Source organism: Trachemys scripta, chromosome 2, assembly GCF_013100865.1.
Source record: "Trachemys scripta elegans isolate TJP31775 chromosome 2, CAS_Tse_1.0, whole genome shotgun sequence".
NCBI classification, from domain to species: domain Eukaryota; kingdom Metazoa; phylum Chordata; order Testudines; family Emydidae; genus Trachemys; species Trachemys scripta.
This window is the reverse complement of record NC_048299.1, coordinates 156,965,687-157,035,059: the sequence shown is the minus strand read 5'-3', so window position 1 is coordinate 157,035,059 and position 69,373 is coordinate 156,965,687. Positions and strand designations below refer to the sequence as shown.

At 51.3% G+C, this 69,373-nt stretch overlaps 4 protein-coding genes across 7 annotated transcripts in view; all 4 read right to left on the bottom strand.

The window, feature by feature from the left end:
* Window positions 1-13,490: 13,490 nt before the first annotated feature.
* GPAT4 (glycerol-3-phosphate acyltransferase 4) lies at window positions 13,491-25,828 on the bottom strand. 2 transcript variants are annotated; one of them, XM_034762031.1, is made up of 13 exons: window positions 25,682-25,828; window positions 21,914-22,787; window positions 18,892-18,961; window positions 18,321-18,618; window positions 17,775-17,849; window positions 17,095-17,184; window positions 16,895-16,988; window positions 16,202-16,317; window positions 15,819-15,874; window positions 15,406-15,491; window positions 14,845-14,973; window positions 14,679-14,758; window positions 13,491-13,864 (listed from the first exon to the last, which is right to left on the bottom strand). In XM_034762031.1, exons 2-13 carry the CDS (start codon window positions 22,076-22,078, stop codon window positions 13,756-13,758), a joined length of 1,368 nt encoding a protein of 455 aa, XP_034617922.1. In that variant the 5' UTR covers window positions 22,079-22,787; window positions 25,682-25,828; the 3' UTR covers window positions 13,491-13,755. The 2 variants fall into 2 exon arrangements, with proteins under 2 accessions (XP_034617922.1, XP_034617923.1); XM_034762032.1 differs by lacking the exons at window positions 21,914-22,787; window positions 25,682-25,828 and having other exon boundaries at window positions 18,321-18,493; window positions 18,892-18,967.
* Window positions 25,829-29,801: 3,973 nt separating this feature from the next.
* Window positions 29,802-46,494, bottom strand: LOC117873042 (protein phosphatase 1 regulatory subunit 3C-B-like). Of its 3 annotated transcripts, none has more exons than XM_034762028.1 (2): window positions 46,357-46,494; window positions 29,802-31,889 (listed from the first exon to the last, which is right to left on the bottom strand). In XM_034762028.1, the coding sequence occupies exon 2, from the start codon at window positions 31,856-31,858 to the stop codon at window positions 30,992-30,994; it is 867 nt and encodes a 288-aa protein (XP_034617919.1). In that variant the 5' UTR covers window positions 31,859-31,889; window positions 46,357-46,494; the 3' UTR covers window positions 29,802-30,991. The 3 variants fall into 3 exon arrangements, with proteins under 3 accessions (XP_034617919.1, XP_034617916.1, XP_034617918.1); XM_034762025.1 differs by lacking the exon at window positions 46,357-46,494 and adding an exon at window positions 32,709-32,863; XM_034762027.1 differs by lacking the exon at window positions 46,357-46,494 and adding an exon at window positions 32,053-32,223.
* A 268-nt stretch (window positions 46,495-46,762) lies between these two features.
* Window positions 46,763-50,712, bottom strand: GINS4 (GINS complex subunit 4). Its single transcript, XM_034762030.1, has 7 exons — window positions 50,558-50,712; window positions 50,189-50,275; window positions 49,298-49,411; window positions 48,675-48,772; window positions 47,820-47,908; window positions 47,200-47,290; window positions 46,763-46,901 (listed from the first exon to the last, which is right to left on the bottom strand). The coding sequence occupies exons 1-7, from the start codon at window positions 50,651-50,653 to the stop codon at window positions 46,805-46,807; spliced, it is 672 nt and encodes a 223-aa protein (XP_034617921.1). The 5' UTR covers window positions 50,654-50,712; the 3' UTR covers window positions 46,763-46,804.
* A 3,570-nt stretch (window positions 50,713-54,282) lies between these two features.
* Window positions 54,283-69,373, bottom strand: part of GOLGA7 (golgin A7) — a 16,399-nt gene continuing 1,308 nt past the window's right edge. Inside the window, exons 2-5 of the mRNA XM_034762029.1 lie at window positions 66,291-66,443; window positions 60,882-60,983; window positions 59,567-59,630; window positions 54,283-55,250 (exon numbers count right to left, since the gene is read on the bottom strand). Of these exons, the coding sequence (XP_034617920.1) occupies window positions 59,583-59,630; window positions 60,882-60,983; window positions 66,291-66,443 (303 nt within the window). The 3' untranslated portion in view covers window positions 54,283-55,250; window positions 59,567-59,582. The remainder of the gene's footprint in view (window positions 55,251-59,566; window positions 59,631-60,881; window positions 60,984-66,290; window positions 66,444-69,373) is intronic.

The window sequence follows — 69,373 nt, the reverse complement described above, 5'->3', positions numbered from 1 at the left end:
CAAAATCTCTGCCCTGGAGCTACGGGGGATCCCGTCAGGGTTGGGGGCAGCCCTAGGGAACTCCATTAGGGGAGGGGGCTCAGGTGACAGGCTGAGGCCTGCTGCATGGAGACTAACATGGCCCCATGAGCCTAGCCTGTCTGTATGTGTGCCAAGCCCCGGTCCCCAGGGCGCTGGCTGCCCAGCCCTGGTGCCAGCGCTGCTCCCAGGCCAGGGAGGACTCCGGCCCCGCCAGGCTCCGCTGCTGGCTCCAGGCACATGGGCGCCGGTGGTCAGCCCTGTGCTGAGCCTAACAGGCTGCACGGCCCCATCTGGAGCATGCATGAGCCTGGCCAGGTGAGTTGTGACCATCCGTTGGGACAGAGCAACGTAACTGTCCTGAGCCCCCTCCCCGGGAGCCGATGCCCCTTCCCGTAGTACCGCGCTCCCGCCGGCTCTGGCCCTGGCATCTCTCCCGTTCGCCTTCAGTCTCCACTCGGGCCCTGTGGCGCCTGCATTCACGTACCTCCCTGCTGCCAGCCTCTCCCTTGGTGCCACTCCTCCTTGAACTGCCCCGGCTCCCTCATTCTCTCATGTGAGGGGCTGAGCCCAAAGCCAGGCACCCGGCAGAGAGGGACTCTCCCTGCCCTGCAGGCCCCTCGGCTGGCCCCACTCTGAGCACAGCCCCCACCCCCTCAGTGGGGTCTCCTGGTTGTCTGGGGCCAGCACCCCCCTGCCCTCTCCCATGTAACGAAGAGGTGCCAGGGGCAGCAACCCTGCCCGCCTTGTGCCAACCCCCACTTCTCCTGGGAAGCAGGTGGGGTGAAGGAATGCCAGCAACAGAAGCAGCCCCAAAGAAACCCAGGGGAGGCCTCACACCAGCGTGCCAAGAGCATCGTGCCCCGGTCCTGTACAGAAACTCAGGTAAGCTGGTGGTTGGAGAAGCCAATCCCCAGAAATATGGGGCTCCCCCTGCAAACTCCTCTGGTCAGTGGGTTCTTGGGGGTCTCGGCAGCCCTGAGCCCCAGAGGCAGCCGCTTGGCCAGGAGCCTGGGCTCTGCTCTGCGAGGAAGCTGGCGGGATATTTTTTTGACATTTTCTAAGCTGCCCGGTGTGGCTGACAATTTTTAATGTACTAACTGCCTGGTCCAGTGAGCTGATTAATTGGTGCTGGGGAGATCAATACAAAACAGAAAATTAAAACAATTTTAAAGTGATTAAGTAGTTTAACACCTGTCTGCTGCCACGTCAGCACCGGGAGACAAATAAAGCAGGTGGCAAAGGGCCTCCTCCAGCCAGGGAGAGTGACAAATAGCAGCTGTAGCCAGCCTGCCCCGGCTCGGCTCCCCTGCCTCAGCCCTTCCAGAGAGGCCGGCTCTGCCCCACGGACCACTGTGCTGCCAAGGAGGGCCAGCTCACTCCCTTCGCCCCCCTTCCAGGCCCCCCCATCACCCTGTGGCCTAGCCATGCTCATGTCTCCAAGCCAGGTGACACAATGGGGCCAGAAGCCCCTCCCCCCCCACAGATCTAGATGTGCAGCCATTGACTGGACACTGCATAATGGTGCTGCTCTACCTGCCCTGGGTTACACCTGGGCAACAGGATGGCAGCCCCTCCCCCGGCCATGGGGCTCAGACAATGTCCATGGCTAGACAGGCCCCCCCCTACCCTGAAAAAACTAGTCACCCCTTCCATTCCCTCGGCCCCTGCCTCCTACGCCATCCACTGGTCACCTGCAGGGAGCTCAGACGGCTGGGATGGGTGTGGGGGTACCGTGCTGGTACCTCACTGCTGGAGAGAAGCTCACAGAATCTGAGCTGGGCACTGTGCTGGGGGACCTCACAGCAGGCTGTCAGTCCCTGAGTTTGCAGGTTCTTCCTTTACCTCCCGATCCAAGGCCCCAGGAGTGGTCTGTGCTCAGGCCTGCAGGGCCGTGGGACGCGGACGCTGCCCAAGTTAGGCGTTCACAGAAACACAGGCTGGCAGCTGCTCCGAGCAGAGAACCCTGACGCAGACAAAGTTTCCCTGGCCCCCAGCTCCCTGGCCGGCTGGGCTGGTTGTGTTAAAAGGCGATTGTTTGCGGGTAGTGAGCGCGGGCAGGCAGGCTGGCCTGGCAGGCAGATGGATGGTGTCTCCACTTCAATTCCACATCCCTTTTCTCCCAGACAAACCCCGTCGGATTTTCATAAATCAAAGCGCCACACTGTTTAATAAAAATTTATTGACTTACAAGTGATTATTTATCAAAAGGCCATTAATAGCGGCTCCCGGAATGATGTGTTACAGGGTGGTGCAGGGAGACTAATAGGAAATCAATGCCGGCAGCAGGGCAGAATGTAGATGAGGGGCCAAGTGCCCCCCGTCCCCATCTCCCCACTGCTGCACCAGCCAGAGCCAGCAGCAGCTGCCTTGTGGGCCGCCCAGAGCGCCCCCTGTTTATTTATCGTTTACAAATGAAATGATCGATACTTTTAATCTAGAGCTAAATTTATTAACTTTCCCATCGGAGAGAGACATATTGACTGGGGCCAAGGGAAGGGGGAGCGCGCCAAGATGGATGGTAACCTGGCCAGCACGCACCTTGTCTGCCAGAGCCTGCCCAGGCAGCAGGAGGGAGCAGCCATCCTGGCTGGCGGGGAAAACATGGCGCAAGGCTCTGCAGCATGGAGACACTTGCAGCACCTAAGAGCTGAGGCCAGGAGCAGGGACCCCCCCAGACACCACCACGGCAGCCTGTCTGCTCTCCTTACCCTAGGGGGAACAGGACCAGGGCCCTGTAATAGTGAGAATGAATGGATCCCTGTGATTAGGCACTCCTGGGGACAAGGTGTCACGGACTCACAGATCGTGCCCACTCTTGGCCCTGTGCGGGCCGTAGGGGGTGCCCCTTTCAGTGCGACAGCCCTTCTTGGGGGTCCACTCTCTCTCGGGGTCAGGCCCCTCCACCTCCTGGAGCCGCACCTCTCTGAGCCTTAGCGCATCTGTCTCTGCTGTGGGCCCCCTCAGGGAGTCCACTCGCTCTGGACCCCCGGGGCCTCCACCCCCGAAGGGGTTGATGCAACCCTGTTCTCTAGACCGGAGTGACTCTCAGCCAGCATAAAACAGGAGGATTTATTGAGAGTTGAACACAGCACAGGAAACTCTCAGGGCCTCAGGCCTGGCCTCCCTCAGCCCAGCACATCCCAGTCTCTCTGCAACCAGGTGGGCTCTGCCTGCTCCCCCTCTCCAGCCCAAAGCCCCCTTGCTTCCCAGCTGGGCATCTGAGATCCCCGGCCCCATGCCCCGCCTCTGTCCATTGTCTTCTCTCCAGGTAAACAGGGTCGTAAACCGGGGCCTCCTCTCCTCGGTTCTGTCCCCGGGCTGGAACCAGCTGGGTAGGTCATTGGCTCCTCACTCTGCAGGCCATTGTCCTCCCATTGGCCAGAACCGACTGCGATTCCTGAGCTGGGTCTCCGGGTCCAGTCGGGTCTGGTCGCTGGGGTATCCATCCTCCAGGCCATTGGCTGGGGTCCCACATTCACTCTCTGGTCCTCTGTAACAACAAACTCCCTCTCCAGTCACCTCGTTAAAACAGTAACACTGAGGGAAACTGAGTCACACCACCCTCCGCATGCAAATCATTGAAAACCCACCAAAAACAAGAAAACAAACAAGAAAATCCCGCACTTTGTCACACAAGGCCATTGTCCGTAAACAGCCCCCCCATCGCCCCTGAGAGAAGGAACTTCTAAGCCCCAACTGGGGCCTGCCCAGGTAACCGCGCTGGCTAAGGGGGCGCTGGAAGGCTTTGGCTGTCCACGCGTTCCGAGCCCAGCCCCACTGCGTGGAGGGAAGGATCCAGCCACTGCTCTCCGCAGCCCCACCTGCCAGGCCCACACATGAGCAATGCCTGAGAGCTGCAGGAGGCCTGGAGCAGGCACTGCCCCCCAGCCCACGCTCTGCAGTCCTGGGGATCTGCTGTGGAGAGACCTGGGAGAGGCCCAGCAGGGGGGCCAGGTATCGGGGGGTGGGCACCAGGACTGGAGCTGCATGGGACTGGGCCAGGCTGGTGGGTGCTGCCGTGGGCAGGGCAGGCTGTGTGCCCACCCCCCAGAGGCTGCTCCCCTCCCTGCAGCAGCTAGTCCCCTCTCGTCCCCAAGGCCCCGGGACAGGGCTCTGGCGTGTGGGGGAAGGGCGCCCCCTGCAGGGCCCGGACAGCGTGCACTGCCGGCTTTAGCCCCATTCGCCTATTCCCCCGATCGGGCCCCGCGCCCAGCCGGAGCGCGCCGAGTCCTGCGGTCCCGCTACCCCGGCCGGAGCGCGGAAAGTCCCGCGACCCCGACCCCCGCTCCCCCGGCCGGAGCCAAGCAACCCCGCGGCCTGAGCGCGGCAAGTCTCGCGGCCCCGATGCCCCGCGCTCCGGTCGGGGGATCGGGGCCGCGGGGCTTGCCGCGCTCCAGCCTGGGTAGTGCAGACTGGCATGGACAGTCTATTGCCACTCTCAGCACTGGAGGCCTGGCTGGGCACAGACAGGACACTGTTATGCAGAAGCTCACCGCACTAGCATCTGAGCTGGATACTGTGCTGGGGGAGCTCACAGCAGGCTCTCAGTCCTTTCTCTCCCTGAGTTTCCCGGTTCCTTCTTTACCTCTCGAGCCAACGCCACTCCGGCCGGGGGAGCGGGGCCGCGGGAGAACCCCGGCCGGCGCGCGGCAATCCGAAGTGCCCCCGAAGACTGGGTCGCCGCCCGGTGAGTACAAGCCCCACGGATCGGGCCCGCACTTGCTAAAGCCAGCCCGGAGAGCGTGACATGACCAGGTGTGCACATGGAGGGCCCGATCCCTGCAGCAGTTCACAGCTGAGGCAGGGGAGCCTGGGAGACAGCGAGAGTCCAAGGGCCAGCAGCACGGCCAGCGAGAGCTGAGCCTGCAGGGACACCTCTGTGGGGCAAAGGCCTCGCTCACACCTGTCAGCAAAGGCTCAGCAAGGGCCCTGCCCCTTCCACCTGCTGCCTGGGTGACTTGCTCAGCTCCCCCAAAACAGTGTCCCCATTGTTCACACATTGTCCAGTCACACTGGCTGCCGGTGGCCCCTCTGGGTACACAGATGCCCTGGCCAGGGGTGCCTGGTGCTCATGGTGACCCCCCATGTACATGGGCCCCAGAATGGGAGAGCCTGGTGCTTACCCCGATCCTGGGATGGGGTGGGCCTGGTCCTCACACTGACCCCTGTGCCAGAGCTGGCTCTAGTTTTTTTGCCGCCCCAAGCAAAAAAAATTTTGGCTGCCTCCGGTCCCAGCCCTGGGCTCCTCACTGCACCCCCCTGCTGCCACAGCCCTGGGCTCTCCCCCCCTCCCCACACCCCCTGCCGCCCCAGCTCTGAGATCCCTCATTCCTCCCCACCATTGCCCCCCACACACACCTCCTGCTGCCCCAGTTACAGAACTGCAGTAAAGTGGAAGAATTTTCAGCTTGTATGACTGGAGGATATCTGGATGCATAGTATAAGACTGTCCTACGTAAATGAGGAAAAGTTGAGGTGCCTTTATTATTCTTTTCTTCCACTCTTTCTTTCTATGGGGAATTTGCCAATGCAATATCACTGTCTTCCTTTTAAACAAACAAACAAGGGAATGGCTGTTGAAAATAGCAATTCCAGTCGTAATAACCACTGGGAAGCATTTCTTGCTCAATTTTATCCTACTTTTTCTACAGCAAGTTACAGTGGATCAGTATATTTGATTGGGAGAAATGAAGTAACAGCTGCCCAAACGGAGCTTGAGCACTCCTGAATGTTGAGGTGTTCAAATCTGGAAAGCAGGTGCTGGGGGGAGGGGGCTGTGGCTCCACAGGGGAGCATGGCAGCATGTATGCAGCTGTATGTCTGGTGCTGCGCGGAGCCAGACATGCTGGTCTGAGTGGCACGGTAAGGGGGCTGGGGGGTTGGATGGGGCAGAGTTTCAGGGGGGCAGTCAGGGGCAGGGAGAAGTGGGGGTTAGATGGGTCAGGGGCTAGGGGGGCAGTCAGGGGACAGGCAATGGTTGGATAGGCATGGGAGTCCCGGGGGTTTGTCAGGGGACAGGTAAGGGGTGGGGTCCTAGGGCAGAAGTTGGAGGGGTCTCAGGAGAAGGGAGGCTTAGATGGGGGGTGGGATCCCAAGGGTCAGTTAGGGGCAGGGGTCCCAGGAGGGGGTAATCAGAGGCCAAGGAGCAGCGCTGCTTAGATAGGGGGTGGGACCCTGGGGGGCAGCGTGAGCCCGGTCAATAGGGGCAACCCCTACCAAGATCTGAGCCTTTTCTCACACGCCCGTTAGAGCTCGACATTATGCTGTTTGGGACCCCTCTTTGAGGAAAGCCTCTGGATTGCAAGTCCAACCGCTACCTCCTCGTGGTGAGAGTCGGTAACTGGCTTGGATAGCCAGGCGGATTGCGGAGGACGAACCCACATCCCACATTCAGTGGGGTGTGGGACGGGGTTGGGCAGCCCCATATGGTGCCACATGGATGCCCCCCTGGTAAGGGTAGCCTCCCCCAGGTACGGGTTGACTCCCCCTGGTAAGGGTTAGATTCCCCCTGGTAAGGGTAAGTTTCCCCCTGGAAAGGGTAAGTTTCCCCTAGGTACGGGTTAGTTTCCCCCTGGAAAGGGTTAGTTTCCCCCTGAGAAGGGTAAATCTTTTAGCTATGGAAAAAAGTAATTTATATTTTTATACCGGATTGGCGCTGGACCGGGTTAATAACGCCCCCGCTGTTGGCTTTGATGCCCCGGCTGACAGTGTTAAATATATTAGGGGTGTGATCAGGGTCGCTGGACCAATGGATAAAATGGTGTGGACTATAATGAAGTCTCATGAGCATGAGAGTGAGAATCAAGTCCTCCCAGTGGAGAGGAGGTAGAGGAGAATGTTTGTGATGATCATGGTGAGGAGATTTTATCTATCTTATCGATGGTTTTTACAAGGGACACTTTTAATGATTTAACTATGGACAGTTTTAATCCAGATTTTAAGTATTTAAGTACATTTGATGATCCATATGTTAGGGAATCGGGATATCTTAATGCTCATTTAGTTAATGGGTCTAGTTTATTAAATAGTTTTAGACCAAGTACTGATTTTAATAGGGATCGTAATAAGGATCTTAACAGTACTGGTAGTAATATGAATATATTAGAAAGTAGTTCGTGGAAGGATGGGGTTTTTTATTTAGAGTATCCCGTTGATAGTTTTAATTGTCCAATATGTCCCCAGATATTACCAACATTTGGTAAATGGGCCAAACACATTAATGTGGTTCATAAAAGTAAAGCCATACGAGTTGTATGTAGTAAATGTGGAAAATCTTCTCAATATCATAATATAGCTTGCCACTACCCCAAGTGCATACCCAAGAAGGCGGATACCCCAATGAAGAGCCATACGTGCTCGGTCTGTGGGCTTGGTTTTCATACTAGATCTGGATTGAGCCAACACTGTAGACATAGACACCCTGCTGTGAGGAATGAGCAAAGAAAAGAAGATATGGCTGCTAAAAGTAAGATCAAAGAGGGATCGACTAGATCTCGTATATGGACCAAAGATGAGGTTGCGCAGCTTATACAGTTGGAAAGGAAATATATTGGGAAAAGGAATATAAATAAATGTATTGAGAGCGAGATGAGGACCAAAACGAATAAACAAATATCAGATAAAAGACGAGAATTAGCAAAGAAGAAAGTGGTAACAGGAGATAGGGAGGAAGTGACTGAGGTAGAGGACATTAGAGTAAATATATTAGAAATTCCGCCCCCAAGAGAGAGGATTTTCCCACTAAAAGGACATCCAGAAGTGGATTTAGTGGAGAAAATATGTAAACGGGGAAAACAAAGTAGGGAGGGAAGAGAAATAATATATAGTTTAGGGAAAATTGAAGGATTATTAAAGGAGGATTTAACAAAAGCTCTCGGATGGGCAATGTTGGAAAAATTATGTTATTCATTAGTAGAGGGAAAGGACCCTAGAAATGAAAGTCAAATAGAGTTGAGAAATAAAGGAAAAGGGAAGATGAGAAAGGAGGGGAGAAGGAAGCAATTTAATGCAATTAGGAGATATGCTACAAAGAAAGCTAAGTATAAATTCTATCAACAATTATTTGATAAAGATAGAAGAAGATTGACTCGCATTATAATGGGAGAGCCAGATAAGGCTAAGTGTGCTATCCCTATGAAAGAAATTGAGGAATACTATGTAAATATTTTGGGAACAATTGGACATGGTGATATGATAGGGTGGCCATCATCCACAGAGAATGCGGATAATGATATATTAATGAATCCGATCTCTGTGGATGAGATTAGAATAGCTTTAAGAGAAATAAGAAAAGATAGTGCTCCTGGCCCAGATAAAGTAAAAGTGAGCAACTTGTGGGATATTTTTAATTTAGACTCCTTAATATTTACAAAAATTTTTAATATATGGTTTCTAAATAGACAGGTACCAGATGAATTTAAGAAAAATAGAATGATTTTAATACCAAAGACACAAGATGAGGAGGAAATGAAGAAGTTAACATCTTGGAGACCATTGACAATTGGGTCAGTTTGGATTAGAATCTATACCAAAATATTAGCAAAAAGACTGGTGGAAACAGTTAAGATATGTAGTAGACAAAAAGGGTTTATATCCGCCCCTGGGTGTGAGGAAAATATTGCTATATTAGATAATTTGATTAAAGGGGCTAAACGAAATGGGAATGAAATTGCAGTAGTGTTCGTAGATCTGGCTAAAGCATTTGATTCTGTGGGACACGGACATATAATAGCCGGGTTGAGAAGATTTGGTATAGATGAACATTTTATAGATATTATTAGGGACCTTTATGATAATTGCACAACTAGGGTATGGGTGGGTGATGAAGCTACTGAGTCTATTTTAATTAGGAGGGGGGTCAAGCAGGGTGACCCGTTGTCCCCAATTTTGTTTAATATTGCTATGGATCCCCTTTTAACTAGATTAGAAGTAGAAGGAAGTGTTTTTTATGTTAAGGGTAATAGTGTCACGTCATTGGCTTTTGCCGATGATGTGGCAATTTTAAGTAGCTCATATAAAGGAATGATCAAAAATTTGGGTATCTTAGAGGAGTTTTGTAAAAATACTAATCTCTCTGTTAATGTGAAGAAAACGAAAGGCTTTCATATTTTAACTAAACATAAAACCTATGTAGTTAATCCTAAGGATAATTGGCAGATAGGGTCAGAGGAGATTGAATATGTTCAACCAGGGGATTTTGAAAAATACTTAGGGGCTAGAATAGATCCCTGGATAGGTGTAGGGGGACCAGTACTTAAAGAAAAATTGAAAGATTGGAGTGAGAATTTAATTAAGGCCCCATTAAAACCGGCCCCAAAAATATTAATTTTACAGACATACATCTTACTGAAGCTATTTTATAATCTTCTTTTAATAGAACCCCCTTTTAATCTTTTAGACGATCTTGATGTGTTAGTTAGAAAAATAGTTAAAGAGATTTTACATTTACCTCAGTGTACCACAGATGGGATATTTTATTCTAGAGGTAGGGATGGTGGTTTAGCTCTCACTAAGTTTAGTGTGCAAATCCCAAATATGTTAATTCGTAAATGGAGGAGACATATTGTCTCGAGAGATGATTGGATGGACCTATCTTATCTATATGCAGGAGAAAATCTTGTGGATAAAATATTGTCATTTAGTGCAGTAACATCTCATCCCAAGAAATGGAGGGAAGAGGAATTTTTAAGATGGTCGGAACTGAGATGTCAGGGAATAGGGATAAAATATTTTAAAAATGATTTAATTAGTAATTCGATTTTTAGAAACTCTAGTAAAGTTAAATCATCAGCGTATATCTCAGCATTGCAGCTTAGGGCAAATATTTATCCTACTAGGGAGACATTAGCAAGAGGAAGAGGAGGTGTGAATGCTCTTTGTAGATGGTGCGGTAAAGTGAGGGAGACTGTTCCCCATATCTCAGGACAATGTTATAAGACTAAGAATGCTAGGATAAAAAGGCATAATAGAGTAGTGGCTGCAGTTGTAGATAAGGTTGGTAAATTAGGGTGGAAGGCAATGATAGAGCCCCATTTGAGAAATAGTAAGGGTGAGTTAAGAAAGCCGGATATTATATTTATAAAAGGAGATACAGCAGTGGTGGTTGATGTTACAGGGCGATGGGAGGATAATGCTGGAAGTTTGGAACAAGCCCACAGTGAGAAGGTGGCTTATTATCTTGAGTTAGAGGAAGAAATTAAAAACTTAACGGGAGGTAAAAATATTCACTTCTTTGGTTTTGTTCTTGGGGCGCATGGCAAGTGGAGTGAAGGTAATAATGATTTGTTACAATTATTGGGAATGGACAGAAGTAAAAATTTTAAGGAGAGTATATGTAGACTTGTTTTATATTCCACTATTGGTATGATGGCTATATTCAGTGACAGGTAAAGATCCCGGAGTTTCCATTCCATGTATCTTGCCAAAACTAAATTTTAGCTATTTTGGTTTCCATGCTCTAAATTTTCAAATTTTTAATATTGTTTTGAACATTAACATGTTTAGTGTTATTTAATATCTGTCCTTCAATAGAATGGTTTTAACTATATAATAAATACTTATTAATGGATGAAATTCCAATTTAAATTATTAGTTTATTTTTTTTTAACTACTGGATGTGGATGCGGACTGGCCGCGTATAGTAACCAGGAAAGGGCAGGTAGTCACGCCTGTACATAAATTGGGGGGTGGGGTCCCAAGGGTCAGTTAGGGGCAGGGGTCCCAGGAGGGGGTAATCAGAGGCCAAGGAGCAGCGGTGCTTAGATAGGGGGTGGGACCCTGGGGGGCAGTTAGGGGCAGGGGTCCCAGGAGGAGGTGATCAGGGGACAGGGAGCAGGGGGGGTTGGATGGGTTGGGGTTTCTGTGGGGGGCAGTTGGAGGGAGTGGATGGTGGCAGGGTGGGGCTACCCTCCCTGCCCGTGGTGTGTCCTATTTTTTGTATGTTAAAATATGGTATCCCTACCCTTCCCCATGCAGCTCTCCATTCACAGCAGGCTGCAGCATGAGGTCTCAGCTACCTCATTCTCTCCCCCTCTTTCCTGTTGATAGTGGCCAAGGGAATGCTGAGAAATTTAGTTCTTTCCCTGCTCCAGGGCTGGCTCTATAGGCAGGGAGCTAACCGAGGAACTACAGCTCCCAGGGGCCCCTGTTGGTTCTCAGCTCCCATGCTGGATCCCTGCCGCCCCTGCAAATGGGTTGCCCCAAGCACGTGCTTACTTTGCTGGTGCCTAGAGCCGCCCCTGTCCTGTGCATACACAGGCCTTGAAGTGTTTCAAAACACAGTGCAATGCAGCTGGAACTAGGCTACTGCTGGGGCTAAAGCCTCTCTGCCTTGTTGTAGGGCCATGCAACATGACGAGAGTGGAGGGTGGCAGGAGGGATCCCCCAGAGAGAGCCTAGACCCTGGCATGGGGGGCAGAGACTCCCCGTGGAGTGACTCCCACGGGCTGTTCCTTCCCCCGGGTTACAGGGGCCCAGTGGAGCAGCGCTGGAGCCCCTTGCCTGGGTTAAGCAGGCATGTTGGGGTGTGCAGTGCCCACGGCAGGGGTGCTGGAGCACAGCCCACTCATCTCCAGGGGAAAGGCCTGGGTGTGGAGGGGTCAGGCCACAGACGCTGTGTGGGAGGCTGGCTGGAGCAGAGCTTGGGGGAGGCATCCAGCACAGCAAGGACTCACGGTGGGGCTCCAGGCCTCAGTACTTGGTGGTATTGCTACAGGGGAGTGGCAGCGGCCCAGCACTGGGGCAGAGGGAACAAGGAGCCAGGTCCTCCAGCCCCCGTGTGGGAGGCACAATAAACCAGCTCAAGCCCCAGAGGGAGGAGAATGGGGCTGTGGCCAACCTCCATCCAGGACCCACTGCAGCTGGGCCAGGGAGATCCAGAGAGCTGGGGGCTTGAGCATAACACACAGAGGCAGCAGTGAATTTAGGACTAACATGGGCCTGGGCCCAGGCTCACAGCACAAAGGGAGAACAGTCCCTGCAAGGCTGAGGCCTAGGGGGTGCTCAGAGCCAGAGACGGCACCAAGCACTCCTGGTGGGCAGGTGGGAATGGCTCCAAGGTTCCTAAGGGACTAAGCCCATGGCTCTGGGGATGCACAAGCCTGCCAGGCCCACTCCTAGGCTGCACTGCCAGCCTTCCCCAGGCCACCCGTGAGCTGATCCCGTGAGCACCCACTGGCCCACTGCAGCTGAATCAGCACTTCTGGAACTTCTGGACACCTAACTTCCAATTCATAATCGCCAGCAGCCTCATCCCATCAGGGAACATATTCAGAGCACATGGCTGAGGAATTAGCCACAGAAATCCATCCAGTCCCCCGATTAGGCAGCAGAGCCAGGGTAGAGGGGGGCTGGCTGCCCAGTGGCCAGGGAGAGCAGCCCATCACTTTTCACCTTCATTCCAAATCCAGCTACTCTCCCGTTCCCTGGCTGCTGCTCTCCAATCCATGCCTGGCCCAGCCTTCCCTGATTCCCTCCCCGTTAAGTCAGGCGATAGCCCCCCTGCAGTCAGGAAAGCAGGAGCCAGTGCTAGACTTTGCACTCACTGTAGCTTGGAGGATGCACAGCACAGAGCCAAGGAGAAAGGGCTGCAGCAGGACGGCTCAAGGCCTGGGCAGCTATGCCCACAGCACTCTGTCAGACAGCGATTGGGGGGCGGGTGGTTCCAGAGAATGCCAGAGGCAAATGCACACGCTGCACTCAGCCCCTACCAGCCTGCACCGGGGGGCTCTGGAGTCTGAACTCTCCTCTCACCCTAGAGGTGGTCCTGCCATGCACAGGCTTTCCTTGTGGTGCTGTGGGCTGTGAAATGGCTGATGCCCTCTACCCCAGAGTTGGTTGTATGTGTGGGGCTAAAAGAAGGGAGTGCAGGGTGCAACCCTGGGGTTGGAAATCACTAGGGACACAGGAGACTGGCAATAATTTGACATTACACAAGCAGCCTGTGTGCCAAAGGTTGTGCTCATGAGCTTTCAGCTTCATGTGTGTCTGCGCAGAACTCCCCTCCCCACAAGGCCTGATGCTGACACAGGGCCAAGCGTCACCAGCAGGGCCCTCTTGCCACAGCATCTTTCCTCCCTGCACCACATGGTCCCCACCCCACCATCCAGGGAAGAAGCTGGGGTGGGGGGTGCGCACATATCGGTATAGCAGCTCTGAGTGCAGGTGGGTCCTTCTATCCCCTGGCTTCCCCCAGAGAGGTTAGAGCGTGGGAGGCTGACACATCCAGGGCCACAGGGTATTGCTGCACTGGGGGAGGGAATCCCTACGCCGCAGCCGTGGCACAGGGCAATGCAACGTGCCCAAGCTGCACAGCTCTGAGGTGCCATTCAGAAGTCAGGCCTACAAAGTCCCTTCGTGCTGTTGAGGCATCTGTTGCAGCAGGGACCCCTCTCCTGGCTGCTGGCAGCAGCCTCGCACTGACCCACTCGCACCCCCAACCCCTCCCACTGGACCCCGCAGACCACGGCACAGCTGTCAATGTTCCATTTAATGCTGGCCCTGCAACGGGCTGAGCTGTAACAGTAACAAGAAGGCAGCTTTGCCAGCAGCCACTCAGGGCCTGCAGGCTCCAGGCAGCGAAGTGTCTCTGGGGCAGAGCCAGAGGATGGAGGAGTGGGCTGAGCAGGTCTGGAGCAGCCTGAGGCCCAGGGTACAACATGGCTCCAGAGGGTCCCGGGGCAGCACTGGAGGCAGAGCGCTCCGGATGGGCCCGGGGACAGCGTGCAGGCAGAGAGCTCAGGAGCGGCTCCGGTCCTCATGGTTGCCAACGATGGTCTTGCTGTAGAGTTTCTGCTGCTCCTCCTTGAACGTGTCCTTCACTTTCTCCCTCTTCAGGCCCCCGTCCCTGGGGAGAGTCGGGCGATCAGACAGGCCGTGGGGGAGGACTGCCCCTGGACTCACAGTACCTTTCCCCAAGCCCTATTGGTGCTGGGGCTGCCCAGACCAGCTCTCATACGCCTGGGGTGGGAACACTGTCCTCATTTTCCAGTGACTCGCTGAGCCAGGGCCAGAACTCAGGAGTCCCAGGCTCCTGGCCGTGCTCAATCACCAGACCCCCGGGCAGCAGAGGGACCATTGGCTACGATACAGGAGCCTGGCTGCTGGACTTTCATTCTCAGAAGCCCCAGTGATCGGGAAAGGACACCCACCTGGCTTGCTCTTCCAGGACAGCACCCAGGGGAGAGGCTGTGCAGAGCAGGGTGTCCCACCGCAAGCTGCCATCCACGAGTAAGGCCCACACGGCATGAGCAAGAGGCAGCTGAAGGCTCCAGAGGGCACTGCCGGGGCGTGCTCAGCACATACTTCTCTACAGCATGGATCCGAGGCCTACACACCTCCAGGCAGGGCTCTGTGCATTGCTCCCAGCACCCCCGACAGCTCTGTCTTACCAGGATCCCCCAGAAAACTCCACCCTGCCCCGGCACGGTTCAGTGGGTCTTTGTGTGCCTCACCCCACCACTCTGCCTATGCGCACACACTGCAGCTAGGAGTCGCTGCCTGCCTCACAAGCATCGCCCCCTTGAACCAGGCAGCCAGAAGGCTTGCTCTGGCAGTTGGGCCTCCCCCTCCTGTGGGCTGCAGCCTGGGAGCAGAGCAAGCCAGGCACCTCTGAGGCCTTGGACCCAGCACTGGGAGGGGAAGTTCTGGTTCTGACTCACCACAGCAGATCCACAAGGCCTCCCTGCCTGGCAATTGCTGACTTCACCCGATTGGCAAACTGGACAGCATCCTCTTCAGGCTGCAGGAGAGCAGAGCTGTTTGTACGAGCAAGGAACCCGACCCTCGGCAGCTCCCCCACAGGCCTGGCATAGCCCCCTCACTCACCTGCCTGGTCATGGGGGGCAGGTACCAGACGCTGCAGACGATGGCCCAGCTGGTCATCATCCTCAGCAGGTAGGTCACCATTCCGTACTTGCTGCTGTTCCAAAAGGCATCTCCGAACTGCGGATCATACTGCAGAGGGTGAGAGCGCCCAAGGGACTGAGACCCATAGCAGGGCTGGCCGAGGCATCGCCCTGGGCAAGGCCTCAGTCTCAGGCTCCCCAGCCTACAAGCATGGCCAGTTCTTGGCTTCCCCACCCCCACAGGACAGGCTCATGAGATGAGTCCCAGAGATTCAGGACCATCTCCCTACTGCCCACAGCTCAAAGCTGAGAACAGCCCCTCACGAAAACTGGGGCTGCACAGCTTTGGGGCCCTGGTGAGGGAAGCTGGGCCTATGCCCCTCCAGTTCCCCGCACTGCCCCTGGAAGGGCCTTGTTCTATAGCACCCCTGCCCCCACCCTCCATAAGCAGCCCTAGCGGGATGGGCTCATTGCAGCCAACCTCCCAGAGCCTGGGCTGGAGAGACACTGCTGTCTGCCCCAGGCACGGAGCCGCTCGCACCTTGATGGCTACTGGGTAGACTGTGGCTCCAATTTCAAAGCTTCCCTTCTTGAACATCATCACAGACGTGTTGTTGATGCAGGTGCCTGTGAAGAGACGAGTGCAGCTGCCTCAGCCTGCCCCAGTGAGCACATGCGGGAGTCCTGTCTGGGAAGGCGAGGATTGTGCCCCAGGGCTCCTCAAGGGCCAGCCCCATGGGGTCCCCCCACCACGGCAGTCAGTGCCCAGCGCTGTCGCGGGCTCACGCAGCTCAGCCCCAACCTGAGGGACAGCCTCAGAGCTCTGGCAACACAGAGGATGCAGCCCCCCCTTGCCTTGCCCCAAAGGAGAGGGGATGACACTCATGCTGGCATCAGCCATACGGTGTCCTTCACAACCTGCCATGGGTCGGTGTGGCCTGGCCTGCAGCTCACCTTCCGGGAAGATGAGGATGGGCAGTTTGCTCTTGTCCTGGACGTGCTCTGTCAGCCTGCAGGGAAGAGAGAGTCACTGACGGGCACGGCTCTCTGGCTCTGCACCCAGCAGCCCCGAACTTACAGTGCGCACCAATTAACCTTCAGTCAGGGTACACTAGTTGGATGCATGTAATGTCCCTGGGACGGGACAGGTCCCAGGCTCCCAGGAACCACCTGGGACAACCAGCACCCTGACAGGAAGCAGGTTCCTCCTCCACTGGAGCCCAACAGTCCTGGCTCCCCCTCCCCAGCCACGCCTGTGTGGAGTTCAGGAGAACGCACTGTCTCCAGCAGGCCCTCCCTTCCCCTGCCTGGGAGGAAGCTATTGCCTGCTATCCTACCTTTTGGCCACGAGGTGGCGATCTTTGACTTCAGAGCGTTCAAACCAGACATGGGGACACGCCTTCACCACGGCCCTCTGGATCACACCCATGAGCCCCCCGTGGATCTGACCCACCTGAGCCAGAGGAAGACACAGGTTACAGCCTTTGCCTCAGTCTGCAGGAGTCTCCAGGCAGCTCCTAGCCTCACACAGACAGATTTCCATCCCAGCAGAGTGCTGGAGGGACAGCCCTGCCCCTCCCAGGTGGCTGTTAGGGGAAGGTCACACCTGAGGGGGGGTCTGGGAGGAGCCCAGATCCCCATCATACACTTTGTGCTCAGGGCAGCCAGGCTGGGACTGGGACCTGCCCTTTCCACAGCCAGCAAAGCCCATGTGCTGGGGCCTCTGGAAGTCCTGCGTCCCCGCACCAAAGGAGCACTGGCCTCTGTAACCGGGGCGCCCAGAGGCTGCTGAACCACTGCTGGGAATCAACCAGATGTGAGAGGGGCTGAGTACACAGGCAGTGCTGGGCATCCAGGTCCGGGGCCCCAGACAAGCCCATTCCGGTCCACGTGCTTTGCAAACTCACTAAGCCTCAGAACCCCCAGGCAGGAAAGCATCGGCTCCATCGTACAGCAGCACAGTGATCTGCCCAGGCCAAAGCTGGGCTCCGAGCTCAGCCCTCCCTGGGGACGGAGGGAGTGGCCCTTACCATAGCGTAGTAACCATCGCTGGCCAGGATGATCACGTCAATGGGGGAGGTGTGATTAGCCACGCAGATGCCTCCATTTTGGGGTCTGTTTTCCCTAAATATAACACAAAACCAAGATGGGGTGACAAGGGCAGCGGGAGCCCGGCCTGATCCAGGGAAGAGCATGGCAAAGCAGGCCGGGAGCCAGTGTTGCCCCTTACTGGTCATGGTAGGTGATGATGGCGGTGAGGGCACGCACGCAGATCCGGTAACACATCAGGTGAACGTGCTTGCTCAGGAACTCCTTCCACCTGCAGGGTCAGAGCAGAGATTGTTACCCAAGACTGCCCCACAAGCCACCCACACTGGAGTGCCGTACCCTGAGCCAGGAGCTGCCGCAAGGGCCACGTGGTGAGCTGGGCTGGGGGAGCTTGGGGACACAGAGTGGGGGAGTGACAAGGCTGACCTGACTGTGTACCCCCCGTAAGAGGGACCAACAACTCCCCCTCCCCTCATGCAGCATGCGAAGGGCAGAGGTGTTTGTAACTGTACTAACTCAGCCCAACTGGGACACCATGCAGGCTGGCTCCCATCCCATCCATCCGTCTAGCCCAACCCCTTTCCAAGCTAGTCACAAGCCGAGACAGAAACCCATGACCTGAGAGTGACACTTTGCTCATCTGAGCTGGGCTTTGTAAAGTTCAGGGCTGTGAGGTTTGCCACAGGAGCGCCGTAGTGGCATAGATCCTGCTGTGTCCGCCCCCCAGGGATGCAGGTGCCAGTCACCTTGGCCCCTTGCCCACAGACATACATCTCAACAGTGGCTGGGATGTCGAGGGGGAGACTCCCCTTCCTGCCCCCCCATCCATACTCCTCCATGTTCAGTGAAGGCCCAACTCACCTTCCATTGGGCAAATATCCCACCACTGTGGTGCCAACCACCAACAAGCTGATGCCTGTGAAGGCCAGGGCAATCCTGCAGGAGGGAGAGGGATGTTACAGGCTGGTGAACAAATAACATGCAGCCTCGTGGGCGTGAAGCCCTGCTCCTGTCTGCCAGGCAGCAGCCTCTCAATGGATCCTGCTGCAGGGTGGGTGTCTCTCTGTGTCCTTGTGCTGCCAGGAGGAGCAGGCACCTCTGGCTCCCCTGGGCCAGTTGGGATTGCTGCAGAGAGGATGGGCCCATGGGAATGTGTATGGCCATCTTGGGAACTCCCACCCCAGCTCACGCTACCCAGGCTCCCCGCCACTGCTCTAACCGCCAGACCACACACTTCTCCCAGGGCCAAAGACAGAGGCAGGAGCCTCAAGTCCCAGCTCCTGGCTCTAACCATCATCCCCGGCCCCTCTCTTGTTGTGGGCAAGACGACTGGAAGCAGACAATGCGCCAGCCAGCGCAGTGGCGGGTTGCCTAGCAGGGAGGCTGTTGCCAGGGGCGGCTCCTCACCTGAGTGGCAGCAGGAAGCAGTACCGGATGAGCACACCCAGCCCCCACAGCACAGTGAGGCGCAGGCTGATGTACTGGAAGTTGTAGTTGGTCCGGCTAAGCAAGTTCCAAGACTCCAGCTCCTCAGCTGAGAACCGCTTGGTCACCTCGTCGTCCATGATGGTCTCGATGCCCTTGCGGCAGAAGTAGAAGATGTCAGAGAGCTCGAACTCAGGTGTGTCCAGGGCTTTGCTGCTGCCACTCCGGCGGATCTCTTTGATCTCCTCCTCCAGGGACGTGGGCTCCTTTGCAATGATACCTGCAACACGGGCCAGGTGCTCCAGTGATGGCAGCCTGACAGGCCCGCCCCCTGGCTGCAGTTGGGGCAGCCCCAGGCCCACCCTCCCTCCCTCCCTCCCCCTGCCTGTAGGCAGGGCCAGCCCCGGGCCCTGTCCTAGACATGGGACACCCACGGACCAGATGTGCCCCACTTATCTCCCTTGCCCAGAGATGAGGCAGTCCCATGGCAGGGACTTCCCACATGCACACACAGACACGGAGCTGCTGATGGGAGGGGACGGCAGGCTCTCACCATTTACATAGGGCTTGTACAGTGGGTGGTTCTTCTCCTTGGCGCCACGCTCTATCCTCAGCGTCGCCCACTGAAAAGAGACACAAGGTAAGCAGGACTTCCACCCCCACTCCCCCTAAGAACCCTCATCTTCTGGGGCTTCTTCCCCTCCGAGTCCCTGGCTGTGCAGACAGAGGATTCCAGGAGCTCGAAGAGGGGTTCTTAGCACAGCACTGACATTAGAATGGGGATTGGGCCGGGAAAATCCACTAGCCCACACTAGCAACCAGCCAGGACAGCTGTCTGTTGCGGGACCTGGCTGCTAATGAGGATGGTGCATGGCCTGGAGCTGGGGGAGACTGTTGTGCAGGCATCTGCATTCAGTTCTGGGCACCGTGTTACCTGAGAGATACTGACAGAGCAGAGGGACTTCAGAGAAGAGCAACACCTATCCTGGGGCAGGGGGAGGGCATTATGGAATACCTCTCCCCAGCCCCAGAGCACGCTCTGCTGCTTTCAGGCAGTCCCATGGCACTCTGCTGCTCCCTCACTGGGTGCCATTGGCTGGACTCCATACGGACCCTGACCACTTGTTCTTGCTCCTTGGCAGAGAGGGCTCCAGCATAAGGTGAGCAGGTGACTAACCCAGCACTATTTTCCGATTCTCATTTCCTCCCTCCTGGAATCAGAGGCTGCATTTCAAGGTTGCTGATGGAACCAGCAGGCCAATAGTGTGCGGGGCTGGGACCCCTCCCTCCTCCCACTTGGCTAACAGCTGCTCCTACTTCTCTGTGCACCATTGCTCACAAACAGCAGCGCTGAGCAGCCCCCAGGCAGCTATCTGGCAGCAACAGCCAGAATCAATGCCCAGATCACCCTTATTCACAGAAATCTCCCCCCTCAGCTGCTCCCCAAGGGCACCAGATAAACACACGGGTTGGATTTCCAGCTGGTCAGCCTGCCCTCCACAGAACCTTTGCGATAGCTAAGCTGGGAAGGGTTAGATTTTTCTCTAAATGTCTATTTCACCATACACATGCAAACCACAGAAAAAATAATTCCATCAATAACAATCAAAATTTATAGCTAAGCAAAGGAAAAAAGGCTGCTTGAGAACCTATCGGAGTTTGACTTACAGAGATTTACTTTGTAAACTCTGACGTGTGATATTGACAAATTTGTGTTTGAACCATTATAAAGCTTTGACTTTCTGAATCTCAATGTCTAGTGTCATTCTATAACGGTCTGCACCCTCCCTCCCAATTTCCCACAACAGTGGGAAATTAAATGGATAAAAATAAAAAATGCTTAAAAATAAACATCGCTATCACTTGTCAAAATAAGAACAATTAAAACCAGAATTCTATCACACCCGCCTTCTCAATATGGGCCTGGAAAACAAACTGTGAAGGAGAACAAAATGTGCACACCTACTCCAGCCCCATCTCTCCCAGCAGTGGCACTGCAGGGAGCAGGGCAGGAACACTGGCTGCCGGGACCTCCCAGCCCCAGTCTCTCCCAGCAGGAACACTGGCTGTGGGGAGGAAGTACTGGGATAATGGCAGGAATTGGTGCCCTGGAAGCCTTTGGAGAGGTTCCTGTCTGACGTCAGTCCCTGTTACCAAGGTTTTGGGGGAAAGGGCCCTTGCAGAGTTCTGCTCATGCCTGCTGAGTTGGCAGCACTGAGCCAGCCCTATGCCCGGAAAGGCTGGCTGAGAGCATGTCCTAGGGCAGTCTCCAATCCCCAATAGCTAAATCCTGGCCATGTCCCATGCTTTGCCAGGGGTCAGAGGAAACACTGCCTCTTGGGCTAGGAGTCTCCCCTGAAACCTCCCACACAGCTGGCTAGGTACATCATGGAGCCCCACCACTGCCAGAGGCGAGAACAGGAGTGGATGGAGCTGGACAGACCAACAGTCTGACTTGGGAGAATGACCTAGCTGTCGTTAGAGCTTGCAGAGCTGATCATGCTGGCCAGTCCTGAGACCCATCACCCCAGGCAGCACCCTCCTTCCTATTATAGACACCGATGGCTGGGCATGAGCATTGTCACCCTGCGCTCCGGTTCCCTGCATGGAACTTCACTACTGAGAGTAGAGGACACAGCATCACGCTCCTGCAGCCTTGGCCTCCTCCAGCCCCACCTCCTGGGAGCTCAGCAGAGTCCTGGGCCTGCATGGTCCCTGTCTCGGGGGAGGCCCCAGTTCTAAGGCAGCCCAGGAGATCAGACTGCCAAGGGCAGGCAGGAACAGACTGGAAAATTCCACTTGGCTTCTCTGAGCCAAGAAGCGCAGGTCCAGAGAGGGCTTCTGGAAACAGCACCACCCAGCCTGCTCCACATTGGCCCTACAGCTGGCAGCAGGCCCTGCTGCCAGGCATGTTTCCTTGGGTTGATGGGCAGATGACAGCACAGAACACATTGACCTCAAGGGGCAGAGTGTGTGGGCCAGGGACCCTGCAGGGCAGAGAGCCCAGCTGACACCCAGCTTCCTTCACCCAAACTTGTGGTAAAGAAGAGATGCTGTTTCTGCTGCCCCAGATGACCAGCTGTCCCCATCCCCAGGAACGAGGTGCCTGCTCCTCACCCCACCCCCAGGCCCTGCTCCCCTTGGTCTCCTCCCACCACTGGGCTGTTCTTGAGAGGTGCTGAAATCTGCCCTTGTTTGTGTCTGCCATGTGTGAGACTCAGGCCTTCTCTCTCCAAGGGGCTCTGCTGCAGGCAGCCAGTGACAATACAGACTCTGCAGCACTTGTTTACAAGGCCTGTGTCCTCAGCATGGGGGCCCTTTGGAATGACCTACAAGCACAGATCTATGGAGCTGAGATGCCTGAGCCACTCCAAGGACCCCCCTGGAGGTTTCTAGCACCAACACTTGCATCACCAACAGCCCAGCTCTCTCAGCAACTCATACCACCACCATCCAGGGACAGGGACACCCTCTACTCAAAGGCACGTGCCTCTGGCGGGGATCTCCCCCAGGCACATGGACAGTGGTCAGGGCACCCGAGCTCCTGCACAGTACATCCCGGAAGCATGACTCACCCGGAAAATCTTTAAGAGTGTTTTCATGTAAATCCTGCGGATGCCAAAGGAGACCCCAAAAATGGCTGGCACAATGATGAAAACCAGAAGCAGTGTGAAGAGGACGGTCAGGGAGATTCCCAGCAGGTTAACAACCAGGCTGTTAAAGGGGAGCAGGAGGAACATAATGGAGGGTCCGGGCAAGGCCAACGCCCTGCGACCCTGGGGCCAGGAGAGAAGGGCTGTCCACAGCGATCAGCCAGTCCTCCTGCTACTCAGCAACAGTCCCATGCAGGCTCCGAGTCCCCAGCTGGTCACAGACTCCATTCCAAAGTTCACATCCTTTTCTAGCAGCCCGCGGGAGGAGGAATACGAGGGAACCAGGCGAGAGGACAGTCAAGTGAGACTGAGCAGCTTGGGCTCTGGGGCTCAGAGCAGCTGGAACATGGAGGGTGAGTTCTTAGAGGGTCTGCGAGTGGCACTGTAACAAGGCAGCTGTGTGAACGGGGATTCCCCCTGGGGCCCACCAAACAAGTCTTGTTGCAGAGTGACTCCTGCGTGGCCAGGCAGAGGAATTCCCTTTGGCTTGTTGAGAGAACGAAAGGTCTCCTCACAGCGGTGAGGTGGGGTCCATCCCTGATCCCGCATTGGGGGAGCGCTGAAAAAATCAGTATTTCTAGGAGCCTGCCGCGTGCGGAGCTACTGTCTTTGCCACCAGGACGCAGGCACTAGTTCGGAGCCTCTCCCACTGCCTGTAACAAGTGTTGTTCCAGAGACCTCTGGCATCCACCCACGCTGGAGTCCTTGCGGAAAGGGACGGTGCCTCTGCCCCTGTGAGGGCCCCCGAGCTGTGAGCTGCCTTCTTGGCAAGAGAGCCCCTCACATGCCACCAGTGCTAGGGGAGGAAAGAAAAACCAGAGTCAGGCAAATCAGGTAGCGAGACGTCAACGCACAGTGGGTCTCCTGAGGCCTAGGAGCAGTGAGCGCTGGATCTGAGAGGGCAGAGATCAGGCTGAGGACACGCTGCTCACAGTGCAGGGTTCTGGAGTCAGTAGGATCTGATTCCTCAGCTCCTGCCTCACACCGGTACAGCGTAAAGAGCTGGGAAGTGGGCTTGCTACCCTCCTGGTCCCTGCATTTTCAGCCCAGGTCTGCAATTCAGATCAGAGCAGGAGCCTTCTGTACCTTGCCCTGGCTCACAGAGGTACTGCATAAGGCTGGTGAGTCTCCAGAGCAGGAGAGGAGCAAATGGAGCGAGGGACCCCCACCCTACTGATATGGATATCACCACTCAGCACCTCTATCCTGAGGGATCCCCGAGCACTTTACTAGCTACACCCAGAAACATTTCTTCCACCACTGAACACAGCCTCTCTGAGGTGGGGCTTGGCAGCTGTTTGACACATGGCAGCACTACAATGGAGTTTAGGACAGGAAGTGAAGTAATCCTGCAGCGAGAATTAAAGGAGGCTAAATATGATTATCCAAATTGGAACTTGCCAGGCCACTGTGACTAAAACCAAGGTCAGCGTCTCAGCGTTATCTCTCATCTGAGAGATGGCACCTCCAGGTGCACAGCATCCTTTGCATCATGCTGGGCCACAGCTCAATTCCCACTCCGTGGAGCGTGTCTCTCGCTGGATCACCGGGGTGGGGTGAGGGGGCAGTTCCCATCAACCAACTGCCCTGGCCTGACCCTCTGATACACAGTGACAAGCAATAGGTGGGGGCACAAAGCCCAGCTCTGCAGGACAGCCCTCCCTCCCCCTTTCAGACAACCCTCTAGCCCCCCCCTTGGCTCCCCTGATACTTCCCATAGCACATTGGAGTCTCTGGCTGCTGGCTCAGCACCACTGTATTGGGCACTGCTAAGAGCATCCTCAGTGCTGCATGGAATACACGCACCAGTAAACCCTGCTCCCCAAAGAAGACACCTAACTCCCCAGAATGTCAGCCCCCTCATGCACCAAACCCAGGAATCCCACATGGCAAACTAACCAGTCAGCCCAGCCAGCCTACCCACCACCACCCTGACTCACCCGAAGGTGCTTGGGTGGAGAAGAGAAAGAATTATAGGACTTAATTAGCACATTCCTTCCATGTAACACCCTGTCCTGGCCTAATGGCCCAGTTCAAGACATGCTCAGGCAATGGCCAGCAGCACCAGGCATAATGTGAGGCAGCCCTGTTCAGCTTTGCTCACAAGCTTCAGCCACAGAAGTCTCCAGACAGGGTGGTGACACTGTCACTGGGATCTCTAGTTGGTGTCACCCTCACGCTCTCCCTGTGGAACTCAACTGCTGCATCCGAAGAAGTGGGCTGTAGTCCACGAAAGCTTATGCGCTAATAAATTTGTTAGTCTCTAAGGTGCCACAAGTACTCCTGTTCTTCTTTTTGCGGATACAGACTAACATGGCTGCTACTCTGAAAACTGCTGGAATGATTGTCTCAGAGGCCCTCTGCGGGGCCAATCCTGTGGGGATCTCATGCTGAAACCCACAGAGTGCAGGCTTCTGTCCACCACCACCAGCAGGGTTGGATGAGGAACTTTTACCCCAACAACCAGATGTTCATAGTATAATGTTGTACAAACTACAATTACTCCTCACAAGCCCCTGGGAACCAGTCAGGGAAGCAGCATTCTGCCCATTTTACTCATAAGCAATAGCAGCACGAAGAAAAGGGACCAGCCCAAGGTCACTCTGCAAGTAAGTGAAAAGCATGCTGGAGAAAATGGATTGAGATAAGACAGGTAACAGCTTCCTCTGAATAACACACAATGTAACAGCCAAATGACATGAAGAGTCCCTGCCCAAGGGCATCAGCCTGGTTTCAAGGTCTCGGCAGCAGTTCCAATGCCGGTGTCTGTTTTGCAGAATGGGATGCGGGACTGGATGGCCTTATCTGGCAGCATGGAATTGGTGACACCTGGTAATACCGAGCTAGATGGCCCCATTGATCTGATCCTGCATAGTGTGTGTGTGTGGTGGGGAGAAATGACCCCGCTGGTCTGATCCAATGCAGCAGACACAGGGCTAGGTGAGCCTACTGGTTCCACCCAGCACAGTAGTGGAGGAAGAGGGGAAACCAGGCTAAATGGGCCCTCTGATGTGAACCACCCCAATATTTTTCCGCTCAGAGCTTGGGGTTGTGCAGAACGCTGAGTGTCTGGGGGTGGGTTGCCAGGGAAGGGAGGAAGGGCGTGTCGCAGGGACTGTCACTGTCCCCCTCTGGAGTCAGGGGGCCTGGGGACGGGGAGGGGATGGCACAGAACGGCCCATCGCTGGAGATTGCCCAGGCCAGCGGGTGCGGACCACTGCGACCAGGGAATCCTCCCGCAGCGGGGGCTGCGGCCCATTTCCACCTCTGGGGAACAGAGGATTGGGGGACTCGCCAATTTCTGAGGGGGGGGCACTGAGCGGACGATCCCATCTCAGGGGACGGCAGTGGGGAGAGGAAACTGCGCGGACAGTCCCATCACACAGGACAGCAGGAGGGAATAAAGGGGGGGGGCGCTGCGCGGACGGTCCCATCTCAGGGGACGGTAGGGGGGAGAGGGAACTTCGCGGACGGTCCCATCTCACAGGACAACAGGGGGATAAAGGGGGCGCTGCGCGCACTCAGTGCAGGCCAGGGGCGGGGGGATAACGGTTTTCCATCGCCGCCCCGGTGGGGCTGGCACTTCCCGGCCGCGCGGGGCTCTCTCCGGGGCTCGGCGGCAGGGAGCTCCCAGGGATCGGGGATGGGGGGGCATATGAAGCCAGGCCGAACCGGGCCAGTGTCACTCACCTGCCACCGCTGCCGCCGGGCTCCAGCTCCGCCCCCACCACGTACCGCGCGTGTGCACGCCCTCGGTTACGTATTACGTCAGCGCGCAGCTCGCGGGGCCGCGCACGGCGACGAGTCAGCGCTCTGCGTGCAGCCTTGGCGTCAGGGGCTGCGCGGGGCGGGCCGTGGAACTGGGTGCTGCTGTGAGGGAGCGGAGCGGGGCCGCCTCAGCCTCGTCACGCCTGTCGCATGGCCGCGACGTGGTGACGTATTCAGAGAAGCCGGCGGAACAGCGCCCCTCGGCCTGTCGCGCGGGAGCGGCTCGTTGTAGTGACGCCTCCGGCCCAGCAGAGGACGCAGGGCGGCCGTGCGGCACCGCCTCCTTCTGGCAAAGGGACACTCCGGGGGGCAGGACGCCTGGGTTCCGCACCGGCCACCACCCCTGAGGCTCCTGTCCAGCATCCGGAGGGCCTAGGGTGACCAGATGTCCCGATTTTATAGGGACAGTCCCGATTTTTGTGTCGTTTTCTTATATAGGCTCCTATTACCCCCCACCCCCTGTGCTGATTTTTCACACTTGCTGTCTGGTCACCCTAGGAGGGCCCGTCCCGGAGGCCGCTGCACATTGCCAGGGCCCTGGGCTGGGAGGGTCAGTCTCGGGGAGCAGCACCCGGGGTGGGGTCACCCCGGGGGGGGGGGGGGGGACTAGCTGCCCCCTCGCCCGGCTGAGAGCAGCACAGGGGCTAGGAGCCAAGGCTTGTGCAGGGGGCAGGTGCTGACAGCTCCCAGGAGCCTTTGCAACTGGTAATCACCCAGCATGCAGCACGCCAGGGAGGGGTCACGGGCTCGTGGCCACCCCCCTAAGCAGGACGACCCAAGTGACCTCTGGGTGTTTCAGACTCCCTCCCCTGCCCGGCTGGGAACCGCTCACGCTGGCTGTTTCTCAGGCCAGAGCAAGGTCCCTTCCTTTGGTAGCTACAATCCTGGGCAATCCAGTCCCACCTCCCACCCAGCCAAGCAAACTCCATTCAGAGGGACGGCAATGTTACGAACTACGTCTGCAGCCTTTCTCTTTATCAAGTGCATTGAGAGGGGTGCAGTACAAGTCCTGAGTCCTAGGCTCCAGTTCTGTTACTGAGGCACCGCCAGACCTACTGCAAACCATCTCCCTTCCACATACCTCAGTTTCTTCCTCTGGCCTATAAAAGCGCTGATGGGGTGGGCGAGTGACGAGGTTTAATGACACCTCGTTGAGACTAAGGGGGCAATTGTTAGTTATATAACATGGCCTAGGGCCCATAAAAAAACCCTGAGCCCCAGTCCAGGACCCACCCCTGGCAGGGGAGAAGCTGTTTATGATGAGAGGAGAACATTGCTGCTCTTTGCACCTCCTAGCTAGGGTTAAGGCTGGGTTGGTTCAGGGCTTTTAAGGGTATTAGGCCTAATTCGATAGCCACACACCATCTGAACACTTTGGCTTCGCTGACCTGCGAATTGCAAGTCACACAGCCAAGCCTCACTTGTCTATTTGTGATAATGGTCAAGGACTTACAGCCAGAGGTGCTTTAATTTACTTACCAAGCTACCAGTGAAGTCAGGTTTCCCCACTGAGCAGGGGGCACAGGAGTAATGGGGGAGAGGGGTGCCGGTTTGGCTGCAGTCATGGCAGATCTGTGGCTCTTCCTAGGGCTTGTCCACTCTACTCAGTTTTGTTAACAAAACTTATGTCGACACCCAAAAGTCAAAAAGCCAAAGGGTGTTCACACTTGCTCCCTCTGTCAACAGATCATGTCCACACTGGGGACACCATCATGGACAGGGTGAGAAATGCACTGCGGGTATGTATCCCACAGTGCAGTGTTGTGGGAATGAAGAGCTGAGCGCTGCCCATCTTGGGATTCTCTCCGAGTCCTCCCACAGCCCCCTCAGCTGCCGAGAGCAGCATCATGAGTAGCTCTGTGAGCTCTCGGTGCTGAGGAATGGCAGCCCAATGATTTGCTCTTTCTTTGCTCCTCAAACGGGAGCAGCACACAGATACTTCCTGGAGCTTTGAAAAGGGAGAGGTGCCTGCCTGCAGGGCAGCAGAAATCGCAACACTGAGCAGCGCAATCAGGGCAGGCATTGTGGGATACTGGCGGAAGCAGTTGTCAATAAAACAATCAGCAGCATCTACGCTGGCTTTTTATCAACAATAAAGGGAGGGGAAAAGACAAAAGTCTCTCGTAGGGGTGGAAGTTTCTCGTCGCCAAAACTGGGTGTTTTTCACGACAAAAGTCCCATTGTAGCTTGTACGCTCTCGCTGTTTTGTAACCAAAAGGCAGTTTTTGGTGACAAAACATGCCAGTATAGACAAGCCCCTAGCCCCACTGACCACCCCTCCCAACTGGAAGGGCCTGGATCAACCTAATCTTGCTCAGCTCCTCCTAGTGGCACAGGGAGCTCTGGTAGCTGTTGAGAGGAATGGGGGCTGCCCACCCTAGGGGCAATGAGGGCCAAGGCTGCTTGTTCTATAACAGATCTGTGATGCTCTGCTTTCCACAGGCCACACACCAAACACTGCACTCAGCAGTGTGTGCTGCAGGCACTCAGAGCTGGGGGGACCCCTACCTGGGGGGCACTGCACTGTAGGAGCCAGCCTGCACCTGTCACTGACCGCACCACAGCTGCTGGCCTCTCTGAAGGCCACAAGCTGCAGAGGGGTATGCAAGGAGCGGAAAGGGACGGTGTTTGGTGGTAGGAGCTGGGTCCATGCAAGGCGAGTCACCTAGGACCCAGGTACCTGCCTGGAGCTGCAACTTACCGAGGCCCAGGGTGAGTTATGTGCCGGGGCTGCAGGGTAATCACTGGGCCACAGTCCGACCAAAGAGGCTTTTGCTCTAATGGACTCAGGAATTAGGAGCTATAGATATCACTGCTGTGTCACCTTCCAATCCCAGCTGCCTGCTAATCACTGGCAAAGGACACAGGAGCTAACGGGCTTTCAATTCCATGACGCAAGCCCCTGAAATCCTGGCTCCTTGGGGCAGCTTACCACTTAAAGGTGAGGAGTGGAGAAGGGCATAAGAAAAAGGGACCCTGAACAGACATACATCCCACAAGAGGGTCAAGAGACCCTGGGGCTGCACCAGCAACCAGGTAACACAGGAAAGCCAGGGAGAAGAGGCTTCTGGCACAGCCCTAGACTCCGTCACACCATTGAAGTTACTGGCACATGGCAATTGGGTTGAAACTCCAGGAGGCAGTGTGGGTTTGGCATTTCTTCCCACAGCACAAGGCCAAGGGAGAGACAGATTTTGGTCATAGTTCCTTGTGCCTCCAAGCACCAAGCCCTGAGCAGAGTGGTGGAGGCAGGGCAGATGGTGGGCAGGGAAAGATTCACTGTTCTTGCTAAGCTTGGTGCAGTGACCGGAGGCTCCAAGCAGGAGGTACACTTGGAGGGATGAGGAGGAAGGTGTTGCCATTTCTCTGGTTTGCAAAATTGCTCCTTCCCTTGGTGAAATGGGATAAGCTCTGTTCAGGGGAGGGATAGGAAACTTAAAGGCAGGCTTGTGCCCATCATCCACCTACACTGGCAAGGCAACTCTCCCCAGCAGTAGCCCAGCTGGGGGGACAACACACTCCATGCAGTCAGGGGGTCTGTGATTCTACTTCCATGTGATTCATTGAGAGGGGTGGACTACCTTAGCAATACCAGGGAGATCATATTGCCCCGTCCTGTGTTTGATGGTGTGGGGGGGAGGAGGGGGAGGGGTTCAGCCCATTATTGGAGCAGTGGGTGCTGGACCTATTCCTTGTGTTGGAAACCATCAGCATTTGGCTGGTTAGGTTGTAGCCCCAAGAAGATGGGGCTTTCTGCTTACTGGTCTGCAGCTCCATGAAACAGAATGAAACTAAACTTCTGAAAAAAATTCAGATAGTCACAAGCTCTGCAGCTTTGCTGGCAGGGGGGCAGTCTGCAGGGCAACTTTCATGCTCTTGTGCCCTTCAGCAAAGCTACAGGCAGGCACTGCTCCCACCTCTCACCAAAGAGCAGAGCAACCCGTAGAGGATGGACCTGAGGCAGAGACTGCTTAGTGCACGGCATGGCGTGTGCTAGAGGGGTGGGAGGCGCTGTCCATCGGCTGGAGAGAGAGGAGCAGGGTTCACAAAATACAGAGACTTTTATTAAGGTTCTAAATCTATTCACAACAGCTAAAACCGGAAGATTTCCCAGTGGCCCAGGACCAAGATCACAGCAGCAGCTGGCCCAGCTAAGCACTGACAGCCAGTCCAGCTCAGCCGGTGCCCTGCATGGGCTGCAGACACACAGATCTCAGAGTGAGCCAGGCTACCCTGGGCACTTGCACTTCGCATGCTGCACTGCGCTGAGTCACTGCACTCCCAGAGGGTGGCCAGTGACACCAGACGCAGGTGAGCATGGTCCCCTACGGAGGCGTGATACGAACTGATGCAGCGACCCACGTGCTGTCACTAGCGGCCTCAGTGAAAGCTAGCCAAGCCCACGCCAGCCTTCCTCCCACAGCAGCAGGTCCTGAAGGAGCACATCCCAATGAGCCTCTCACCACTGTGCCAGGCCACCCGCAGTCTGTCATCTTCAGTGTGAAGAACCTGCCAGCCACTCCTACCAGGGTAAATGAGCCGGAAGCCCCAACAGCCAGGCCGGTGCCTTGTCCCACAGCCCCTTGCCATTCACGAGGGGATTTAAAGTGACAGCCACTGGTTCCCTTCAGGGGATGCAGGCATAGCTCATGGTACACGTGCTGGCCATTGGATGCAGCAGACAGTCATACTATTATCTGGATGCCTATTTGTTCCAAACACCTGGCAATTACAAGGCACTTAGGCAGCCTCTCCCATTCCTGTTTCTAGGCCCAACGGGTCTGCCGTTCTGACCTGCACACCCACCGAGTCCAAAAGCCCTTGGTTGCTAGGCTGGCTGGGCAGTTTTTATTGCGGGTTGGTCGTTTGACCCGCCAGCGACTTTGCCGGCCTCTGCAAACAAGCCAAGGTCTGGCCAGGCCCTTCCCCAGCGACTTTCGCAAGTGATGAGACAGCAGCAGGAGATGCCCACACACAATCCCTGCCCAGCCTCCCTGGCACAGTCTCTGCTAGTGATGCGTTGTGCGCGGAGAACCCAGACCCAGGATTCAAGCTGAGCTACGACCTCCAGCTTCTATGGCAGGTCCTGGTGCTGAAGCAGCGTCCGCGAAGATCAGAATGGACACAGACAAGCTAGTGAAGTAGCGAGCAATGTCTTCCGCAACAGGGCTCCCGCAAGGCATTGCCTCTGCCGGAGCAGAGCGTTTGTACCCACACCTAGAACGCTCCTTCCTACCAGTAAGGACCATGGTTTTCCGAACGCCTCCAGGTCTGCCAGTGAGAGAGGACCAGTGCTGCTGCCTTGGAGGGGCCCAGCTGCTCCCCAGCCACACTGGACCCCCTTACTAGCTGGGAGAGGGCACTGGGAGGGGATGAGGAACTCGTGTGGCATACCTTGTAGTTGCTCCCACCATTGTTGTCCCAGTAGGTTTTCTGCCCACACTGGAAGGAAATGCAGAACTCGATGGCTCCGCGGAGGCTGGGTGCTTTGGGCAGAGTGATGTCGAAGGAGAACGTGTCTGCATCAGCGGCGCCGTATGTGTTGTGCATATATTGGCAGCAGACATCCCGGAAACTCCTCCAGGAGTCAAAGGTGATGCGGACATGCACCTTCTTCTCGTAGCCGATGTTACTGACCTTGACGGTCCCCGACAGGGAGCGCTCCTGGATCAGACAGTTCTCCAGGCATATCAGGTTGATGTGCAGCTGGTTGCGGAAGGCCGTGTAGTTGGCAGAGGGCTGTGGGAAGTCCAGCGTGTACTTCTTTGTCTCTGGGCGAGGGTCTCGCAGCTTGGGCCTGAGGCAGGTCAGGTCAGACAGTGCTTGCTGCAGGTCACACAGGTCCTCCTCGATCTTGGAGAAGAAGCGGACGGCTGTCAACGAAAGTCCCTTCATGTCAGCAAACACCACCCTCTTCTTCTTGCTCCGGCTGCCCTTGGCGCTGTCCCGCCGCTCTGGCTCTGCGCTGGGCTTCTGGTTCAGGCAGGAGCGGAGGGGTTTGCGCCCCCGGCCACCCCGCAGCTCCTCATAGGAGTTCAGCAGCTTGCGGATGGGAGGAGACTGGGTCAGGCAGAGCCGCATGGCAAAATCCACAGGCATGGCTGGGGGTGTGCTAAACACCTGGAACAGCCTGGAAAGAAGCACAGACATGGGGTTAGGGGCGTAGCCTGGGGATGGGAGAGCCGAGAACAGCACGAAATATCTAGCAGGGCCAGAGGACATTGCGATCAGACTGAGAAGAGCTCAATTAAACCCTAGCAACAACCCCCCCAGAACCTCCTAAATCCACTCACCGCAAATCACCAGCAACCCCACTGCCAGAGACCTGCAACCAATGAACCAACGGCCACTGCCTCCCACCCTGCCAGTCAGCAACCCCCAAACTCCTGCACACTAACCACCCACCACCCCCACACACCCCACGAGAGACCAGCAGCCACTTCGCCTGAAAAACCAACCAACATCCACCTCCCAATTCACTGCCAGCACCCCCAGCCCACCTTCGCCCCACCGACCAGCCCCCAACTCCCACTGTTCCCCTTCACCCCACGGACCAGCCTCACGCTGCTCGCCTTCACTCTACCTGTTCCCTTTCCCCCCCAAGACCAGGCCCCCTTTACCCCACCAATCAGCCCCCCCTTTGCCCCATCGACCAGCCCCACTGTGCCCCTTTGCCCCACCAACCAGCCCCCCACTCCCTTTCGCCCCACGGACCAGCCCCCCCGTGCACCACCCCACTCCCCTTTGCCCCATCGATCAGCCGCCCTGCGCCCTCCGACCAAACCCCCACCTGTTCCCCTTCGCCCACGGACCAGCCTCACCCTGCTCACCTTCACCCCACCTACTCCCCTTCGCCCCACGGACCAGCCCCCTACTCCCCTTCGCCCCACGGACCACCCCTTTGCCCCCTCGACCAGCCACCCTCCGACCAAGCCCCCGCTGCACTCACTCGCTGCAGCTCATGACTCCGCTCCTCGCCCCACTACTACGCCTGAGACCCACGAACGGCAGGTACACCCCCCCGCCGGCCAATCAGCGTGCGGGACACGCCCCCTCGGGACAGAGCGACCAACGGGATCCAAGAGTGCCACTGCAGCCCCGCCCTCGGAGCCCGGCCCCGGGAGCTGGCGCGGGGCGTGCAGGGGGCTTGGGGCGCTCCGGGGCCGGGCTCCCTGGGCCCGAGGTGCCAGCGTGGCGTGTCCGCCCCAGCACCCCTGGGCGCTCCCCGGGCCCCGCTCCAAACCCCGCACCCGGGACACGTGGTGGGCGCGGGGACAGACCGGGCCAGCTGGGATGAGGAAAGGGGCCGCGCGTCACTTCCCTTCGGGGAACGGGTTATTGCTCAACCCCCTTCCCGGACCAGACGTGGTGCTGCACGGGGCAGACGCGTCCCTCCTCCCCCAGCCTCCCCGCCCTCGGGTCGGCCTGGTCCAGGGCTCAGGACCCGCTCACTGCCCGATTGGAATGAGCTTTAGCCTGGGCCGGGCGGCTAATTGCTAATCCTCCCCCGCTAAATCAGCCGCCGACACCCACCCTCAGACACTGCTTCTAAATCCATCCGCCAGGCTTAACAACAGCCCCGTAATGCGCTCTGTGACCAGCTAGACCCAGCAGCTGCCCCCGGGGGCCAGGGATTGCTGAGAACTCCAGGGGCAGGTGGAAATCTGTGCTGGGTGCTGACAAGGGTGCAGCATCTGAGTGCAGGGCCTGGTCTCTCTGCTAGGGAAGTTCATGATTATTGCAGTGTATCACTGCAGGCCACAGAAGGCCCCCATGAAGATCAGGACTCTGGTACTATCCAGGTGGATGCTAACATGACCCTCAGCATTGTAATAGCGGAGCACCCTGCAATCAGGACTCACTTTATCCACACAATGTCCGAGTGAGGTGGGAAAGTGTCCTCATGTTACAGAGGAGGAACCCACACAGAGAGAGATGAAAGGAGTTACCCAAGGTCACAGAGTGTCAGAGTCAGGCACTGACCCCAGATCTCCCTTTTGCTTGACAAACTTCACAAAGCATGCTGCTTTCCAGTCTCCAGTTGTGGATGTGTGAACAAGGACAGGCTAGTTAGCAGATGGACAGAACTCCCAGTCTGTTCCTAATTGAGATGCCATATGGGGAGAGCAGAGGGAGAGAGGCCAGGCCAGCAAAGAGCCCATTCCAGAGAAGCCAGGGAAACAGGCAGATAATAGTTTCTGAATGTCTTGACTCCACTTCCACTGGCTCTGATGGGCGAGCCCTTGGTATTTAGATAGCCCATGTGGGCAGGGCAGTTCTCACCTCATTGACCAGGGGGAAGGAAAGAAAAGTTCACAGCTTTACAGGGCTGGGTTAACAGGGCACCAGCCCATGAGTGGCTCTGAAAAAGCTAAAAAAATAGTTTCACAGCATCACAGTTTTCTTTTTAAATGACAACCCTCAGTAATGGCTATGGAAAGAACTAACTCAGAATCCAAAGGCAAGGTAGTGGCTACGGTTTCTCAAGGTCTCTTGGGCTAGTAGAGAGGGATAAAAATGGCTCACTCTGAGCTCCTCTCACTAGTTCTCCAGTGTCTAAATACAGAGATTTAATCCCAGTGTCTATGGCCTGACCACTGGCTAGAACTGTGTTTGTCCCAGGTTTCCTGCAGTTGCAGAGAAACACACCTGTATCTTGAGCAGATGAAGAGTCCTAGAATGGAAGAATCTGTATTAGACTGCCCAGTAAAAATGATCAATATAGCATCTCTAGAAATAACATTCAGGCCCACCTTTCCTGGTCAGCCCTCACAGGGCTTGCTGGTAGAAAACACCAGCACTTGGATCAGTTCACCCATTCCCTGCGCTGCCTGCTAATCTCTCTCAAGCTGCCTAGCCACTTCCGCTAAGCATGACTGATTTGACCTGCTGACAGCACAGATCTTCATCAGCCACTGACTGACACAACTCATCTATTGAGTTTTTACGTGGTTGCCCATTACCAGGGTATCTGAGAGCCTTCCAATAAGCGTAAACGGAAATCCTGCTCTCTGCCTGGCAGCAGAAGCAAATTTAGAGCTAACTAGGGGTGGGGTGGAGATTCTATTATTAATATGTAAAGTGATAAACCCCACAGCATTGTAAGAGGGAACTTTGAACTAGAGGCCACAAACCAGAGGATCATGCAACAATCCTGCTTGATGTAGACAGACAGCAGATGCTGCAGACATCTCCTTTCTGAGGCTTCCTACCCCCCAGCCCTGAGGGATGCACATAGTCTGGAGGAACAGTAAGAGCAGGTGACATTTGCCTTTGGTTGGCATTTTACTGCAAGTCAAAGGGAGGAGCTGTCATTTCAGGGGCATTATCACCAGTGGACTGCACCTTCCCAGAAGCTACTCACTTGTGTGGCCTCTGATTTGGGTCAAGGAGTCGGTAAATCTTCCGAACTGGGACTAGCCTGAGATCCCAGGCAGCCAGAGAGCTCTGTCCCTGTCATAGGGCAGCAGAGGTAGATGAGTCTCAGGAGAGGAAAAAAACCCTTTCTGGTTGTCATTGCACCCCCAGGACAACACAGGGCTGAAAGGCCCCTTGTTGCCCCCCCTCCGTCTCTCCTTTGCAGTGACACCTACAAAAAAAACCTGACAACAGGTAGGCAGCTGGTGTGCTGGACTGTTGCTGACACGCAAGGTGGGGAGGTAATATTTTTTATTGGCTCAGTCTCTGTTGGTGAGAGAGAGAGAAGCTTACACAGAGCTCTTCAGCTCCATGCAGCTCAAAGGCTTCTCTCTCTTACTAACAGAGGTTGGTCCAATAAAAGATGTTACCTCCCCCACCTTGTCTCTCTAATGTCCTGGGACCGAAATGGCTACAACTGCACTGCTCTTCATGCTGAAGTTTTGTCTCACTGTTACCTTGTGCTCCTCTCTTTTGTTGTATCCCCTTGTTTTTTGATTTATACACCAGATGCAAGCTCTTTGGGAGTGTTACGGGTCTGTAGAGCACCTAGGACAGTGGGGCCCTGGTCCGTGACTAAGGCTCCCTAGGTGCTACAATACAATACAAAATAACAACCTGGCAGCCACTTCTCTACACTAGACCACTCCAGGTGCTTCTCTACACCCGCACAGTCCTGCCAACTCAGGAGTTTAATCACTAGTCTTACAATACTTGGTGTTTCTTTAAAGCTCCAGCTGCTGGAGTCATGGGAGAATCTCAATGGTGGTGGGGTGGCTGCAATGGTGGGGAAATTTTCCTTGAAGCCTGATTCTCCAGTGCCAGCACCTAGGGCCATCATTTACACCTGTGCAACATTTCACACCCATCTCACTCAGTGAGAATGACAATGCAATGGGCCCAGAGCTGGAGCATCAGGCCATAAGTTAGGGGCTTTGGCAGTGGATCTAGCAAGAATGCGCCAATCTTCCTGCCTCTGTAGCGGCATGTAGTCAGGGAAGAAAGTAGGACTCCTTGGTGTGGAGTACAGAGCCTCAGAAGGCGCATACTGCTGGGGTCAGCAGGAAAGAGGCCAGGTGAACACTGGTGGCTTTCACCAGCACAGTGATGTTGGGCACAAATTGCACCTCCTCACACCCGATGAACAGCTATGCCAGCAACAGGTTACAGCATAGACCTCGCCCGTCAGCCTGCTGCTCTGAGAAAGAAGGATATGGACACAGCTGCATACACCCTGACTCTTTTATACATGGCTAAAAGCCACCAACAGCGACATGCCAGGGGCGCAGGAGCTGGGGTGAGCAGTACTGCCCTCTGTGCACCCAGCCCACGTTACACTCCACAAGGCCTCAAGGTGTGGGGAACGGGGGGGAGCGCAAGGCCCTGTAGTGAGGGTGGGTAGGGTCTATAGGCAGGCGCTAGTCATGCTGCCCTCCATTGCCAGCTGCAGAGGGAGAGAGTCATTGGGACATCGCAGCTGCAGAGAATGGGGCAGCAGCCAGGGAAGAGTTGCTCTGCTGAGTACCTGGAGCTCTGAGCCCTGCCAGCCGCAGCCTCTGCAAACACCTGGGGATTACTCATTAGACATTGCCTCCCAGGGGCTTGCAGAGTTCAGGGCTTTCCTGCAGCTGTGGGTAAACAAAGGAAAAGAGACAGATAAGGGTGGGTCAGGGCCAGTGGGCTAGGGAAGGAGCACACGCTATGTGCTCCCCAGTGATCACGCAGATCCCGCACAGGGAGAAAGAGCTTGACAGCGTCCTTGACTGATAACAGGGATCCAGCTACACCTCTCCATGTGCTAGCAGCATGCCCAAGGCTGCTGGTAGAGGGCAGCGCCTGGCCTTTCCAAGCACTGTGCCCTGGCACTGTCCAAACACTTGGGCTGTTCCTCGCAGAGCCTTATTCTCCTTAACAGGCCTATTCTCCATCAGCCCGAGCAGGTTGCTGGCACCGCAGGATCAGGGTGCCCAGCTAGCTATGGGGGATATGGGTCTCCAAGCCCAGGAACTCAGGCCCAGTTTGGCGGTTGTACGTAGGGACTTTAACATTAACAGCAATGCTTCCTCCTCCTGGGATCTTCTGATGCCAACCCCCACAAGGCCTCAGCAGCGGCTGGACGTGGCTGCTCTGCTTCCTGCAGCTAAGGTTGGTGTATGGGTGAGGAGCAAGACACCCCCAGGAGAAGGAGCTGCAGCCCAAAGCCCCAAAGATGCAGCCCTGAGTCACTGCTCCTGGGAGCAGGACAGCAGGCTCCTTCTCAGAAGCCCAGAGGACTCTCTCTCAGACATTTTCCCCACACATCTCAGAGCACAAGGAAATAATTCAGGGCCTACCTCTGAGCAAAAGCGACATGCCCAGGATACCCAGAGGATGATATGGAATGCAGCACTAGGCACATAGGTGTAATGTGCTACGGGGGCTAGGGTGATGGGAAAGGAGGAGCACTGGCTTCCAGCACACCCTGCCCTGCCCACAGGAGCTTACACGCTAGTCAGAGCAATAGCACTCGGGACATCTGATCTGACTCAAGTGCGGAGCCCGTCCCAGCCAAGAGTTCACACCCTACCCAGAACTCCAGCGGTATGCAGCACGGGTTGTGGCTGTCAGCAGCTGGGCTTCGGCGAGGGATGGCAGCAGAAAGACACTAGTGCAAGGTGAGACTCCGGGGGCAGGTTTCCCAAGCCATGCCTGTCATTCTGCTCCTGTGACCGGGAAGCGGCTCATGAGAGTAACTCCCTGAAGGTACATGGCCTGTCTAAAAGCGGTGCTGTGTTCGCGCACTAGATGGAGTATAGTGCTTGCACGTCTGCACACGTAGCTCCCACTCCACACACGTCTGTTACTTTTTGGCAGTGACCAAGCCAATAGCTTGGGTCAGCAAACTTGCTTTCTCCAAATCACCCTTTCACCACATCCCCTGTGGCTGTCACTTCCTGCCCCTTGCTTTAGTGACAGGCAGATCACCCGCATTGGGCATTTCCCCACCCTCCGCCACCCACTTCCTGTGGGGAAGGGATGTGGCTCAAACTGGAGGCTGCGGAAATCAATGCCCTACCAGTGCCCCATCTCACCCTCCTCCAGCTCTGGATTACAAACTCATCACACAGACAAACCAGAGAGCTTGAGCCACCTCGAGTGGCAAGAGCAAGGTTTGAGAGCCCTAGCCTCCTGCATCAGCGTACCTGGGATGCTCATTTCCAGGCCCTGCTTTCTTCTCCAGTGCTCAGCTTAACATAAGAACGGCCCTACTGGCTAGACCAAAGGTCCATCTAGCCCAGTAGCCTGTCTTCCGACAGTGGCCAGTGCCAGGTGCCCCAGAGGGAATGAACAGAACAGGGAATCATCAAGTGATCCATCCCCTGTCGCCCGTTCCCAGCTTCTGGCAAACGGGGGGTAGGGACACCATCCCTGCCCATCCTGGCTAATAGCCACTGATGGACCTATCCTCCATGAATTTATCTAGTTATTTTTTGAATCTTGGCATAGTCTTGGCCTTCGCAACATCCTCTGGCAAAGAGTTCCACAGACTGACTGTGTGTTGTGTGACAAAATATTTCCTTTTGTTTTAAACCTGCTGCCTATTAATTTCATTGGGTGACCCCTAGTTCTTGTGTTATGAGTAAATAACACTTCCTTATTTACTTTCTCCAAACCAGTCATGAGTTTATAGACCTCAATCATATCTCCCCTTAGTCATTTCTTTTCCAAGCTGAAAAGTCCCAGTCTTATTAATTTCTCCTCATATGGCAGCCGTTCCATACCCCTAAGCATTTTTGTTGCCCTTTTCCGAACCTTTTCCAATTCCAATACATCTTTTTTGAGATGGGGCAACCACGTCTGCACGCAGTATTCAAAGTGTGGGCATACCATAGATTTATATAGAGGCCATATATTTTCTGTCCTATTGTCTATCCCTTTCTTAATGATTCCCAACATTCTCTTCGCTTTTTTGACTGTTGCTGCACATTGAGCGGATGTTACCGTGCTGTGGCCTGGGATTGGATGGGAAACCAAGGAGGCTCCCTGCTGGCCTCCACTGCAAGGGCAGCAACAGAGCATTGACTAACTCCTCTCCTCTGAAAGCACTTGGCAAACATTAATTAATGAAAGAAACCGTAACACCTTCTCCCTGTCCAGTGGGGAAACCGCAGAACAGGGTAGTGACTTACCCAAGACCCCACACACACACACTAAGTAAATCAGAGGCAGAGCAGGGCAAAGAGCTGCAGGGCCAGGTTTGTAAATGTATTTACACACCTAATGTTACAAACAGGCAGCTGGTGGGATTTCAGAAGTGCCTAAGTGCACTAGGCACCTGCCTCATTCATCTCAGTGGGACTTAGGCAGGGCATGTGCCTAGGTCAGGGGTGGGCAAACGTTTTGGCCCGAGGGCCACATCTGGGAATAGAAATCGTATGGCAGGCCATGAATGCTCACAAAATTGGGGTTGAGGTGCGGGAGGGGGTGAGGGCTCTGGTTGGAGGTGTGGGCTCTGGGCTAGGGCCAGAAATGAGGAGTGAAGGATGCGGGAAGGGGTTCTGGGCTGGCACAGGGGTGTGGGCTCCGGCTAGGGGTGCGGGCTCTGGGGTGGGGCTGGGGATAAGGAGTTTGGGGTGTAGGAGCGTGCTCTGGGCTGGGACTGAGGGGTTCAGAGAGAAATCAGGGCTGGGGCAAGGGTTGGGGTGGGGGAAGGGGTGCAGGCTCTGGGGTGGGGATGAGAGGTCTGGGGTGCAGGAGGATGCTCTAGGCTGGGATCGAGGGGTTTGGAGGGCAGGAGGGGGATCAGGGCTGGGGCCAGGGATTGGGGCATGGGAGGAGGCTCAGGGGTGCAGGCTCCAGGTGGTGCTTACCTCAAGCGACTCCCGGAAGCAGCGGCATGTCCCTTCTCCGGCTCCTATGCGGAGGTGCCGCCAGGCAGCTCTGCGCACTACCCCGTCCGCAGGCACCACCCCTGCAGCTCCCATTGGCCATAGTTCCTGGCCAATGGGAGCTGTGGGGGTGGTGCTTGGGGCAGGGGCAGCATGCAGAGCGGAGCGTCCTGGCTGCCCCTTTGCATAGGAGCCAGAGGGGGGCCATGCCACTGCTTCCGGGAGCCAAGTGGAGTGACCCCTGACCCTGCTCTCTGGCTGGAGCATCAGAGGGGGGACATGCCACTGCTTCCAGAGCCGCATGGAGCGGCCCCCCCAACCCTGCTCCCTGGCTGGAGCACCGGAGCGGAGCAAGCCCCAGAACCCGCTCCCCAGTGGGAGCTCGAGGGCCGGATCTGGCCTGAGGGCCATAGTTTGCCCCCCCCCCCCCCCCCGCCTAGTTCTTTTGAAAAAATCCCAGTAGGTGCCTCTCTGCATCTTCAAATCTGGCCCCAGGTGCTGGCTCTTGGCACCCTGCTCCAACTACTCACTCATCATCCTCTGCCTGCAGCCTGGGGCAGTGCTGCCCTGTGGTTATCACAGAGCATTCATGGGGAAGGAGGGAGGGTGTTTCTATGACACAAAGATGGTGCCACAGGTGCTGCATTTCCAAAGGCAGAAAGGGCTGAGGGCAGCGAGCTCCGGAAGTGCCACTGGTGGAAAGATCCAGCTTCTCTCTCCTGCCTGGAACAGCAGGAGTGACTTCCCTCTGCTCTCTTCCCCTGCCCCGCTGAGACTTTGCAGTGCTAAAGCAGCTGTCTGGACAACTACTTGATTAAACACAATAGGGTGAAGGAGAAAGGGTCCAGTGAAAACGTGCTACAGAGAGAAACTCCAGCAAGTTTCTCCCACAGTATCTATTTCTCCAGTGGAAACAACAGTGATTTGTCCGGGAGCTGAAGAGCCCATGGGAGAATTCTCATAGTGGCCGTCTGTGGGGGCAGGGCATACAGTGGGAACTGTAGCCATCAGCCTTTGGTGCCACTTCTTTAGGATCATGAGGACTAGTAACATACAAAAGCCAGTAGGAGAACACTTCAATCTCCCTGGACATTCTATAACGGATTTAAAAGTAGCCACACTTGAACAAAAAAACCTTCAAAAACAGACTTCAAAGAGAAACTGCAGAACTAAAATTCATTTGCAAATTTAACGCCATTAATTTGGGCTTGAATAGGGACTGGGAGTGGCTGCTGGCTCACTACAAAAGCAACTTTCATCAGCTATATCCACCCTGATTGAATTGGCCCTGTCAACACTGGTTCTCCATGTGTGCAGTAACTCCCTTCTCTTCACGTGTCAGTGTAATAATGACTGCATCTGTAATGTTCACTCCATGCATCTGAAGAAGTGGGTTTTTTACCCAGGAAAGCTTATGCCCAAATAAATCTGTTAGTCTTTAAGGTGCCACTGGACTCCTCACTTGTTTAGGATTAAAACCAGATTCCTTTTCACCTTTGTGTCTAATGAATCTTCTTTACATAAATGGATTCATTAGGGATGCTCTAAACCACAGCACACGCAGAGCTGCTCTCACCCCGCGTTGTACTGCACACATGCCATTCCTATGCCTCCTGCTGCACAGGGGAGCTGAGCTGCTCCCTCACCTCCCAGAGAGCACGTGCAGGGAAGGCCAGGCCCTTTGAGGATTGCAGGCCTGTGCCGTTAGATACACCCAACAGACCCATGGCCATGGCAGAGGGCAGAGAGCCCTGGAAGTTAGTCAGGTGGCTCCCGCTTACACAGAAGAGGCATGTGGAAACCAGCAAGGAAGGAGGAGCTTTTCTTCTCTATCCAACAGGGACAAAGGAATTAACTGCCTGACCCAACGGTCCTTCCAACCCCGTATCCCAACTCCAGCAATGGTCAGACCAGCTGTTCCAGAGGAAGACACAAAAATCCTGCCGTGGGTTGGGGTGGCATAACATCTTCCTAGGAGAATTTCTTCCTAGCCCCGGCAGGTAGCTTGTGTGTCCTGAAGCATGTGGCTTTAGATTCCTTCCACAACATGTTCGCTGTCGCTATTCTTATTTTTCACCTTATTAGAATCCTACTAAGCTCTTTGCTTCAGCAACACCTTGTGGCAGGGAGTCTCACAGGTCACACAGCAGGTAAAGCAGTATTTCCTTTTACTGGCTTTAAATTAGTTGCCTTTTAATTTCATTGGGCGATCCTTTGCTTTTGAGTTAGATCTCCAGAGAGCATGAGAAAGGGCATATACAGTAGGAAAACTTCCCCAGCCTTCACTATATGGTTCATCATTTCGTACACATTCATCATGCCATCCCCTATTATCTCCTTGCTGACTTAAGCAGTCCCAGGCCTTTTCTGAAGTGTTCCCAGGTTACTAAGTGTTTGCGTTGCCCTTCTCTCAACTCTTCCCATTACTGCTATACACTTTTTCCTGAGATGGGGAGAGAAAACCGGAAACAGCATTCAGTTCACGCTCTTGTTTAACTCCTCAGCTTGGAGACTGGGATATGGGTGCAGTTACAGCTGTAATCTGTGCCAAGCTGGAAGGCGCTAGAGGCATTAACAGTGAACAGATGTTTGGTACCTGAAGGAGGCACTAGTTCCCTGCAGCAGATAGCCACAGCCCAGACCGTACTGTTAGCTGGTCTCAGCGGAGAGGCCAGGAACTGCAGGGCCTTGCAGATGAAGCTCTTCTCTCATCTCTAGGGTATGTCTATGCTATTAGAGTTAATACCTGTAGTTGGGCAGCAACTGGTGCAGACAGGGCTCAGGCATTTCCCCACCACGGCAAGAAAGTCTGCTCAGAGCAGGGATAGACACAGCAGTAGAGATCCTTGTGCCCCATCCACACTAGTATTTACATGGTAACTAGCACTGGGGGTACTCAACCAATGCTAGCAACAGCAGCAGCCTCAGTGCAGAGACCCTCAGTGCTAGCTGGCCATTTAATTTTTTCTTCCTAAATGTGGTATTTTGCACTTGTCTTTTTGAATTTAATCTTGTTGATTTGTCAAGGTTGTTTTGAATTTGAACCCTGTCCTCTGAAGTGCCTGCAAGCCCTCCCAGATGGGAGTCATCTGCAAATTTTATAAGCATGCTCTCCACTCCATTATCCAAGTCATTAATGAAAATATTGACTAGTAGCAGACCAGGACTGACTCCTGCAGGACCCTACTAGATACCCCTCCCAGTTTGACAGCCAATCATTGATAACTACTCTTTGAGCATGATCTTTCAACCAGTTGTGCATCCGCCTTACAGTAATTTCATATAGATGCATCCGAAGAAGTGAGGTTTTTACTCACGAAAGCTTATGCCCAAATAAATCTGTTAGTCTTTAAGGTGCCACCAGACTCCTTGTTGTTTTTGTAGATATAGACTAACACGGCTACCCCCTGATACTTCATATAGACTGAATTTCCCTAGTTTGCTTATGAGAATGCCATGTGGAACTGTGTCAAAATCAAGTTATATCACCTCTGCTGCTCCCCCACATCCACTAGATAAGTAACCCCATCAAAGAAGGAAATGAGGTTGGTTTGACATGATTTGTTCTTGACAAATCCATGCTGGCTATTCCTTATAACGCTATTATCCTCCAGATGCTGTGTAAACTCCTGGTAGAGATAGGAAGGAGTGGGGAAAGGGGAGGGCTGGAGAAAGGAGAACCAGGAAAAGGGATTTGGTCTCATTCCCTGGCAGGACTCTACTGCAAAGTTGTTCTGGGAAAGCCACTCCCTGTCCAGAGCACCAGCCACTGCAGGCAGAAAGCCCAGTTAACAGGAAGGCCACAGGGACTCCCGGGAGCCACTTAGAAATTCCTCCCAAAGCCCTCCTGACCTGCACTCACCAGCTGATCAGGCGAGGCCCTCTCTGTGCACATACAAAGGGTGGCAGGGAGTGGGGAGATAATGTATTTGCATTAGAGTTCATTGGCTGAACCCACTGGAGTGACCTTGGGGGTTTGGAGATTAGCTGTGCACCTCCCTCTCCTCTCCCTGAAGCAAATCAGTACAGACAGAAGCTAAGAGAAGGTCCCTGACCCCCACACTGGGCACTACCAGAAGCAATGGCTCCAAAGCAAAGTCATACTTCAAGAGGTAAAATGCCAGCCACCAAATCCTCTGCACAACTGTATTTGCTCTGGTAGTGCAACAGCACAGGGAGACAAAGCCTGGGGCAGCTATTCCATAATCACCACCTGGGCCAGGCTCTCAGACAAAACTAAAATCTGCAGATGTCACTGAGGTTCTGGCACAAACACTCACTGCACACCAATGCCATTGGGACCACACCTCCTGTCTGCATAGCTAGCGTCTTCGCTGCAGCGTCTGACCTGTAGAGAAGCCTGTAGCCACAGGAATCACTACCCTGTAATTAAAAAACTGAGGAGTCCTTGTGGCACCTTACAGATTAACAAATTTATTTGGGCAGAAGCTTTTGTGGGCTAGAACCCACTTCATCAGATGTATGAAGTAAAAGATACAGGAGCAGGTATAAATACGTGAAAGGATGTGGGTTGCTTTACCAAGTGTTAAGTCAGTCTAACGAGATAAATCAATTAACAGCAGGATACCAAGGGAGGAGAAATAACTTTTGAAGTGGCCCGAGAGTGGCCCATTACAGACAGTTGACAAGAAGGTGTGAGTAACAGTAGGGAGAAATTAGTATTAGGGAAATAAATTTAGGTTTTGTAATGACCCAACCACTCCCAGCCTTTTTCAGGCCTAATCTGATGGTATCTAGTTTGCAAATGAATTCCAGTTCTGCAGCTTCACGTTGGAGTAATTGTGGCCACTCCACACTGGCCTTGGCTACACTAGCGATGTACAGCGCTGCAACTTGCTGTGCTCAGGGGTGTGAAAAAACAAACCCCTGAGCACAGCGAGTACAGCGCCAGTGTAATCAGAGCGTGCAGAGCTGCACCCAATTCCCCTCAAAGAGGTGGAGTACATACAGCGCTGAGAGAGCTCTCTCGCAGCGCTGGCGGCGCGACTACACTCACGCTTCACAGCGCTGCCTTAGCAAGTCCCGAGTGTAGCCAAGGCCTCAGTGAGCTGTGTATGCTGCTTTAGCAGATACCCTGCCTGTCCCCACAGGAGCCGCCTTCCCAGGGTGCTGTCTGCTCTGCAGGGAGCAATCTCCAGTCCCACACTCAGGCCATTCAGCACCCCATTCACCTAATGAGGTACTAATGTCAAAGCTTCCTTTCCCCATTAATACCATCAAGCTGGCAATCAAGGAAACAAGCAGCAGCCCTTTCACACTGTGCTGAGGTAACCTGGTATTTAGCACATTCTGAACATTAAGCTATTGTTCCTCCCCTTTCAGCCCCCACACAGAAGGGTCTGCCCAGCACTCTCTCCACTCCTAGCTTCCGGTCACCCCCACCTCTACTATTTGCAATGGAGAATCTACGTACTGTGCTTTTTGGCTGAATGGATCACCTCATAGACTCAGAATATCAGGGTTGGAAGGCACCTCAGGAGGTCATCTAGTCCAACCCCCTGCTCAAAGCAGGAGCGATCCCCAACTAAATCATCCCAGCCAGGGCTTTGTCAAGCCAGGCCTTAAAAACCTCTAAGGAAGGAGATTCCACCACCTCTCTACACCTGGCAAAGGGCAGTGCTAAAGTGGAGATGGGCAGGTCACAAGGGGTCACAGACCTGGTAACCAACTTTCCATCAAGCCAGGATGCCAGTCTTACTAAGGTGCCGCTCCCAGAGTTTGACACAGACCACCTGCTTTTGTCAGACCATGGTAAGCACTGGTGCCCTTCTGCTTTACACCCAAGAGGAGGTACTTGTATAGACCTGGAGTCTGGAATGCTCATCGGGGAAAAGGCTGAGCGACCCATGCCCAGGCCATGCTGGACGCAGTCTGGAACACAGGCTGCCGGCTCTCAGGAAGAGCCACCGATTGTTTAATGGGTGCCACAAATACATCAAAGTGAATCAAAATTGCTGTCAGGGATGCAGATGCCACCTCCTCCTCACTGAGAGCTAGAGCCAGAGATACGCCGCAGGTTTATTTGTGCTCTCTCATGCCAATCATTCTACTTGCCATCCCTGGCCTGTAAGAGCTCCACAGCTCCTGCAGGTTCCAAACATGACCAGCCCCACCCCAGGCCATTCCGGGCTAGTACCTGCTGCAAACCCACACAAGCACTCATCCATTGTCTAATCCCCTCCCCACACAACATTTAAGCATCTCTCCTTAGCTGCACAGGAGCCTTTGACAGTGGATGGCGGTGCCCTTTTAGGCACACATGGAGATTTTGCAGTTGTCTTTATAACATACCTCGCTCACACTGGCACATCCTCCTCCAAAAGTCACTAACTCATTCCAGGGGCTTCTTGCCAGCTGGCTGCAATACCCAGAGCATAAGCATGGCAATGGTGCCACCTGCTGTCTCCACAACAGAGCAGCAGCTTTGTAGAGGCTGCAGCTGGGTGGAAGATCTGGCTCAGCTTTCTTTCGGCGGTAGTGTCCCCATTCCCCAGACTGGGGCACTTGCTGATGGCACCTTTCTCCAACTGTTTGTCTTCCTGTCCTCAGGCTACAGAAAAACTGAGCTGCTGGGTCCCCGGGCTGGGCTGGGGACAGGATGGGTATTTACAACTGTCCACAACTGTTGTGCGTCCATGCGCTGACTGGCACAGCGATGCTCTCAGGTGGCCCTGTGCACAGCACTCGCGCCCCCAGACTGCAGGGCCTCCTGCCTGGCCCCTTTCAGTCTTGTGGTGTCTTAAATTAGCTGAACTGCTCCCGAGGCCACCAGGGGGGCAATGGTTTTGTATCTGATCAGATGCTGTGAGCCCTCCTCCAGGTCAATCACATATTCACTGAAGGAGAAAGAGAGACAGGTTCAGACGGAAGGGCAGTAGCAAGCTTAGGCCGAGAGGAGAGAGGTGCTGCATTCTCCTGGGGCTCCTGCTTGCTTTTCAGAGTTGCAGTGGCAACGTGACCAGATTAGGCAAGGAGGAGTGCTGCTCCATCCAGCCCACCCACCCACCGCTGGACAGGCAACTCACAGAGACACCCCCTGCACTCTCCGCGGCGGGAAGCTGAGCAGAGTACAGTCAGGATGGCATTTCTAAGGCATGCACGTATCAGTGCACAGAAAAGCAATAGGCCACTTACCTCTGCTCATCGGTCTCTGGCTCCACCAATATGTTTTCCTGCCTCTCCTGCACCCTCAGGAATACAAAGGAGTCCAGGTTGGGTTTGGGAACTGCAAGGAAAGTGACACACTCAGAGCCCTGACCCCTGGCTCAAGTGATTGAGCACAGGGCACTTTGTGCTGCACAAGCCACTCCCGTGAACAGTCCCTGCTCCTCTCCAGGACTTTCATGAGGAGCTGGGATGCTCATGAGGACACAGTGCAATGCTGGTCAATAGCACCAGCAATGGGGGCATCACAGGCGACTGGCCAACCCCGAATGCACCAGCCAACACATACTTGAGACTGCAGGAAAGTCAGAACACAGAGACCAGTGTGACTAGCCTGGTGACTCCCTTGTCTCTCCCCAGAGAGCGATTCTAGGAGAGGGCCGTGTGAACATATCCAGACCACCTAAAGGGCCAGCAGCGTGGAGAGGGCCATGCTTGGACACCTGCTTCTTTCAAGCACTCGCCGGAGCTCTAGCGCTTACACTGCTTGCTCTCTAGGACTTCAGGTGACTCCAGGGCTCATCCAGGATGTGTCCCCAGGAGCCTCTGCTAGAATTCTATTGCCTGTGCTGCAGCCGGGCTTCCCTTACCCAGTCTCAGGAGATCCACTTTCTGCAGATTGGGAGGCATGTGTTTCAGGGCCACATTTTTCAAGTAGGTTTCTGTGTTCGCCATGTACCTGAAACGAACAGCCCTTATCGTCAGTCAGATCACGGCAAAAGCTGCTGGGCCAGAACTGACTCTAGGTGCCAGCAAGACATGTTGAACCCACGAGCACGACGGGAACACAGCAGCAGCGGCTTGGTCTGGAGGAGCAGAAGCTGAAATTAATACTTCTCTGCTCCAGCAGAACAGCGCACGCAAATCCTTCAGTGCCCAAGGGCACAGCCTATCTCCATGGGAAGGTGACACAAAAGGCAGTCAGGTCTCTTCCCACAGGCAGGACTCGGGCAGCAGAGGGAACTTTTCTGGCATAGTTTAGTGGGTGGCTGAAGTGAGACCTCCTGGGCCAATGGCCTACCACAAACTGCCAGCAGAGAGACGCATGGAGACGGGTGAGGAAACTGTGCAGCAGGAAGAGGCTCCTGTCATGAATCTGAAATGCACATGGAAGGAGGCAAGCGGCCAGACACCAAGACTGATGGAGGCTGAGCAGGGATCTTTTTTCAACCCCTTCCCAGACTGTCAGGAACACTCAGGGCCAAGCCTCTAGCTTCACTGCAGGCCCAACAGAGAGCGAGGGACTTGTTAGCTGGTCACTAGGGGACAACGTTTTCCAACCAAGCTGCCACGGCCAAGTTTGCCAAGGGAGGATCTACACATGTGAAGCATAGGCTCAAAGGGAGAGCCGGAGTGCATACAACCCCAGTTCTCCAGGCCTGGATCTAGCCTGCAGAGTAGACCTGGTTCACCCCGCTGCCCAGCCTGCTTCCACACCTACTCACTCTTTAGCAAAGGCAAACTCCTCTGGAGAGAGGACGGAAGGCTCTCCTTCCGCTCGGGACTTCTCCTTCTCCAGTATATGGGGGAAAAACTTCTCGATCTGCCAGGGGAAGAAAAACCCCAAAGAAGTGTCAGCGGGGATCGAAACAGAGAGCTCTGTCATAGGCAGCTCCCAGCATTCTCCCTCTCCGAATTCAGACTTCTATAGCTGGAGGGAATCGGTCACTGCAGATTGGTGAGGTGCAGAGGTGGCGCATCTGCTCTGGGATTAGTTCCTGACCCGCGCAGGGCTGTCTGCGCCTGAGAGGCGGGATGGCAATGGAGTTTCCGGGAGGAAGATTGCACTTTGCTGACCCTCCATAGGGTAATAAACATGCTCACCGCAGCACTGATACCCCTCCCCTGCCCCCAAGTCACTGTGATACCCAGAACAAGATGCTGCGCTTGACACCAATGAGGACTGGATTTCCCAGGTGAACCTTGGTTACTCTAACCAAACATGTCAAGGGACCGTAACTCAGAGCCCTGGGCCAAAGCAATATGCTTTTGGTGTGGCCAGAACGCTGTGCCTCCAGCCACTCTCCTGAGAGTCACGTTCCCACGGCACGGCACAGCAGAGTGTTACCTTCACAAGCCTGCAGCGCAAGTAGCTGCTGAGGACATAGCGGATCCTCTCAATCTCCATGCGGTGGATGCTGACCTTCAGGTCTCCGTGCTTGGCTCGTTTCAGATTTGACTCCTGCAGAAGGGGCACATAGGGGGAATATCAGACTGTTCAAACACTCAACAGCTAAAGACACAGAGGCCAATGACCACAGACAGAGCCCCAGGAAAGAGGCAGATTGCAGCTGCCTCTTGCAGACAGAGCACCTGTACCAGGAATGCAGGTTACCACTCCTCCCTGCGACGTGGGAACCAACATGTGGGACAGCTCCTTGGAGAAGGGAATCCAAGAATCAGGTGCCAGATTTTGCAGCATATATGATTTGGGCAGGTAATGGTCAAGACTGCAGATGGTTGATTCTGTCATCCAGGCAACTGCGAGGCTGTCTGGCGCAGGAGATTTACACCACCTCTGTAGCAAACAACTGCATAAAGAACCAGGAACTGGCTAGCAGCACTGTCCCCATCACCAGCCCACACTGGCGAACAAGCTGCAGGCCAGGATGAACAGCAATCATGCTGAAGGCCCTATGGAATAGCAGACGGGCAACAACAACAGCTTTTGCCAATATTAAACTCTGTGACTACCAGCAACATGCCAGGAGCATGGGGGCTCTTGCTGCTCTCAGCACATAAGCATGAGCCATCACTGCTTGGGCAGAGCATGCAAGTTAATCACAAAGATGCTCAGAACTACATCCACCCCCTGTGGGGGACACTGGAGAGGAGGATGGATAGGAGCACTGGCTGGAGCTTAGGCACGGGACCCCAGGGCATGGAGTTTAGCAATGACAGTATGAACCTGCCCAGCCATTCCCAAACCCTGACCCCACCAGTGTCCCCAAACACGCACCATGTGGTCCAACTGCTCCATGACACATTCCACGATTTCAGACTTGCTCTCCAGCAGCTCTGGGGCAAACTTCTCATTCAGCCAGGCCTGAGAGCATAGTAGGACAATGAGCCATAAACCGGCCTAACACCGAGCCCCCCGATCTGACCCGCCAGGGCCCGCTCCCCTCCTAGAATCAAAGCCAGGAGTCCTGGCTCAAATCCCCCGCTGCTCTGACCTACCAGCCCCCACTCCCTGCCCAGAGCTGGGGAGAGAACCCAGGAGTCCTGGCTCCCAGCCCCCCGTGCTGTAACCACCAGCCCCTCCCAGAGCCGGAGAGAACCCAGGAGTCCGGGCTACCCGGGGACCCAGGCGTCCGGCCCCGCCCACCTGCTCCAGGCTGCGGATAAGCTGGGCGGGGGTCAGCACCAGCTCCTCGCTGCTCCCGTCCGAGTCCAGCTCGCGCAGCTCCGGCCCCTCCGCCATCCCGGCCCGGATCTCCCGCCAACCGCGGGCGCGCGGTGACGTCAGCGCGCTCTTCCCAGCTGCCGGCGCTTCGCCTCCCTCTCCCCCGCGGCCGCTTAAAGGGGCCGCGACGCCCGGCCAGAGCCCACGGGGCCCCGATCCTCGCGCCCCCCCCCCCCGGATCCACGCGCAGCGCAGCGCGGGGCAGCCCTTCCCTTCGGACGGGCGGACAGACGGATCCAGGGACCGGCCCAGGCAGGGATGGTCAGTGCCTCAGACACTGGGATGGGTGGCTCCCTGAGGGATAGAGAGAAGGATGGAGCAATTCCTGGATGGACGGACGGACCTTGGTCCTGATTGGGTTGTGCAGGCCCCTGCCAGAGGCACCCCCCATTTCCCCCCCCACAACCCCAGGAGCATCCGCGCCCCCTCCTGGGGTGCAGCCTAGGCCAGCACTAGCCGCCTCCTCCCCCCAGGGTGAACATAATGGCGCTGTGTCCTGGCGACCCCTCAGCAGTCCGGGGCCTCAGTGGGGAAACTGGACCCCATCATGCTAGGCACTGCACCCACACACAGGGTCACGAGTATTGTGAGAGGGTGTGGGCCCAGCCCCTTTGTGGTGGATGACTGACACACACACACTCTAGGGGGCTAGTACAGGCCTCAGTTCAGATTAACTTCCACAATTTTCCTTCAGTTACACACAGCTCTGTAGAGTAATGTGACCAACTAGTGTAAGCCTCAACTCAACACAAAGCATCAGTCCCAGTTTTATTAGGCCCCAGAGAACTGTAAGAAGGAGAAATTTTTTTTAAAGCAAGGTTCTATGAAACGGTTAAACACAACAAGGTAATTTAAGAGTGAAAGGAGATCTAAGAATTTATTGAAAAACATTTTAATTTGTGATGAAAGGGGGAGGATTTATTGATGCAATCAATGAGAAATAGGGGTAGCTACATGGTGCAATAAATGTGCAGAGCGTTGTTCATTACTTTAAATTACAGCCTTAGCAGACACCCTGAAAGGGCTAGCCTCGCTGGACCACCACTCTGCCTGCAGAAGTCCCAGCTCCAGGGGTGCCAGGCATAGACTGCAGAACTCAACACCGATGAATCCACTCATAGATCATTCCAAATGGAGCTGGACAGTCAGTACAGAGGCCAAGACTCCTCTGGCTGGGATACAGCATCCAGTCAGTCCCCTGTGATCATCAGCCAATAAGGAGGGCCTCACAGACCATCAAGACTTTGGGTATGTTTTCCTTCACATTGACTAGCATGGAGAAGCATCTTGTAAATCAGGAAGAGAAAGATAGAGAGGAAAAAGATACTGAATTGGGGTGGTTTGGTACCACATGACATTGTGATTAAACTAGAATGGTATCAAATTAACATTGCACACATTAAATGGATTTAAAGATGGCTAACTAATAAGTCTCAAAATGTTATTGTAAATGGGGAATAGTCATTGAGGGGGTATGTTTCCAGTACAGTCCTGCAGTTTTTGGGCCTACACTATTTAACATTTTTATGAATGGCCTGGAAGAAAACATAAAATCATCACTGATAAAATCTGCAGATGACACAAATTGAGGGAGTGGTAAATAATAAAGAGGACAGGTCACTGATTCAGAGCAAGTTTGATTGGTTGGGAAAATATACATTTTAATATGGCTAAATGTATCCATCTAGGCACAAAGAACGTAGACCGTACTTACAGGATGGCCCACTATATCGAGGGAAGCAGGGACTCTGAAAAAGATTTGGGAGTCATGGTGGATAATCAGCTGAATACGAGCTGCCAGCGTGACGCTGTGAGCAAAAGAGATAATGCTATCCTGGGATGCATAAACAGGGGAATCTCAAGAAAGAATAGAGAGGTTATTTTTCTCTCTATTTGGCACTGGTGCAACCACTGCTGGAATACTGTGTCCAGTTCTAGAGTCCACAATTCAAGAAGGGCGTTGATAAATTGGAGACGGTTTAGAGAAGAACCACAAGACTGATTAAAGATTAGAACACATGCCTTGTAGTGATAGATTGTGCTCTTTGAGTCTATTGAGCTTTACAAAGAAAGGTTAGGGGGTGACTAGATTACACTTTAAGTATCTACATGGAGAACAATTATTTAATAATGGGCTTTTCAATCTGGCAGGGTAAGATTAACACCATCCAGTGACTGGAAGTTGAAGACAAACTGGAAATAAGATGTAAAATTTCAAGAGAGAGTAAATAACCATTGGAACAATTGACCAAGGGATTCTCCCTCACTGACAATTTTTAAATCATAATTGAGAATAATATCCATAGATCTTCTCTAGGCATTATGATGGCGAAGTTTTCTGACCTGTGTTATACAGGAGGTCAGACTAGATGACCACAAGGGTCCACTTTGGTCTTGCAATCTATTAATTTATTTACAGCCTGACCTACAAACTCATGATTCTCTGAAGGGGAGCCAGGACACTCCAGAACCAGTCAGTGGATACACAAGTTGAGCGCCATAGGAAATGCTGCATCCAGGATCAAGTATCTCCAGGTTGGTCATGGGCAGGAGGTCACATCCTACTTCTTGATCATTACTGTATTCCTTACAAGGAGGTGCTCAGCTATCTTCTGTAAACCTTTACTGAACCAAACCAAAAACTATAAATTATTCAGAGAGAAACCTATTCATGTCCCCCTGACTGTTAAAAATCCAATTTATCTTTAATTCAGACAATTTTATAATACAGATTCATTTTTCCATTTACTGAGCTCCCTTGCTGTTCCCACTTTTGGGGAACAAACTTCACAAACTTTTGGCTGCTTATCTAAAAGTATGGAGTTGTATCCCACATTTGTAAATACCATCCAATTGTAAACACAGTCTATAACATATTGATACGTGCAGCCTGAACTACAGTGTGCTCAGACATAGAAACCACTAGACTGAAACCTACATGGGCTCAACATTAGATGTGATCGCTAGTGTTGCTGCTAACATTTTGTTTCTACACAAGCAAAAATCTGATGCTTTAACAGAAAGTAGGGCTTTGGAGCGGAGCCCAGAGCTGGAGCGCGGAACAGCAGGTTTTTGCTTGGAGCTGAAGCGGAGCCGGAGCACAGCCCCAAAGCCCTAGTAGAAAGCCCACCGTCAATGTGTAACATTCATTAGATTAGTAGGATAGCTGTGTAAGTGTATACATATTTTAGAATCTTGGTGAGCAGCCATCAGTTTTACTTAGGGAGTTATTTGATTCATGTCAGTACCATAAAGTATAACACAGTTTATTTAAGAAAAATTTATTAATCCATTAATATTTCTTCAAATTTATTGCAACAGGTCTGAAAAGGCAAACACACTGTTACATCTTAGAAAAACAAGTATTTTGTACAGTTAAAATATTACACAAGCCTCCAGGAAAAAAAAAATCAGTGTATGAGAAATTACATCTGGAAGCTTAGATCCAGTATTAGCACCTACAGTATCACAAAGCAGAATGCTCTATCTGTTCTGGATAGTTGTCTTCTTTTGTAAATCCCTTAATTCCTTCCACGGGAAAGGATGATAGCTCTCAAAACAGAGGGACTCTGCTAACTTAAGCCAAGGCTAGCTAGAGAGTTCACTTTAATAAGGGAGAAGGAGACAACAGAAAATATGACACCAACTTGATTTGTAGGAAGTTTTACTTAGAAGATGCCCAAGGTATTTTAACAGACGTTGCTGAGGAATGTTTATGCATGGGAAATACGACATACTGCACAGCTCTACTCTTCAGCAGTTTGCCAGTGACTAGAGTTAAGAAACTATCTTACACCCTATCTAATACGTTGTCAAATCAAATTTTCCTATAAATTATATTTATAATAAAACCATAAAGTTTATTACACTTCACATATTAAACATTAAGGGATAGAGTAGGGATGGTTACATTAATTGGTTCAGCATTCATTTTATTGTGCTTACATAGCTTAATGAAACAAGCAATACACTATCTCCTCCTATAAATTTAGGACAATGCAGTAGATTCTCAAACAGTAGCAAAACACCCAGCAATAATGTTAGCTAATGGTTCTTAGGAATAACTAGAACATGAAAACAAAAAGCATTTGCATTATAATTCCCAGAGAGCATCAGCTCTGGAAACTTAAAATGCTCTATGCCTTGAGTCACTTGCTGCCAGGCAGAGGCACTCTGTGCAACGGACATATTTACCTGCTTCCCACTCCCCTCCCCCCAAGGACTTATTCTGGAGTGAAGATTTTGTTTTTGAAACACACACATGCTCCCAAAGTCAGACTTGTTGCTTTCTGAAGTCTGTTTGATGTATAGGAAAGCCTGAGTGGCTGTGGAGGAACAGTACTGCTCTCAGGTGGCTGATCTGCCAGTTAATTTCAAGTGCAAACAGCTCAACTGCCTTTTCCTTGGAAATTAAGATGATCCCATCACTTAAAGCTTGTCATAAGGACACAAAATGGATGCTGACCAGCCAGAGGTTCACCCCATGTGGAGCAGAAGTCTAGGAAGTTAGTCCTTTAGTGGATTGCACCATGGATCTGGCAACGGAGAGGAATGATGCTCTAGACAGGAGGTAGGTGAACCTTTTGGTACAGCAAGTCCACCACCTAGCTGGGTGCTAGAAAGCAAGACAGAACAAGTTTAACATTAGGGACACTGCATGAACCATGCATGGGACCTTTACATAACGGTGTCTGTTCTCCCAGAAGTACTGCAGCAGGGAGGAGGTAGCATGTGTAATGGTTCACAATAAGGGCCTGGGAGCCAGCACTTAGTTATATTCCCAGCTGTGCCACTAACTTGGCAAGTGGCTTCACCTGTAGGTCCCCTTCTGCAAGACATGGCATAATATTTCTCGATGTCTCCCCTGCATCCTCTGCCAATGAGGCCAGCATGCCCACTTCATTGCTTCTTCTACCGTAAGCCTTATGCATGGAACATCCTCCTCATCTTAATCCATAAAGCCATTATCCTCTCAGGACCCACTTCTGCTGTGGCATCTACAGTCAGCTACCTAATGATGACTGGGCAGCCAGGAGAGTTTATTTTGTTTAAGGAACAAGATTAAAATGATTTGGAACCATCGCATAGTGAAACAGCTACCTCTGTGGCCACAAGACCACTACCATTACCATGTCATTCTTCCTATAAGCAGCTGGCTTCCTCAGGAGCCTTGTGAATTATCAGCCACACCAAGTGAGGCTTTACTCCTTGGTTCTGGGCTCTGTTTATTGTCCAAATGACCACAAATGATAAAGCTTCCAAGTAGGGCTTCCTATCCTGCCAAGTTTACCACCAGGAGTCTTCCTTCTTCAGGGACTACTGCAGGCCACCATCCCTTCCTGAAGCTTCCCCAGCCATCCACATTCAATAGAGACACTTGCCAGTTTTTACAGTTACCTACTCCCTTCCCAGGTGACTCTGACAATTGACCAGGGCTGGCTGGCCCCAAGCCTCTGGCCCTTAAAGAGGCAGGCCACTAGTACACCTCCCAATTTCACTGTAACCCCCCCCTTTGGAGCAGGGGACTATGTCTGGCTGCGTTTGTATGGCACCTAGCCCAAAGGCTTCAATTTCATCGGGAGCCTTTGGCTGCCACTGCAATACAAACGCCTGTGTGTCCAGGTGTAAGGAGTGGATGTAAAGTACTTTGAAAGCCAATAAGGATACTAATTATGTAATTCTAAAATTAATGCAAATTAATCCACTTTTCATAAGTGAACACTGAATATTTTTAGCAGACTTGGTGAGGGACTCCCAGATATTTTGGTTCTGCAGAGTGGGATGACCACACTCTGCTAGGGAAGATTACTGAGGCACAACGAGCAGGTAAGCACTCAACTCCACTTTCCCTTTGTACCTCTGAAAATCCCCCCGAGGGACCTGCAAGAAGATTCAGACACACCAGTCAGAAGTCTCTCAGATCATGGTCTTTCCAAACAAAGTAATCAAAGTTAGAGTTTACTTACAGCTAAAGTATCCAGAGAGTTGGACTATTTAGTGTGTACTGGTAAGAGCTACTGGCAATTTGCATCTCTGCCCCTAGCATGGGCATGTAAGATGCAAGTTGGTGGCAGTGACAGGCTGGAGGGACTGCACTAATGCAATTTCTTGACATTGTTGAGTAAGCTCAGAGCGTGACTCCCCACCAAACGAATCTTCAATGGATCACTGAATCAGCAGGCCAGATTCTGATATTAGCAATACTGGTGAGAGTTACTCTGAATTTACACTGACTTTGCTGAAATCAGAATCTGACTTAGAAAGTGCATCCTATTTTCAGCTGTAGGCATATTCCCTGCTGTTCTAGATTCTCTCACTAAACTGTATATGTAACCCACATGCACTATTCAGCAGTCAAACAGATTGTCTAGGACACTTTGCAGACTGCAGGTTGGAGGTGCTGGTGATTTAAGTTTGGGAAGATAGATACCTAATAAGACCCTTGGTTCCATATTGGGCATGCTGCTGATACATATGCAGTTTCAAAAACAAAGTTGTGCTGAACAAAAATATTTGCAATTCATGAAACTATCCAGAAGTTCCTAATGTAAATCTTTCCCCATTTTAGAAATTTCACAGTTGTTTGAACTTTGATAGAGTAGGCTCTTGTGTGTAATTGCTCAAAACCTACACCACCTAGGAAAAACATTGTTTAGCAATAATAGCTGTGAAATGAGTCATGACAAATGGATTGTGCCAAGTAGATGCAGCTGCAACTGATAAAACAAACTTGTTCCCAATGACAGAAAACAAAAACCACACAGAATATCAGGCTCCAGAGTGTTAATAACTAGAGCAATCAGTTTGGACGTTCTAAATAAGAAGAGTCATCTCTAAGTAACACATTGTTGCAAACTTATCCGATATCCCATAGTTTATTGTGCAGTTAAAAGAATATTCAGCCATCTACTCTAGGAAAGTTTCCTGTCATGGCTTGGTGAGCCTCTCAGGGCTTGTCTATACGTACAGCACTGCAGCAGCACACTGCACTAATGCAGTTGTGCTGCTGTAGCGCTTAGTAAAGACGCTACCTAAGCTGATGGGAGAGCTTCTCCTGTCAGTGTAGATATCCCACCTCCCTGAAAGGCAGGAGCTATGTTGATGGGAGAAGCCCTCCGGCAACATAGTGCTGTCTACACCAAGAGTTTGGGCCATATAACTGCATCACTCAGGGGTGCAGATTTTCTATACCCTGACATAGTTATACCGACGTATGTCTGTAGCATAGACCAAGCCTGGGGCTTGTCTCCGTGGTGCTGGCAAAGCACATTAGAGGGGTGTGATTTGTAGAGTGCTCTAACATGCTGTGCTCTAATTGCCCCATGTAGACCCTGATGGGGGAGGGGAGGTAAAGGGGGGGAAGAACTAAAAAATACCCAGACAATGTTAATGCAGACTAGGTATCTTTTAGTTCACACCAGCAGGGTCTCCATGAGGCGATTAGAGCACAGCAGGTTACTCGCATGTGATTTGTAAAACTCTCTAATATGCTTTATGCACAGTGTAGACAAGCCTGTGAAAAAAAATCCCATTTAGAAGAATTGTAGGCACAGGTTAATCAAGAGGCACCTAGCAAAGCAAAGGAGGAAAGAGTGTTGGGTGGAATTCAACTGTACATGTTAGGTAGAATTTGGCTTCTGATGTGTAATATTCCTCCTCAGGCCAGCAGATAAAATACTTTGTACTGAGACAGATTCTTGGGTGGGAAGCACTAAGTGCTTTACGAACATTAAGAGTCACAACCTTGGTTGTAATTAAGAGATAAATGGGGGATCACTTCAACCAGCATTGAAATGCAGCGACTTTAGCAGTGCACCGGAAGTGAATACTTTGGCCTGGTCCACACTAAACCCCCCACTTCGAACTAAGATACGCAACTTCAGCTACGTGAATAACATAGCTGAAGTCGAAGTACCTTAGTTTGAACTTACCGCGGGTCCAGACGCGGCAGGCAGGCTCCCCCGTTGATGCCGCGTACTCCTCTCACCGAGCAGGAGTACTGGCGTCGACGGCGAGCACTTCTGGGATCAATTTTTCGTGTCTAGACAAGACATGATAAATCGATCCCAGAAGATCGATTGCTTACCGCTGGACCCGGAGGTAAGTATAGACCTACCCTTTATCTAGTTGAACCAAAAAGGGAATTGGAGTCAGGATACTGGGGTTAATATCTTGACTCCTATGAAAAGTGCAAGAGGAAGCTTTAAGCAGAAGATGGCAGCTCCAGCAAGAGTCTCTAACCTCAGGCACTGTGTACAGTGGCACTGATTCAGTACTGACTATAGGGAGCAAGCGGCACCACAGCACCTACTAAATTGTCAACACTACATCTTGCAGCTCCTGGATTTTTGTTAGATGTCTCCAAGTACTGACCTGGGTTGACCCTACTACTTAGCTTGAAAGAGCTGATAGCATTCACACACTAGTGTGACTGCAGTGTTAGCATGTTAGACTGAATGGGAGTCCCATATCACCTTATGCCATAAGTAGGAGTCACTCTGAAATCCAGAATGAATTTAATCACTGTTTAAATGGCTAATCATTACATTTTAAACATGATTTTTAAAGTTCTGCACTGTTCAGCAGAATCAGGATCTACTAAACCTAGGAGATAATGATTTTTGATGCAGTACGGCATAAATTAGATTTAAGTTTATGCATGTTTAATTAAAATCTGGTTTTCATCAAGGTTAAATTTGATGTCATCTGAAGTACATCATCATTCAGTGGCATACTGCCAAGGATTGGTGTTTTTACAACTTCCGCTGGGATTTAAAAATCTAATCCACACATAAGATTTATTTAAAAAGCCTTATGATTACATGCAGTGGTTGGGTAAACATTCAGTCTCCGCAGGAGAGAAGACCTGCATCTTCTGAATTTACAGAAGCAGGTTATTGACTTGACATCTAATGCAAAGTTAATATTTACCTTAGACTCCTTAGTTTTATCTTCCACTGCTCAGTCCTCTGTCTTCGTAAATGGTAATTTCAATCTGCACAGCATGGCTGTTAAGAAAACATGCTATATAGAAAAATCATGGAGATAAAACAGGCAAGTGAAACAAAGCAAGGCAGTGAAGCACTTGATCTTTCAGCCTCACATCTGCCATTACAGAGAGGGAATTTTGCTAAATTTCTGAACTATAGTAAGCAAAACATTCTTCGTGGCTTTTGGCTTTGCATTCTGGCCGGTGCTACAACCTGCCTTTAGACAAAAATGTCTGTTTGGAGGCATAAAGATTTTGTAATATTGCAGTAAAGCTGTTAACATTTTTATGAACAAACACCTTGGTCATTAGGCAACTTTTTGCTTTGCACGCTTCCGCTGTTCAATTATTAATCAAATTACCAAATTAAATCACTATTTACAAGTCTGTTTACCAAATGCAAGTGACTTTTCTGTACTTACAGTTCCCCAAAAAATGCACAGCACATCAAGGGTAATGAAATTACACAACTGACAGCTGTAAGCTATTTGGGCCACTACTCAGATAAACTCAAGGAACTGCAATTAATTAGGATGACAACTCACCACACACTATGAGCCTATGCATTTCAAAGGGGCTTTGAGTTCAGAATTCTTGACAGATGAAATGTATTACTCATACTTCCTCTTTTATTACTACAAGATGCCCCCACAACCACCAAGAAAATGGTAACTAGAATGCTAAGCCATTTGCAGTGAGGTCCAAAGCCTAGAAAAGTTGTAGGGAGAACAGCTGTAGCCAAGAGCAAAATCCAGGGGGACAGACCTCATCACTCAGGCAGATTGTGGAGGAGATTTTACCATAGGCACCAGTGGGAGCAACAACGCATTGTTTCTAAGCCAAGACCAACATTTAAAATAGTCTACAGAGCATTTACATTCCATGTTTTATTTCTATTAGGAAGTCAGCTAGCCTTTCTAAATGGCTAAGTTGCATCTTCCAGAGGTAGCTGATGTTGAAGGAAGATACTCTGCTTCTGAATAGCACCTAAGAAAGCTCCAAGGAACAGATTTATCCAATTCATATTTTATTAAAGAGACTTTCTAAATGGATAGTAATTTTATCCTAATAAAGTTTGAGAGGAACAGCTGAGTATGTTACACATGAGACCTTATAAAACACATACTCCTTGGTGTTTATAACATCACAGAATCATGGGTGCCTGCAGCATGCAATGTAGCCTCTGTGAGGGAAGATGCACTATTACCGCTCTGAGGACAGAATTCAGAAGAGGTTTAAGAAGCCATAAAAAGATACAACTCTTAGTCCTCTCTCGATGGGGTCCGTCAGGAGGAGGCCCTGGGGTGCGTAGATCTTCTCATTCTGTTCCTGAATGAATTTGGCAATTTTCTTAAGAACCTGGTGACAGAACACAGACTTTACAGTTTTTCCGTTTGAGTTTTCACATCAGCCTTCCTTTAAAAGCCCCATCTATACTACAAATACAACCAGGTCAGGGAAGACCTAGTGACCCAGCTCCACTAACACAGCTGGGACTGTAGTCCTTTTGCATAGCTAGGCTATTATTTTTTTCTTTTCTGGCAGGAAGTGGGTGGGAAGGATACATGGGTAGTGTCTTGTCTATACCAGCGCTGAAACTATATTGCAAGGAGGTCAGGAGACAGCTGTATCGTAACAAGATTCTCTGGCAGGGGTACATTTGTATAATAGTGTGTCTGTGCTACAGGAGGTTAATATAGGCTATAGCCTGGAAAAGAGACCTGTATAGTGCTATGAAAATATGCAGTTTAAATTACTCACAAGCAATTTGCTTACTATATGTCATGGTGTGGCTCTAAAAGAGAGAGGAGGCCCCTTTCCTTCCATGTCAATTTCCCATTAATAATAGAATGCCAAATACCAAGTGCTGATCTTAGCTACTCCAAAAATAACTGTTTCCCCGCTACATGCTTCTTCCACAGATTCAGAGTTCAAGGCCAGAAGGAGCAATTAAATCATCTAGGCAGACCTTCTGTGTATCACAGGCCATTAAATTTCACCCAGTTACCCTTGTATTAAGCCAACAACTTGTGTCTGGCTAAAGTATAACTTCCTGAAAGGCATCTCGATTTGAAGACTTCAAGAGATGGAGACTCCACCACTTCCCATGGTAGTTTGTTCCAGTGGTTAATCATCCTCACTGCTAAGCCTTATTTCTAAATTGAATTTGTCTGGCTTCAGCTTCCAGCCAGTGGTTCTTATGTCTTTCTTCACTAGATTAAAGAACCCTTTAGTACCTAGTATTTTCTCCCCAGGAAGATACTTAATACACTAATCAAGTCCCCTTCTCCATCTTCTTTTTGACAAGATCAATAGATTAAGCTCTTCAAGTTTCTTACCATAAGGAGTTTTCTCCAACCCCCAAATCATTTTTGCGGCTCTTCTCTGTATCTGCTCCGATTTTTCAACATCGCTTTTAAAATGCTGACACTAGACCGGTATGTGGCATTCTAGTTTCAGTCTCACCAGCGCCACATACAAAGGTAAAATGAAATAACCTCTGTGCTCCTATTCACTACACCCCTCTACATACAGCCAAGGATCACATTAGCCCTTTTTGTCAGAGCACTGCGCTGGGAGCTCATGTTTGGTTGCCTGTCCGTTATGATCCCTAAATATTTTTTTCGAATCACTTCTTTCCAGAATACAGTCCCCACTGTGTGTAGGTATGGCCTGCATTCCTTATTCCTAGATGAATTTTTACTACAGTTTAAATGCAAAATTATACATTTTGTTTGAATGGGCCAAGGTTACTAAGCGATTCAGATCATTCTGTGAGACTGCCCTTTACTCATTATTTACTACTCCACCAATCTGTGTGTCATCCACAAATTTTATAAGTAGTGTTTTTGCATTTACTTCTAGATCACTGATGAAAATATAGAAAAGCATCAGGCCTTCTTTGCGCCATTTGTTCTATTGCTTCGACTCCTCTAGTCCAACAACCGTCTCTTTACCGGATAGCACTCTTCTCCCCCACCCTTCAAAAACTCAGAGATGCTGTTGCTGTCTCCTAATCCAACAAGTCCTGCTACATTAAATGGGGGGGGGGGGGGGGGGGGGGGGGGGGGGGGGGGGGGAGGGTGACACTTGGATGAGGGAAGGCAGTTTTGAAGGGGTTGAATTCTGCTGGTTGTTGGGTGGGGTGTAAAACTACTATTTTATATTTTGTTCTAATAACTTATGGCAGGAGTACCCAGTGTCTTAGGTAGCTGCTTATTTGTGTATAAGTCCACATAAAACAACCGTGTCTGCTGATGAACAATGTAGCTACTGCTTTTCCCTGCATGCATATCACCTTTGTGATGTACCAGTTGTCATCTGTCTGAACAGCAGGAGTCCCAGGCCAGCATTCTCTTTAAATGAATCCTTTTGCATGTTAGCACAGAGCACTGCCCTTATCGAAATAGTGCCTGGGGCAAGTGCTAACTTGCATTTCTGGCCTGTGCGTAAGCCAAGGCAAACAGACTGCACTAGTTTTATATAGTATAATTTCCAAACGCTTTGATCCAAATAGTTCACACACTGATTGTTAAAGTCAAAACAGAAGAGCCATCCATACACTTCTTGCTTCATACAGGTTCAGTCTACTTTGCCCCAGATAGGACCCTGATTAGTAGACTTAATGCAAACACAGGACAGGCTTTTAAGACAGATGGTGTTGCTTTTGTCACTTCACTACAGAAACGTTTGGGCAACGGATAGCTTTCAGTGAATTATGTATTTGAAGTTATTTGATAAAAAAACTAACAGAACCCTAAAACAAGATCAAACCCAGCTTTTGCAGTTGGCTAAGCTCCAACATTACTTGTTCTACCAGTTTTATGGTATTTCCACAACCGCTGAGTCATGCATCTATTTAAATATTTAAGAGACATTAGAAAGAAAGGTGGGAAAATAAACTGAAAAGGGTTCTAGAAGATAAAATACCAGAGTAGGAACACACAGTCTGCATATATACTGGGCCAAGAAAAATTAAAATACTTTCAGAGATATTAGATCTAATAGTCACCAGCAGGGACCATTAGATAATCTAGTCTGACTTCCTGTCTAACACAGGCCGTAGAATTTCACCTAATTACCCTTGAACGGAGCCCAATAACTTGTGTTTGACTAAAGCATATCTTCCAGAAAGGCATCCAGATTAGGACCAAACCAAGGAAGTAATTTCACCAAGGACACTTTAATAAAGCTTTGCATAATGCAACTAACTTCTGGAAATTCAGATTATATGTATGTATAAAGCAAAGAGTATCTTGTTTTAAGAGAACAGACTACACACAGTAACAGCACAAAACCAATACAATCTCTGAAACAGTCTTAGCTGAATGACTTTTGTATTTTATTAGCAGTGTGAAGTTTCACTTTGGTCTCTCACACACACTGCTCCTTCAGATTTATGGAAGCCTCCCAAGTTTCAGTTCAGGAAGCTTTTACTAGGCAGAGTTTTGTTTCTTATCTCTCAATGGGTATGTGTCAGCTTTCTTCAGACACATAATGGAAGCAAGCAAGCCATAAAGATACCCAGCTCAGATCTCTCCAACTCTCCCATTTCCTGCTCAGTCAAGCCGCAAGAAGTGGAAACTAGAGATGTCATATCCATCTCCACAATCCATTACTATTTAAGTCTCTTACAAAATGACTGCATGACTGATTTCAAATAAAGAATTCCTGAAATGCATCCATCCATACTCTGCTAAGGGTTACTACTTAGGGACACACTCTAGCTCGGTTTAATCAAATGTAAGTTTTGATGGATGAACTTTCTGGTGAGCTTTCCGCAATATTGCGTATTTAGAAAGCTATACCGATTAAAGAAAATGGCAAGATGATCACATTATGGAAATCAATCTTTTATTTTGAGAGGGTCAAAAAAAGTTATTTGTAAAACCAACTAGATAGTCAAACAAATTACATAGTATAGTAGTAAGAGCAACAGACGCAAAGTTAGAGAGAGTTAGTCACAAGAACTAACCATCTCTTTGCTCTGTTCTCATTAGCATGACCAGGAATGCTGTGTTCTCCAATGAAATTTGAAAAGACAAATGATCTGCCTTACCATCCCTGTCCCAATCTAGTTTTCAGTTGTAAAAAGACATTTCAGCTGGTGCAGCCTAAGGTTTAAAAAGTCACTCTTCTTACATCAGATAGGGGCAAAGATATCTAGATAAATAAAATATCGTAAACAAGCACAATTTATCACCCAGGTCAGAAGGGATGACAAAAGGTTTCTGTTCATAAATAATATGCAGCAGTAATCTTGAATAGAATGATTTGGAACATGTTTTTATTTCCAGTCAGCAATATTAAATTATCAGGCTCCTTTAAAGTCTCCTTTCATTTAAAGAAGGGATACTGAAGGTATTCAGATACTGACTTGACCATCTACTAACTGGCTTTGTGAACTCAGACTGCATAAAAATAAAATAAAGAGGAACTGCCAATACCAGATTCAGACCACATATGTAAGCATGGATGCATGTGGGTGTGAAAGTATGAATGTTCCTCTAGTTCCTCAAGCCAGTGTGTCTCAAACAAGAATGAAAATCTTCATTTTTAAAGAGAAGTTAACCCACAACAGACCACAACATTTCTATAATTTAGAATGATCTAGTCGTTCAAAGGACTGGAAGTCAGCAGTTCTGCACAGCACAAAGCAGGTCACTTAAAATCTCTACCCTTGGTTTGACCTGTATAATTGGCATAATATTGATTTCACAAGAGGGGCATATGGACTAATCCAATGCTCAATGAAAAACTGGATTTTATTTGGAAATATTGTAATGGGTGTTGTATTGGGCCCTTAATGAATGTTTATCTGGAACTTGGAGAATCTCAAATAGAGGGTGTTGTATAAGTGTATGAGAGAGATAGATTTGGAGTAGTTATACCCCCACCATCATCTACCTTAACATCTCACTTAAATCCAAACTCACAGGAAGACAAGTAGTAAAACAAGTAGTGGAAGACAAATAGAGGAAGATGCTGAAAAATAAGCTAACAGCAGCATAAACGCCAGAGGATTTGTGGTGGTGGACAAAAGCCAGTGACTAGTGTTTAGAGGGAATGAGGAGCCTTCCTTGGGCTACAGAGCTGTGGAGCAACTCTCTCCTCATCAGTAATTTAATCCCGTAAGAAATTAACAAACATTCAGTGTAAAACTCTCTAGTTTAGTGTTTGTCTAATGGATTTTAAAGTTAAACATGATTGGGTTAGGAATGGTTCAACCAACTGGGCACACTGGGTGACAGATAGGAGAAAAGACAGAGATACATTTTCAACCTAAAACTGCACATTATCTTTGTATGGTTATAATTTATCCAAGCAGCAGGATGATCTCTTCACACATCTGGAACATGACACTTTATTTCTTTGCTACTCTCCAACCAGTGACTCAAGTCGGCATTTATTCCCTGCATATATACTTGCAACTCTGGGATACAAGTGAAAGGAGAACAGACCAGGATTTTTCCGGAAGCTAGGCTAGCAGGTGAAAGCTTATTCTGTATTTACACTACACTGATGAACTGTACTGTTATAAGAGAAAACCTTATAATCAAAGTTAAAAAGCAAAACACTTCTCCTGTTGACAAATCGTAACTTTCACATACAAAATTGTGAGTTTCATTTGCTTTAAGTTTATTGCATGAAATGTAACAGGCTCACCTTTTCGTAATGTGTCTCCATACACAAAAAGATAGTATAGGCAGTCAGACAGGCCAGACATCCTTCAAGATAAGATTGGCCCCCAAGCTTCTCAGCTTCTGCATAAAGGTTATTTAGAGTTTGAACCGTCTCTTCAAACTGCTGCCTATCAATCTGAAAAAGAGACTGAATTTAACAAGACTGACCAGCAAATTTCTCATTCAGAACTCACTGATCCCCAATACAGAGATCTAGCTTCTGTGCTAGAACAGTCCATTAACCAGCAATGTCACCTCCAGACAGTTTCAAACACAACATGGAGAGCAAAGGTTTTGTTTAGGTACTGAATGACTTCCATAAATTGTAGCATTTGGTTAAATAGCAGCTAAGTGATCTAAAGTTATTAGATCAAATGTGTATTCCCACATTATTTATTTATTTAGCGTATGCATAGTCATCTAGCCAAGCGATGGCATCTTCAGTGGCGTGATGCAGGTCTTCTAGGCCACCGTTGAACCTAGTCAGCAGGCATTCTTTGACAATGTGCTTCATTGTCCGTGTCTCATTTACAGCCCTTGTTTATACTTCATTATGTGTAAGTTGTTAGGTTCAAACTACAACCTAGTTGAAAACTGCTGATCTGGAGGGAAAGGTCCTCTAGATTTCAAAAATAAATTCTTCACTGAAGACCTTGACTATTTCGCATTACTATGGTAAAGTTGATCAACCAAGTTATTAATAAAATTAACAAGGAAAAACCAAGGTGATTAGTGTTCCCTATGGGGCAGGAGAGAAGGAAACAACACCCAAAGTGACATTTACCAGCTATAGAAGACAAGAGCAATTGGCAAGGAGGGGTTATTTTGTAGCTTAATAAAACATTACAATTGATAATAACAAAATGAAAGAAAGTACTTGAGAGGGTACTTGTGAGGCCACTGAAGTGCAGGCTCAGCAGAATAGCCTCACCATGAGAGAGCTCTGTGATAGACATAACTGCATGCTTTCTTTTTCACTGGCATAACAGATGTAGTTTGTGTTATTGTTACAAGGGACACCTTTCCTCAGGATTACAGAAAGCATAAATATCAGTGTTTCATAAATTATGTGAATGAGCATTTTAAGCATATTGTTATGTCTAGATTTTCACATCAAAATCAAATGTCTTCTAATAATGATCAATGAACAACAACAAAAAAGAGCAGCTGACAAGAAATAAGAATTTATACTAATGAACAGAATTTCTACTTCTTTATCAAAAATAAAGATTATAGTCCACAGGAGAGTTGGGTGCACAAGGGATGTGGGATCTAGCCCTTAGCTTGCATTAAGATAAATGCATGAGCTTTAATACACTGCTTCTTATCCAGTGTTTCAACCATTCCCGATATGCGCAAAGTAAGTATTTATAATAAAGACTTTACAGTGTCTAGAGTAAGAGATTGAGAGTTAGGTAGGTTTAGTTGCTTTAATCAGACTTTATAATGAAAGGACTCCTCCCACACTGAGATGACACCAAGAACACTCAACTCTGATTCTAATTATGCATGTTTCAGACTTTTTGGTATGAACTATAGGTTTATTGAACATTCTGTATTTTAAAGACTGTGAACAGCAAATGAAAGGTGGCAGAGTGATAGCCAGATAAAGTCTCCATCCCTTTCATAGTATGATATTCAGAGTTGAAAGCAGACAAATGCAGACACAAACCACTTCTATATAAAGCAAGTTACGAAAGCTGGAGGGATCGGTTTACTAATATTTAAAACACATTAGATTTCATACTAGAACTTCATGTATAAATATCTTCCCCATAGTCAGAGCTCCCACACTCACAACCGCTCTTTAAGAACTGTACTGATTTACCTCCTAAAGGCTGCTAGTCTGGACAGGACTGTAGAGTTTTCAGCTATTTTATCCAGCTTTGAGGTGCCATTCTCACCCTTGCTACTATTCAGTTTCTTCTGTTAGTGACCAGCTACATTCCCAACACAAATCATGACACCGGAAGGCCTTCCTGAAAGGCACTGCTATGGATTGCTCCCTTATTGCCCTGTCCACACCCTTTTACTCAATGACAAAGTATCACTTCACTGCCGCAATTACCTCACTAGCACAAGCCACTAGGCTGGCAGGAAAACATTCGTTACTACGTCTACATCTTTCTAACAATTTTCTAATAATTAACACTGAATGCACCCAAGATGACAGTGTGCATTCCCGTACTTTGTGCATGAGAAACACACTGTTGTACAGTGCAGACTATCTAAGCATTCCCGCTACGAATTTGTTTGTATCTGAGCAAAAACCTCTCCCCTAAAATCAAAGATAGAAATTATAGAAAGTAACTGCTATAAAGCAATGGTATCCAATAGAAAAACAATGAATGATCCCTTTCAGTTTATACTAAGAGCAAGAATAACTGGGCTGTGCATTAAAGCAGAGATATCTGTACCATGTAATATAAAAGTCAAATCACAAACAAAAAAAACAAATAATTGGCTCTTACCTAGAACTTTGCCTTCATAGATCTCAAAGCACCTCACTGAGGTGGTAAGTATCATTAGCCCCATTTTGCATACAGGGACGTGAAAGAGGAACCAATCAATATTTTTGTTCAAACATATTAAAAAAATACTAATCAGAAAACTGCCGCTGTGACAGCCAGACTACATAGGTTAGGCCACAGCAAATGCAGCTCCCTAACAGTAAATTTAAGAAGTCAGATTATTAATGTGGGATGGAAGGCAGGCTCCATTTTTATCTGTGGTTAGTTTGGTACTATTTAAACCATAGTCCTATTAACTGAAAATAAAAGACAGAATGCAGCTTACAACCACTTTGATAATCTCATTTCCCATGGTGTCAAGTTTCTTCTAAGCAGAGGCCTTGGTTGAGGAAGTATTGGCAAAGTTTCATCTCCGAGACAGAGACAAAGCAGCGCCATCCACTGAACAAAGGCAGTTTAAGATTAACTATTAAAATTCATTTTTAATATGGTTTCCAATTTAATACTCCATTACTCTTCTAGAGTGCCTCATTCAAGGATCCTAAAATCTTTAGCAAAACAATTAAAGGGAGAATCCATTTTGCCTGGATTAAAA

What these genes read in the sequence shown, in the direction of transcription:
- GINS4 (XM_034762030.1), bottom strand. Translation starts at nt 50,653, where the DNA reads ATGGCGGAGGGGCCGGAGCTGCGCGAGCTGGACTCGGACGGGAGCAGC. An exon ending in TGGAGCAGTTGGACCACATG is followed by an intron (nt 49,412 to 50,188) that starts GTGCGTGTTTGG and finishes CCCCTTCTGCAG; the next exon opens with GAGTCAAATCTGAAACGAGC. An exon ending in TGCGCTGCAGGCTTGTGAAG is followed by an intron (nt 48,773 to 49,297) that starts GTAACACTCTGC and finishes TTCCCCTGGCAG; the next exon opens with ATCGAGAAGTTTTTCCCCCA.
- GPAT4 (XM_034762031.1), bottom strand. Translation starts at nt 22,078, where the DNA reads ATGTTCCTCCTGCTCCCCTTTAACAGCCTGGTTGTTAACCTGCTGGGA. An exon ending in GTACAAGCCCTATGTAAATG is followed by an intron (nt 18,619 to 18,891) that starts GTGAGAGCCTGC and finishes CCCGTGTTGCAG; the next exon opens with GTATCATTGCAAAGGAGCCC. An exon ending in GGCCTTGTGGATCTGCTGTG is followed by an intron (nt 13,865 to 14,678) that starts GTGAGTCAGAAC and finishes GACTCTCCCCAG; the next exon opens with GGACGGGGGCCTGAAGAGGG.